The 72,089-nt window shown below is 37.8% G+C and overlaps 4 protein-coding genes and 1 long non-coding RNA gene across 5 annotated transcripts; 2 read left to right on the top strand and 3 right to left on the bottom strand.

Moving 5' to 3' along the window:
* Window positions 1-38,099: 38,099 nt before the first annotated feature.
* On the top strand, window positions 38,100-41,902 carry LOC104218045 (lanC-like protein GCL2). Its single transcript, XM_009768446.2, has 6 exons — window positions 38,100-38,422; window positions 39,772-39,950; window positions 40,404-40,515; window positions 40,621-40,737; window positions 40,831-41,148; window positions 41,445-41,902. The coding sequence occupies exons 1-6, from the start codon at window positions 38,243-38,245 to the stop codon at window positions 41,799-41,801; spliced, it is 1,263 nt and encodes a 420-aa protein (XP_009766748.1). The 5' UTR covers window positions 38,100-38,242; the 3' UTR covers window positions 41,802-41,902.
* Window positions 41,903-48,203: 6,301 nt separating this feature from the next.
* On the bottom strand, window positions 48,204-54,539 carry LOC104211986 (epoxide hydrolase 2-like). The gene is made up of 5 exons (XM_009761159.2): window positions 54,367-54,539; window positions 53,885-54,096; window positions 50,326-50,496; window positions 49,519-49,754; window positions 48,204-48,667 (listed from the first exon to the last, which is right to left on the bottom strand). Exons 1-5 carry the CDS (start codon window positions 54,434-54,436, stop codon window positions 48,421-48,423), a joined length of 936 nt encoding a protein of 311 aa, XP_009759461.1. The 5' UTR covers window positions 54,437-54,539; the 3' UTR covers window positions 48,204-48,420.
* LOC138876494 (uncharacterized) lies at window positions 51,096-51,783 on the top strand. Its single transcript, XR_011401796.1, has 2 exons — window positions 51,096-51,230; window positions 51,454-51,783. It is a non-coding gene; the product is annotated as an uncharacterized lncRNA (long non-coding RNA).
* Window positions 54,540-64,601: 10,062 nt separating the features above from the next.
* On the bottom strand, window positions 64,602-65,708 carry LOC138874684 (F-box/kelch-repeat protein At3g23880-like). Its single transcript, XM_070153461.1, has one exon. It carries the CDS (start codon window positions 65,706-65,708, stop codon window positions 64,602-64,604), a length of 1,107 nt encoding a protein of 368 aa, XP_070009562.1.
* Window positions 65,709-66,677: 969 nt separating this feature from the next.
* On the bottom strand, window positions 66,678-67,091 carry LOC138874683 (uncharacterized). The gene has a single exon (XM_070153460.1). It carries the CDS (start codon window positions 67,089-67,091, stop codon window positions 66,678-66,680), a length of 414 nt encoding a protein of 137 aa, XP_070009561.1.
* Window positions 67,092-72,089: the final 4,998 nt, after the last annotated feature.

The raw sequence follows: 72,089 nt of genomic DNA, 5'->3' as shown, positions 1-72,089 counted from the left end.
TGCCTATGTATCTTGTGGTAACAAAAATCAGGTCAAACGTAGATCACAAGACTACTTTTTGTTACTATTTTTTTTTTCTCTTTATTTTCCTTTTTCTTTTCTCTTTTTTTCCTTTTTTTTTCTTTTCCCTTCTTTTTCTTCTTTTTTCCTTTTTTCCTTTTTCCCTTTTTTTATCTCTATTTTTCTCTTCTTCTTTTTTTGAATTTTCCTTTTGGAATGAACTTTCTAAAATAAACCTATGGGGACATGAACTCTTTTTTTCGCATGACTCTAACTTGATTCCAAAAGAGGGGAGGTCAAAGAAATTAGACATAGGCTCAAAAGGGTATCAAATGGTATAAGTGTTGGGGTAGCTGAAAGAGGACCTCCCAATCCCTGAAAATGTCAAGTACAAGAAATGCAACTTGAAATGAAAATTGAAGATCACACACAACATTTCTTTTACAGCTTTGATATTGATATCATTGATATACTTTCCACTCTTTTCTTTAGCACCTTGTCAAGTACAGAACCCTCGTTGGGTGATTCCCTCTTCACAATGGATACCTCCGTCTGTTTGGAGTAAAATCCCTCGGGTTTAACTTGTTACTTGAGATGCACTTGAATTCAAAGTTGCTCTCTTCAAATTGTTGGGGATCCACTCTCCTTTAACGAATTCTTGTCATTCTATTAACTTCCCAAATTATCTTCCCTAGTTTCGCATGGTTCGGGCTTCAAATGATCTCAAAATGCCCAAATCTGTACTTATTTTCCTCAAGTGTCCCTATCATCCTTAAATTTGTTTCATTGCTTCATGATTAAACTAACTTTTAAGACCATGCCTAGAATTATGTGTGCATGTCATGTCACTGGAGCCAGCATGAAAAGAACTATAAAGGAGAAGAGGACTGAACAAAAAATGACTAGAAATAACAGAAAACAGAAATTTGCATTGGATAGGCACTGAAAGGGTTTGAACAACAAAACAAGTAAAATAAACTGGGGTTACAATCCTGGAACAAACCTAGACAACATTAAATGAGTCATTACGACTAAACGAACTAGGTAAAATAAAAGGATAGAAGGGTTTGAGTCACAAGACAATATCCGGATTACAACCCCGAAATAACCCGGACAACATAAATGACAACAAAATGAACCACCAAAACTCCTCCCCGGCTAACCAAGAAATGGAGCGTCTTTCCAATTACCAAGCACGGCGTCTTAGCCACTAGGTTCCACATCAATATTGCCAAGACCATTACCAACTTTAATATCATTAACTTCAGTCAGCAAGTTCCCAAGAGGATTCGCATGCTCCCTATCACTATCCTTGATCACAATTGGCCCTTCTTGAATCATTCTTTCTATTTCCCTTTTCAAAGCACGACGATCTTCAATGTTATGCCCTTGGACGTTAGAGTGGTACATGCATCGCACAGTAGGATCAAAACCTTTTGCATATGGTTCTGGAGTATAGCCAAGGAGCGGCTCAATCAGGACAGAATGCTTTAACCTTTCAAACAAGCTTGTGTAGGACTCCCCGATTGGCGTAAAACTATTTCTTTGCCTTTGTTCCCCTCCCTGCCCCTGTTTTCTAGGGTTGTTGGGTGCTCAAAAATGTTGTAAAGGCAAGAATTCATTATGCGATATTGGCGCTCGCCATAAGGAGTGACCTGGTGATTGGACAAATGATCAGACATTGTTCGGAGGATAATATTGGGGTGGATTATGTGGAGCTCGGGGATATTTATAGGGTCAGTATTGAGGCTGAAAGTGTTTAGCAGGATTGCCCACTAGATCCTGTTGTTGGCGGGCTCAGCAACATCTTTTCTATCAATGGGAGGACTGTCCCGAGCAACTTGTTCATTCCATCTGACCCAAACTCCCTAAAGCTTTCCTCTGGTTTCTTTTCCATCTTAGATAGGGAGGAGTTGCCTGGGTCAATGTCTATATTGTACTGAAAATGTCGCACAAAATCTTGAGCCATGTCATCCTAGGTATGCCACTTACCGACATCTTGATGAGTATGCCATTCCAAAGCTGTCCCAGTCAGGCTCTCATTGAAATACGCCATCAGCAGCTCATCTTTCCCGCCAACACTTCTCATTTCATTGTAATAACCCCTCAGGTGGGCTACTGGATCTCTCCGCCTATCATACAAATTGAACTTTGGCATCTTAAACCCTTTCAGCTTTCTGGATATCTCATCTTGCTCTACTATCTTAGCAAGCTTTGTAGTCTCACCGGGAGGCTCAAAATGAGGAGCGTGAGAGTATGGACCCGAGACCTTGAAAATTGGTTCGGGAGCATAGTGTTGGGAATCGGGGACTGATGGTGGAGGACGGCCACTAATCCAAGCTTGATATATTTCGGCCATTTGTCTTTTCAACCTTAAGACCTCTTCTTTCAACTTAAATTCTGATTCAACAATTCCCTTTAACGGATCAACAACCCATGTGTCCAAGTCTTTTCTAGCCATGACTACCTTGCTCTTTGACCTTGTATTGTATGGATGAGTTACTTAAAAACCACAAACCAACCACCCTTCTGCTCAACGGAGATAACAAAAAGGAACAAAATGAGGTCATCCTGTTAGCATTAGGGCATTTGACAACTAAAAATATCACATTGTGTGCAATGCACCTAGTAACAATTAACGGTTCTAGAATGACTTCTAGGATCACAAGGTCACTTAGCATCATCCCAATTTTGTTCATTTCAATCTTCTCTTTTCTTTCTTTTTCTAGCACTTGCTTGCTCATTTTCCTTCCTTTTTTTTCTAATTATCACTCTTTTCTTTCCTCTCATTTCTCATATCCCCTAATTTCACCCTCTTTTTTCCTTTTTTTCTCTTTTTTTCTTTTCCTTTTTCTTTCAATAATGAAAAAAAAATGATTCGATCGAACCTTATGTAGGTTGCCTACGTATCATGACGCCGCATGAATCAGACCAAGCATAGTTCTGGAAGATCGGGAACACAGTAAACAAACTAAAGTTCTTTTTTTTTTTTCTTTTTTTTTCTTTTACCTTGATGACTACTCTGATGAGAAAAGAAAAATAAAAGAAGCAAATCCTATTTTTGAATTTTCTAGACTTAATGTTCTATAACCTATTCTAAACTCGAGCATATATTTTTCTCTTTTTCCTTTCTTTTTGAAACAGATATTCTATGAGAAATTATTAAGGAAAACCCCTAGAACAGAAATATTTTTGATTGTTTTTTTTAGGAATGAAATCTAAAGAATAAACAAAAGAAAAATATTATGAATTTTCATTTTTTATCCCTAAAGAAAGATTGCGAAATGTGAAATGAACAAGATAAAAAATATATATATTTTTGGCTTTCAGTATGATTACCTAAAGGAGAAACTCTGAAGATAAACCAAAGATAAAGTATGTTGTTTTTTCTTCTATGTACAATGTTCTAAAGTTCTAGTAAAAATAAAAGATTTTTAGTTTCACAAAGAAGAACATCAAAAGAAAATCTTTTTGGATTTTTTTTTTTGAAATTAATACCTTAAAGAAAACTCTTTAAAGAGGTACTAAAAGAAAATTCTCTCTTTTTTTTTACATTTTTAGTCCTAATATACTAAAGAAATATAAAAACAATTTTTTTTATTTCTAGATATTAATTCAGTAAAGGAAAACCACCTCAAATAATTTTTTTTCCTATTCCTAGAATTAGTATTCTAAAGAAAACTTCTAACGAAAATATAAAATGCAACATCTCTTTTTTGGATTTTTGATTTATAACACTATCTTTTAAATGTAAAATAGAAAGTACAATAATAAATAAAAAAACTCGACATTACTATACAAAACTAGAAGGTAAAAGACGACATAAAAAGAAAAACAGACTCAAAACATAAAAAAAAAGAAAAGAAATCTTCTTTTAATTCACTCCTGAATGAGCGATCCTGACTAGATGGTCCTGGGGCTCCGTCATGCTCAAACTCCAGTAAGTAAATTCACACCTGTATGAGAAAATTAAGATCAAATAAAGTTAAAGACCTAGAACGCGATGTGAGATAATAACCTTTCCTGTTGGACAAATGCAAGACATGATTGTGATTATTTTTCTAAAATTAACCTATATGACTAAAAGTGTCCAAAAATGAAAGATTTGGCTAAGTCCCTGCGAAGCCAAGAACCTAAACTCACTAGGAAAATCGGACCCTATGTGGGTTGCCTACGTATCCCGCCCCAAGAGACAAGAATCAGGTTCGCGTAGTTCGGGTAGATTGGATACGGGCGAGAAATAAAAATAACAACTAATTCAGAGAAAAAAATATATTTTTTGTCTTTCGTTTTGAAAAAACTGATGAAACATGTAAACATCTTTTTGGATTTTCTTTTCTATTTTTTCTGATTTTTTCCTCTCTTTTTTTTTTTTAAAAAAAATGACGGGGAAAATGCAAACTCTTTTTTTTGGATTTTTTTTCATTTTCAATTTTTTTTTTGAAAAGGTGTGCAAGAAAATTATAACTGGGCGCCACTTACTTCATTTTTATACTTCAACCTCTTTTCTTTCTCATTTTTTTTCTTTTTCCATTTGCCTTCAACTATCATTGGTCCGCCAAATGACCCTTTTACCTTTGAATAAATGCAATATGTAGCACATAGGATGCATCAAGATGGTCTGTTATTTTGGGTACACCTGTCCTAGACAGACTCAACCCCTATGTTGAGTCCCCAAAGTCAGATGCATGTGATGCAAATAAGAGTTCCTACTAAGGATCCGGCATGAGGATATGTTATTCTAGGTTTAACAAGCTGGGTTTATTTGTTCTAGACCTGGCTTACCCGAGCAGACAGCTCGAGCCGAGGGGGGCAGCGTACCGGGAATACAGAAGCTTCACCGGTTTTGCAACTTGTCCGAACCTCGTTCTAAAATTGTAATATGACTCTAACAGAAGAGAAGTCACACGAAGTGCATACTTCCCAGATAATTTAGAAGCCTCAGAGAGAGGAGGGTTTCGTATCAATTTATATAAAGTTCAACAATATCAAAGCGGTAAAAAGCAACATTTAGCACATTAGGCACAAGCATGTAAATAAAACCAGATAATAAATAAAGCCAAATATAACAATTATTCTAAGCTCGAATTCTTAAACCCTAAACCAGAGATTCCGGGTGCTTATCCTCAGTAGAGTCGCCAGAACTGTCCCACCTCCTTTTTACTACCCCCGGAAAGGTATAAGGGAGTTTGTCCAATTAAAGTGACAATCGAAACGGGATTATTTTATTTAAAATTCAGAGTCGCCACTTGGGATAATTTATAGTGTCCCAAGTCATCGGTTTAAATCCTGAATCGAGGAAAGATTGCTCTATTTTATAGTCCGCGAGCACAAAAATTCGGGTAAGAAATTCTGTTAACCCGGGAGAAGGTGTTAGGCATTCCCAGATTTCGTGGTTCTAGCGCGGTCGCTCAACTATTACTATTGGCCTAATTATCTGATTTTAAAACACTTTTAAACCTATGTGCATTTTTAACTTTAAAACTGCTTTCATGGGTTCAAGGAATTATTTCAAGGTTATTAAAACACATCGCAAGCCACGCTACATGAAATGCACCCGTGATTCACGACACGTTCTATTTAACCTTGTTGGAAATTAAAATCGGGTCACATGAAATGCACCTCCGGATTTTAATAGTAACCGTGATAATTATATAATATACGCGCCTAAAGCAAACTATGAGGTTCATTTTTAATATCTAAATTATAACACTTGCGAGAGCCATAGAAGGTTTAATTTGCTTATGGCACGCTCAAATCTATTTCCTCAAATAAATTTTATTTAGTCTCATGAGGGCCATGGGTGATATAGTTAGAAATGGCACACCTCAATTAAAAGAAAATGTGTGCTAACTAGAAAACGAATTGATAAGGCTCTAGCTTAGTCCAATCGAAACCCAAGCTGAAAACTCCCGATTTAAAGCAACAGTGTTGAATAAACGACATTGTCACTAAATTGTTTACACATGCAGAAGGGTATTGGGTTGGCGGCAGGCCCAACACTATTTTAGAGCCTTTCTCTGAAAGGAGAGGCCAGCGAGAGCTAGGCTCAAAACCAAGCTTCATGTCGGGCCAAAGTGAATGACCCTCTTGGCATTCCAAAGGCTCAAATAACATACCCAAAATTGAACCTCATCATTAGGAAGGAGTTCCCATTATGCAAATCGACCACTTGACAAAATTAGATAGAGCTTCAACAGAAATTAGACTTTTTCGACTAAACTACTATTTTTAGCAAAACTAAAGGAATAAACTGCATGATGAGAAGCTAGACTTTAAAGGAAAATGTTAACCAAAGGACCAATAAATTGTGAACAACCAACATGATTTAAACAAAGTGGAATTCATCCTACAGCCTGTTCCAACAAAGATATAGAAAAGAGTCCCACATACATTCATACTTGAAACAACTAAACAAAGACAAACACCCTGGTCCATATGCTAATACTTAACAAATCAAGCAAAATTCCCAAATATCATGCTGATTTAAACAGTCTTAAACGGTTCCAAAAGAAAATGTTTAATCTAACCTAGCCTTATGCTGCAGCAGATCCGATAGTCCACACATCCAACAATTTCAATCAATTTACAAAACAACATGTTGAATTCAAATACCTATCCAAACTTACAAACCAGATATCTGTCTAATAACATAAATAAACAATGAGACACATGAAGAGAAACTAAACTATTGCATAATTGAGTGAGTTTAAGAATATAAGGATAGCATCTAATAAACATCAATGGTCATAGACTTTCAACAGGATTTCTTAACTTTAGATTTCTCATTCTTACACATTCAGAGGTCAAGGAAGTACCTTAATACAGCAAAAACAACAAGAGAACAACCTGGGGTTAGAAGGAAATAGCAACAGTAGATCAGTAGCAATGCAAACAATTCAATCCATGTTTGGGACCCAGAAACAGCAAAATAGTAGAAGTTCTTTGAAAAAAATAGAAAATTGAACCAATTGATCAATATAATAGTACCAAAGACCCTTTTTTTGTTTTCTGATCCTGAAACTCTCTCAATATGTGTGCATTTAGTGTTCTAGGTGAAGAAAGTAATGCTGAAAATATTTCAGCCGTTTCTAGCTTTAGGTGTTCTCCTCCCCCTTGAAAATCCAGGAAATGAGACCTTTATAGAGGGGTTTTAGGGAAGCGGTAGTTAGGTTTTAAACTTACCATTTACCACTTCCCCAAATTTCATCTATTCACTTCAGACCCCAATTTAAAACCTGTTTTGTTAAGTCAATCCCTTCCCAAATTTCCTGGAAACTTCCTAGTTAGTTAGGCCAGATTCTGTTAAGTTAAAATGACCAAAGCAGCCCTTAACACCCCTGTATTTACCCTTAGGGGATCACTCCTGAATCAAACTAAACCACGACCCAACCCAACCCATGGGCTTATATATTAACAACCCAAACTGTTAACTTATGCAATCAGACAAGAACCAAACTTATGCAATTAGACAAGAACCAAGACTCATGAAGAAATAAACCGAAGAAAGAGGAGAAGAATATTAGAAGGAAACAAACAGCACAAAGTAAAGGAGAATTACCCCCATACTTGCGTTAGGCAAAACTCGAACAACCCTTTTTCAAGAAGGAAGTGAACCTTCGACTATCATTAATCGATTGTTCTTAGCATGGGACAGTCGATTAATGATGGTTTGGGTTTCACTCAACCACGTACTATCCCAGAAAAAGAAGAAAGGGAAAACCAGAACTTTCAGACCCCTGCTTCGACATTGACGGGCTGATTTGAGAGGAAATAAGAACATATTTGGGGAGGGAAATGGGGTGAGGGGTTACATGGTATAAATTTGGGTAGATTTGGGGATTTTAGGGTTTTTGGGTGTTGAATTTAGATCTGAAATTCAAGACAATTGAGAGGGATTCGAGGAACATGGCTTGGATATTGTGAGAGAAGAGGTGAAAAGGATTCTAAGGTGTAATTTTGAGGTGGATTGGGGCTACGCAGCCAGTGGATATGGCGGAGGTTTTTTGAGGCGGCGGGCTCTCTAGGGTTTCTTGATGGAGACGGAGAAGTGAGGGGAAGGGGTTTGGACTGGGGGGGGGGGATTAGCTTCAGACAGCTAAATAGAGACAAAGACCCTAGTTTTCCAGCCATTCAATGAGTGAAAATCAACGGCTGGGATAAGAAGACTCAAAACGACATCGTTTGGTTATGCCAAGGGTATTGGATCGGGTTAGGGAATTGGACTGGGTCTGGAATGGGTTGGGGGTTTGGGCTCAATTAAATTTTGCCCAAATTGCTCTAATTTCTGATTCTCTTTTTTTTACCTTTTCAATTTCAATTGTTTTTTTTTCAAATTAATTAACAAACCAAATTAACTCTTAAAATAAAATAATGAGAAAATGCATAAAGACCCCATTCAACTTGTACTGGAAAGTCATTTACACACCTAAACTTTACGGGTGTCCTAACACCCCACTATTGTTTAAAGAACTGTATTTATTTACTCCCTCCTAAGACCTGACCCAACTGTAATAACTTCAGTGGAAAACACGCACTTTTATTATGAAGCCACGTAATTAAATCCTTCCATAAATAAACATAAACATAACATATTACACAGTCACTCATTAACCCATTAACCCCCTCAGTGAAAAATTCCCAAAGTGAAGAACCCTATTACCCTACCCTCAAAGATTTGATTAGCCTCTCCAAAATCAATTTGCCTGACCAAAATCGAAGGGACCTGTTGCAATATCCTTAGATTTCGTTGTTGCTGGTGCTTTCTGTTTGTTCTTAATTGTTTCATTTGACGATTTGGTTGAATAGCCGTTCGAAGTTGAAGATCCCTGAAGAATCAAGTGAAAAACGTTATCTTTGTTTTAATTTGGAGGTAAACACATCAACCCTAGCCTTTTCTATCATCAACCCTAAATGTTATCTCTGTTTTAGTTTCTTTAATATCATCCGTGTCTAGGGTTTTGAACTTGCTTCAAATTTCTTCACTGTAATGTTGTCAATGTAAAATCGAGGAACAGAAATACAATTTTTAAGGTGTAATAATAACCAATTTTCAGTTTTTTCTTGTTGCATGTATTCTTACTTCTTATATAGGGGTCTAATAGTAACTATTAATCCTTAATTAGTTTATTTTCTACTATATTCAGGTATTTCAATGTCTTTTGTACTTGTTACACTAAGGTTTTTCCATGGTGGAAAAATCTCCATGGATAAGTTACATTCGTTTTCAGTGGAGGATTATGTTGGTGGGATGATTACTAATTGTGTTGATGTCGATGTTGATATGTTCTCATATTTTGAGTTTTTAGGTTATGTAAAAGAGTTTGGTTACAATAGTTCTTCTGTTGTTATTTATGTTAGACCACCTAATTGTCCTGGTTTGGTAGTAATTAAGGTTGATAGGGACCTTATGGGTATTTGTGAAGAGTTAAAAAGTGGGGATATTTTGGAGGTTTATGTAGATCACTTGGTTGAAGAAGTTGTAGTGGTCCCCCCTCTATTAGAATATGTCAGCCAAGTTGTGGATGATAGTAATGTTACTTTTGAGAAGGAATCTGGTCAAGATTTGGGGGGCTGTGAGGGTTTGGGAACTTCTGAAAAGGCATCCAATACTGCTGAAAATAGTGCCAATAATAGTGTGCCCACAGCTATTACTACTGATGATAGTTCAAACTCCTCATTTGAATCAAACTCATCTGAATCTAGTAGCAGCACTGATAATAACTTAGATTCAGACCATGAGGAGTTGTTTGAAGAAGGAGAAGCTGATTATGGCAGTGATACACATGAGGAATACAGGGCATTTAGGGCAGAAAGAAGGACTGTAGAGAGGAGGAAGAGGAAAGAAAGTGCTCCTGAACAAGAACATGTTAAACTAGGTAAGAGAGGCCAGATGTGGGGTATGATGAATATGAATCTAGGAAGAAGAAGAGTTTAGACCATGCATTGGATTGGATGGATGTTTTTTAAAAGGGGTATGTAGAGGCCAACTACTTGTAGCAGTTTGCAAATATGGAAATAATCAGATGCTTCCACTTTCTTGGGTTGTTGTTGAGATTGAAAATATGCACACTTGGAGGTGGTTTGTAAACCTTTTAAAGAGTGATCTTCATCTTGGAGATGGTACAAATCTAACCATAATAACAGACATGCAAAAGATAATAACTTGTAGTTTGTTGTTATTTTTCTACTGCTGTTTCACAAACTAACAACCATTGTTAATTTTTCCAGGGGCTTGAGAATGCTATAGCAGACCTGCTTCCAAATTCTAAGCATAGGATGTTTGCAAGGCACATCCTAGCTAACTGGTCTAAGAAATGGAGGGGCATAGAGAGACAAAACTGCTTCTGGAGGTGTGCAAGGTCTACCTATGAGTGGGAGTTGAAGAAAAATCTAGATGACATGAAAAAATTGGGGACAAAGATAGTTGATGAACTGTTGTACTACAATATTGAAAGATGGAGTAAGGTGTATTTCAACACATTCTACAAGTCTGATAGTGTTGACAATAATAAGGCAGAATGTTTCAATGCTTGGATTTTGGCAGTAAGGCAGAAGACTATAGTGACAATGCTTAAAGAAATAAGGGTGAAGATGATGAACAGAATAGGTCAGCTCAGACAGTTTAGAAACACTTGGATTACTGATTTTTCACCAATGGCCATGAAAGTCTTGGAAGAGAACACAGAAAGGTCAATGAAATGTAACATTTTTTGGAATGGTGAGTATGGATTTGAAGTGAAGCAAGGATCAGGTGAAAGTGAAGTGAAGCATTTGGTGGACATCAACAGGCAAACATGCACCTGCAGAGCTTGGATGTTAAAAGGCATACTATGTGCTCATGCAGTTGCTGCCCTGCATTATAAAAATCTGGAGCCTATGAACTATATTTCTCACTGGTACAGTAATGCAACTTACATGAAAACATATAATTACTTTCTTTAGCCTGTCTTGGGTATGAATATGTGGCCAGATTCACAAAACTCAACTGTTATACCACCTCATGTCAAGAAGATGCCTGGAAGGCTAAAAAAAGGTTAGAAGAAAAGAGCTTGGTGAAAATAAGATAGGAAAATTGTCCAAAAATGGAGTGGAAATGACATGTAGCAATTGTCATAACAAGGGTCATAACAAGAGGGGTTGTGCAAAGGCTGCTGGAAGTAATGCTGCTGCAACTTCAGCAAGTTATGTGCCTACAAGTGTTGGTAGTTCAAAGCCACCAAAGCAAATTACTGGAAGAGGAAGGGGTGGGCCAAAAGGTTCTAAAGAAAAGGTGAAGTTCTTCCCTTTAATGTCTTCTTTCTCTTTTTTAAATAATTACTAGATTTTTAATTTTGATTGTTTGATGTAGGATGTTGGTACTAGCACTGATATAAGAACACAATATAAGAAACCAAGGATGGTTGGGATGAGAGTTTTACACACTCAAAGTGGCTTCAAAATTCAAAATGTAAGTCTAACATAAACTCTAATATTTAGGTGATTTCATTTGTTTGATTTTCTGTTGGGTTTTGGCAGCCTAGAATGTCATCTACAAACTTTAAGGATGTGAGGTCCTCGGTAGACGTAACTGGAGATCTAGGCCATCAACCAATACGAGGTGTTAAATGGAAAGGTAAAGAAGCTATGACATCAAGGAAGCTTCAAAAATTGAGAGGCAAGAAGCTCATTCAAACAAGGTCTAGGGCTGCTAAGTTGAGCCAGGAAAGCACCACTGCAAATCAACCCAGCTGATGAAGCTATGATTTTGTTTGATGACTGTATTGCAATAGACTGCATTATGCAGAAAATGTTAAGCAGCTATAGACTGCAATTCTGTATTTTGATAAGGATTTGTCGGTAGCTATAAACTGCATTTTTGTTACATTTGGTGTCTGGTTTGCTGCTGCTACAATGACAACAAATAGTTGTTTTGTTAACTCATTTTGTGACTTTTATGCAACAAATGCATATATGATGTTTTAGTGATCTATGAGTTGTACAAGTTGATAGTATGTGTGTTTGCCATGAAATGAAATACTTCAGTATGCAGTATGCAGTTTATCTATGCAGTATGCAGTTTACTTTCTTCAGTATGCAATTTACAGTTACTTTCTTCAGTATGTAGTTTACTTCCCAATAGTTGATCTATGCAGTATGCAGTTTACTTCCCAATGTAAAAACAACGCTTCTTTAGAAACAACAATTGATAAGCAAGAACAACAAATACATATTGAGATGAGAATACTACAAAATATTGAGATGACAAAACTACAAAAGGCTTACATTCAAATGAAAGTTCTATTGTAAACATAAAAAATAAATCCTACAAGCAACAACAACATTAATATTGAGATGACAAACTAGATTCACAATGGCAACCTCATTGCATCTTCTTTCAATGAGATTCCTGGATATCCACAACCAACAAGAATAATACACATCCCTAATATAATGAACCAAAGTACATTTTCCCTAGCCGTTGACTTAGCTAATTTTCTCTTCCACTTCTTTTCCTTCTCTTTCATCTTCTCCATATCATCTTGCAATTTCACCAATTGAGCCTCAATCTTCTTCATCTTGTCCTCTTCTATGGTGTTTTCAACCTTTAAAATTGTCCTCGGCTTGGCAAGATTTTCAAAGCTTTCTAATGCATTCTCAATTTCACCCATTTTGTCAAGCAATATTGGAATAACAAATTTGGACCTAGGATCAATTTCGGAATTCTTCCAAACCCAAAAATCACAAAATCATGGACCCTAAGATAAATAACAAAAGAAAATTAATGGATGATAATTTTTCACAACTAAATTAGTGAAAGATTTTTACTATCATTTACCCCATAGTATGGACAAACCCAATATCTTCTTCCTGGGTTCCGAGGGGTCCAAGCTGTTAACAAAGGCAGCACATAGCCATGGTTGCATCTAATTTCTCCACTTGACTCATTTTCTTCCTCTTCCGTGCAAAGCCTTGTCAAATTCAAGCCTTTTGAAGGCATTGCAACAACTATAACACAACAAGACAATATCAAAGTCAGATAATTTGCATTTGCTTTCAAAGATCGTATAACTAAATTTTAGGACAAAGGCATAACAATACTAAAAGAAAGAAAATAGGGTTTTTAAGAAGGAGAAAGGTTAACCTTTGCCTTCAAAGAAACTTTAAAAGGGCAATTTGAGGGATTTTCGGCAGAAATTAGAAGAAGAAGAAGAAGAAGAAGAAGAAGAAGAAATTAGGGTTCTTCAACTGGGTTTGGTAAAATATTGGGGAAGAGGGGATTTTACCGTTGGTTGGGGTTATATTAACGTTAAACATTTATTTATTTCTACTTTTTTGGGTGTTTTCAACGATTAAAATAGTAAGGACGCGCTCAATTCAGTTGTCAAACACGCGTGGCTGCCCAGGCCTTAGGAGGGGGTAAATAAATACAGTTCTTTAAACAATAGTGGGGTGTTAGGACACCCGTAAAGTTTAGGTGTGTAAATGACTTTCCAGTACAAGTTGAATGGGGTCTTTATGCATTCTCTCTAAAATAATTTACCAAATTAAGCTAATTACTCATCATAATATTTACAAAAATTAATTAACTCCTAAATTAAAAGAAGAACTACAAAATTTAAAATTAAAAGGTTAAAAATGCAAAGTGATCCATTTTTATGATTTTTTTCATTTTTATAAAACAACTGATTTACTAATTATCCTAAAATGTAAAAATAAATCTCAAATATAATGCAGGGTACTTTTTTGTATTTTTCATGATTTAAATAAAACAAACATGCATAAAAAAATGCAAACATTTAACAAAAATCCTACAAAAAATCTACGAGATTGCAAATAATGGAAAAAAAAATTATTTTCTTGAATTTATGGGAGTAATTCATATAGGGCAAAAATAACGTGCTCACAGTGCGTCCTTGATTCAGCTTGAAAAGTAACTTTTTGAATTCCTTCCACGCGTTCGTATGCGCGCATGAGCGCTCAGTATCCAATGTGCATCGATGGCTTGTGATTTCCTGATGGAGGGGCGAGATGTGATCTCTGTGCGTTGATGTTGGGCCAGTCTGGAGGGCTCGAGGCCGGATTTTTGCCTATAGCTTGAGCTCTGACCTAATGATTGCGTGTACGCGTGCTTCTAGACCTATATGTTCTATTGTGTCCCTATTAAGGTGAGTAATGACTGGATAGCTACGTGATGAGTATGTTATGACTGCGAGATGTGTTCATATGAACCGAATAAGGCGAGAAGGGTTTTCTTTGGGGCAGCAAGGACTATTTGGTATTTGATTTCCATCTTAATTCGAAGTATAGCCCCGAGTTATAGGTGTGTGAAGAATCTTTTCATGAGGTCGCGTATTTAACCGAAGCTATATGGAAGTATGATCCTGCGGGTTAGATTCGCGTGTTCTGTTTCTACGATGTGTGACGGATTCTCAGCCTTGTGTTGTGGTGGTACTAGTGAGCTTGCGGTATAGCTATTTCGTTTGAGTCATTTTCATGAATTGAGTAAGTTCGGATTGTGGCTTATTGGTGCACGGATTGCACAAGTCGTGGCTTTAGTCTGTATTGATGTGTCAATGTCACCAAAGTAGTTGTGTTGGATTAGATGAGATCGCTAGGATCTATAATGAGTACAAACGGATTCGATTTCCGCATGTTGGAAGGATAATACCGAGGTTTGGCTCAGAAATTTGCTATGGTCTTTGCCAAAGGAGAAGTGGCTTCATAAATAGTTGATTAGAGAAAAATGGTTATGGCTTACTACGTGTTTCATTTATCATTGGCAGTATATGAATGTGTTGGAATGAGACTTTATTTGATAAGATGTTTCTTATCGATATTCAGTTGTTGTGTGCAGCTGCTGTGATTAGAAGTTATCGCTGCAAGCGTTTGAGTTATGTGGTACATCATGTATTTGCACCGAGGTTGCGGGTATGGTTTATTACAGCTTGTTCGGGCATAGTCAGAGTATAGATGTAAGATTTTGATCTTGTGAATGATTTCAGAAGTGGAAATGTGGTTCTAAGGTTCATGGGCTAGGTTGGACTGTGCAATCTCAGTTACATTGTGTTATCGGACCTATGCGAGATAGGGTGATGTGGGATCACCCCCAAGGTATAAGTTCATGGTAAGGTTATTCAGCGATTGGTTGGCTTTTGGAACAACTCTGGGCACGTTCGAGGACGAACGTATGTTTAAGTGGGGGAGGATATAACGACCCGACCGGTCGTTTTGAGCTTTTGCACCTTGCTCGTCAGTTCTCAGGCATGACTTACCCCGTGTGATGGATTATGACTTATGTAAATCGTTGGTTTTGGTTTTCAGGGTAATCAGAATGAATTTGGAAGAATAGTTCTCAATTTGAAGCCTGAAATTTGAAAATTTTGACCAAGATTTGACTTGTTGGTATATGATCTCGGATCAGAATTTTTATGATTTGGTTAGCTCTATTAGGTGATTTGGGACTTATGAGAGTGATCGGAATGCGTTTTCGAAGTCCGTGGAAGGTTTAGGCTTGAATTGGCAAAATTGAGATTTTGGCATTTTCCGATTGATAGGTGAGATTTTGATATAGGTGTCGGAATGGAATTTCAGAAGTTGCAGTAGCTCTGTTGTGTCATTTGTGACGTGTGTGCAAAATTTCAGGTCGTTCAGACGTGGTTTGGTTGGGTTTTTGATCAAAAGCGTAATTTGGAAGTTCTTGGAATTCTTAGGCTTGAATCCAATGTGATTTTGGTGTTTTGATGTTGTTTTGAGTGTTTCAAAGGTTGGAACAAGTTCGAATGAGGTTATGGGATATGTTGGCATGTTTGGTTGTGGTCCCGAGGGGCTCGGGCATGTTTTCGGATTGATTCCGGGTTATTTTTCTTCATGTTTCACTATTGTGTTCTGCTGATATCTGGTGCCTCAGTTCTTCATCGCGTCCGCAAACGCGTAGTGCATTCACATGGAAGCAACAAATTGCTCTTCACGATCGCGAAGTGTGTCACGCGTTTTCATAGTATTAGGGGAGGACTCCTTCGCGTATGGTATATCGCGTTCACATAGAGTCGGGCTAGGAGCTGGGCTGGAGGACCGACCGGGTCGTCACAATCCTATCTCTCTCCATAGGAACCAACCAAACAGCATGACGATCTAACTCCGAGAACATCATCTCATACTACGTCATAGTCATATCTCCCTGACGCAACTACTCGAGATGCCTACGCAGCTCCTCTCTGCGAGACTATGGCACATACTTCTCCTAAAAGAGAACGGAGAACTGCTGTCAGGTAAGGGGTGCTGCACGAACAGGCTTATGCCTCTCATAAGCCTCCCACCAAGTGAAGGCAGATCCAGAAAATTGAAAAGTGGTAAATGCGACCCGGTTGGTCTCCAGAATACCCGTTGTACGAAGAATCCTTTGACACTTGTCTAAGAAACCCTAGACATCCTCGCCCTCTGTACCACTGAAAGTCGGAGGCTGAAGTCTACCAAACCTCTCCAACCTGCGCTGCTCGTCCTCTAGCATAGCAGGAGCTACATAATCCTGAACAGCTGCAATCGGTTGGGCTGAAGGTTCCCCTAGTGTCTAAAGTCTCTGCACGACCTGCTCAGGTGTACGAGTGGCGGGAGTCTGAGTGCCTCCCCATGCCTGAGAAGTAGCTGTGGTTGTTGTAGAGACCGCCTGAGCTAGGCCAGTGCATACTGATAGAATCTGGGCCAGGGCCTCTTGAAGACCTCACAATAAGCATAACTGGTGCCTGAGCTGGTACTGTTGGAGCGTCCACAACTGGGACCTGATCATGAACTGGGGCAGCTGGTGGATCAGCAGGTCCTGCCCTAGCTACTGTGCGGGCTACACCCCTGCCCCTACCACGGCTTCGACCGCATCATCAGCCTCTAGTGTCCCCAACTAGTGGTCGTCCATCCTGACCGGTAGCACGTGTCCTCACCATCTGTGAGAGAATAGAATAACAGAAGTTTAGTACTCAGATCAACAAATTCGCACGACAAGAATTTCAAGAATATGAATTTTTCCTAAAGGTTCTGCAGCCTTTCGAGGATAAGTACAAACGTCTCCATACCGATCCGCGAGACTCTTCTAAACCTGCTCATGGCTCGTGAGACCTATGTAACCTAGGCTCTGATACCAACTTGTCATGACCCTAAAATGAATCCGTTCGTGATGGCGCCTATCGTGAAACTAGGCCAGCCGACACAAACCCCTCCCCCCAAACCAACTAAACAGATATAATAATTCATTTAAAGTCATTAATAAGCTATAAATCCTAAAATATAGAGTAGAATAGAATAATGCGAAAACAATACAGCCCGACATCGGGGTGTCACCAGTCATGAGCATCTAAAAATTCATCTAAGAGTATGAAAAGAATACATAGTCTAATACAAGGCTAGTACAAAGGGAAAATAAAGATAGGAAGGAGAAGCACTAGGCTACAAACACCGAGCAGCTACCTAGTCAACTCCGAACAAGCCTGTTGTGGAAGCACCCAACCCTCGCTAGCATGACCCGAGACTCCTGAATCAGCACACAAGGTGCATGGAGTAATGTGAGTACGCCAACTCAGTAAGTAATAAAAGTAAAGGCAGCTGAGCGATAAGAAAATACGTAAAACACAGCATAATGCTACAACAAAATAGTATAAAACCAGTACAATGCAGTAAAACAGTAAAAGCTCGTAAAAACACCTTACTTCAGTGAAAATCTCTTTAAAACATCTTTTAGTAATTCAAACGAGTAATGAAAACAAGGAGATAAGGAATGAAAAATAAATAAATACCAACAGAACCAGCCCCTCGGGCTATTTCACAATCACTCGTATCAGCCCGTCGAGCAATAACATGAAACAACAACAACCCTTCCGGCAATATCACATCTCACACTGGGTACCCGCGCTCACTGGGGTGTACAGACTCCTGGAGGGTCTCCTTATAGCCCAAGCGCAATAACAAGCCATCTCGTGGCATAATCAAATAGGCACTCAGCCTCATAACAAGCCACGTCGTGGCGTAACAAATCAGGCCCTCGGCCTCATAATCATGAATCAATACAACACTGTTGCGGTGCGCAGCCCGATCCCATAGTAACCTCACAACACAGGATCTCGGCCTTACTCAGTCAGAAATCTCTAAAAGCCACTTGGGCATAGTAAAACATAATACACAGCCCACAATATTATTTAAAATGTCAAAACGGAGTAAACATAGTTGAGTTATAAAAATAGTAGAATAAGCATGACTGAGTACAAATATGAAGTCAAAATAGTGAGGAATAATAGTAAAAATCCCCTAAGGGTCCAAAACAGTTGGCACGAGGCCCAAATATGGCATTCAGCCCAAAACATGGTAATAATTTACAAAACACAATGATATCAATAAGTTTTCAATCAAATACGCGGTTTAACAGTCATACGGGACAGACTAAGTCACAATCCCCAACGGTGCACAACCCCACGCTCGTCATCTAGCGTGTGTGTCACCTCAAAGTAGCACAACGATGTGAAATCCGGGATTTCATACCCAGAAGACAGCATTTACAATCATTACTTACCTCTATCCGGTCCAAACTCTAGCCCTCGATGACTTTGCCTCTCGAATCGGCCTTCGGATGCTCCAAATCTATCCAAAAACAGATTTATACCATCAAAATATACTAAGGGAACAAAGCACACTCGAAAATAACCAATTTATATCAAGAATCCCGAAATTGGCCACACCCGACCCCTGGGCCTACGTCTCAGATTCCGAAAAAAATCACAAAACTAGAATCCTTACACTCTCACGAGTTCTTACATATCAAGAATAGCAAAATTCGACCAAAAATGACTCCTCAAATCCCTAGATTTAGGTCTCCAATTTCCAAGCCCTAACTTCCAATTTTTAGGCTTTAGATTCCACAAATTCCATGTTTAATTAGGTAGAAATCATAATAGGATCGAGTATTGAGTCCATAAATCTTACCTCCAAGTGTTTCTCCTTGATTCCCTCTTCAATCCTCCTCAAAAAGCTCCAAAATCGCCCAACAATGGTGAAACTTAGACCCAAAATCACGGAAATGGTCTTCTAAAACATTTTGCCCAGCACTTAAAATCTCTTCTTCGCGAACGCAGTCAACGCCTCGCGTTCGCGAAGTACAAACTTACATTGACCACTTTTCCTTCACCACAAACGCGACACCATGCACGCGAAAACGAAGCCTTAGCTTCTCAACCCATCACGAATGCGACTACCAGCTCGCGAACGCGAAGAACAATCCTCCAGGACCCCAGCTGCTAACCTTTCCTCTACACGAACACGACACGACCCTCGCAAACGCGTTGACCACTGACCTCAGCCATTCATGAACACGGACCACCTTCGCGAACACAAAGGTAAATTCCACTACCTCACATCCTAACCCTTCTCGAACGCGGGACATCCATCACGAACGTGAAGGTCAAAAACCTGCAACACCAAAAGCAGTTTTTCTGCAATTTCCTCCAACATGAAATGATCTATTCAACCACCCGAAACTCACCCGAGGCCCTCGGGACCTCAACTAAACATGCCAACATATCTCATAACATCATGCAAACTTGTTCCAACCTTCGGAACGCTCAAAACAACATCAAAACACCAAATTTACATCGGATTCAAGCCTAAGAATTTCAAAAACTTCCAAATTCCGTTTTCGATCAAAAAGTCTATCAACTCTCATTTGAATGACTTAAAATATTACACACACGTCACAAATGACACAACGAACCTACTCCAACTTCCGGAATTCCATTCCGACCCCTATATCAATATCTCACCTATCAAACGGAAAACGCCAAAAGTCCAATTTTGCTAATTCAAGCCTAAATCTACTCTGGACCTCCAAAACACGTTCCGATCACGCTCCTAAGTCCCAAATCACCTCCCGAAGCTATCTGAACCATCAAAATACACATCCGAGCCCTTTTTCACATAAGTCAACATTCAATTGACTTTTCCAACTTAAGCTTACTCAAAAGAGACTAAGTGTCTCAAATCTTACCAAAACCTCTCCGAACCCGAGCCAACCAACCCGATAACACATAATACAACTAAACAAGACAATAAGAAGCACAAATTGGGAAAACAGAGTGGTAACTCATGAAACGACCGATCGGGTCGTTACATCCTTGAATGCACTAAATGTCAATGGCCGACCTCAAGCCATAGTCGTCTGCCACGGCCAACTTCGTGCCATTGACATAGGCATGCCATGGTCGATCTCGTGCCAAGTGGTCTGACATGGTCGACCTCGGACCATAGACATAGGCATGCCATGGCCGACCTCGGGCCATAGTGGCCTGCCACGGTCAACTTTGTGCCATTGACATTGGCATGCCACGGCCGAGCTCAGACTGTTAACATAGGCATGCCACGGCCGACCTCGGGCCATAGTAGCCTTCCACGACCGACGTCGTGCCATTGACGTACATAGGCATGCCATGGCCGATCTTGGGCCATAGTGGCCTGCCACGGTCGACTTCGTGCCATTGACATAGGCATGCCACGGTCAATCTTGTGCCATAATGGCCTGCCACGATCGACCTCGGGCCATAGTAGCCTGCCACGATCGAGTTCGTGCCATTGACGTACATAGACATGCCACGGCCGACATCGGACAATTGAAGCATGCCATGGCCGACCTTAGGCCATAGTGGCCTGCCACGACCGACTGTGCCATTAACGTTGGCATGTTACGAATTTCTTGAATTGTTGTTGCAGCTTATGTGAGAAATCATACAAGTGTGAAGAATCACTATATTTAAGAACACAATTTTTCTATCTCCTCCTGATTCTAAAGCACTGCTAGCTTACACAAAGCACGTTAACATGTCAGTAACACGCATTTTCGTATGTTCTCTCATCTCCTGTTACATATATTTAAAAAAGGATTGGGTGTTACAAAAATGGAGTACATTCTACACTTTACAAAAGGAAAAAAAAGGTTAAATTTACCTTTGTACCATCTGAAATTGAGCAATTCATCCTCCATGAAACTTTTGATCTAATATTACTCTTGTTGTTAGGAAAAGGTTTCGTTTTTTCTATTAACCCCAAGCAAAGCTCCAATATGAGGGTAAATTTTAAGGGAAAATTACGCGACACATTAAATTAAATATTTATACTGCATTTCCTATTCGTAGTTATACTTTCAGCAAATTTACCATTCATAGCTATATTTGAATTTTATAGCAAATTTATGAAATAAGAGATTAATTATTTTGAACCAAAACAAGAGAGCAACATGTTCTTGTAGTTCAGTTTGTTAGAGCGCTCACTTAGTTAAGGTCTTGAGTTTGACTCTCAATAAGAACATAACAAATACAGCCGATACATGTTGTGTCCTTTGTATACACCCCTATATACAATCAATACAAGTTGTATATTTGTATAGACTCTTGTATTTCGTCTTGGTTACAATTGATACATATTGTATTCGTTGCACGAATGAATATAATTGCGCGAATGAATACAGTTGATACATGTTGTATTCGTTGCGCGAACGAATACAGTTGATACACGTTGTATTCGTTGCGCGAACGAATACAATTGACACATGTTGTATTCGTTGCGCGTTTGAATACAAGTGATACAAGTTTGTAACAATTGAATAATAGCTACAAATAGTAATTAGCAAATTATAGCTACCACGCTCTAAACTATAGTGGTTTATGAAAAATCCTCAAATCTTAAACCAAAGTTGAAAGTTGAGGGTTGGATTTGGACCTTTTTTCCTCAAAAAATTTTAAAACGTGGAGTCCATCCATTTCATTCTGGAGCTCCATTAATAACAAAGACAAATATGAGATAATTTGCTAACAGCAACGTTAGAAATTGTCACGACCCAAAATTCCTCCTAGGAATATCGTGATGGCGCCTAGGCTTAGGGACTAGGTAAGCCTAACACTTACTGAATTAGTGGCAACTCAACCAACAGTTATTAAATATGAAATATAAATTTCCTATAATCCCAAACCGGTAGTACAAGTCACTAGTCTTTCTAAGAGTAGCTAATATAAGGAGTACATCATTTTTCCGGAATAGTAGGAAACAATGGAAATAAATACAACAGAAGGTTACTTCGGGGCCTACGAACGTTGAACATGTACGCATTGAAGTCTCCAGCCGCGCAGACGTAAGTCTCCAACCAACTCAATCATAAGTACCTGAATCTGCACAAAAAATATGCAAAAGTGTAGTATGAATACACCACAGTCGGTACTCAGTAAGTATTAAGACTAACCTCAGTAGAGTAGTGACGAGGTATAGTCAAGACACTCAAGAGTCAAATAACCTATGCAAAATAACAGTATAACGATAATAATGGAAAACATGAAGCAGTAAATGGCAACAGAAATCAACCATGGAGATAACAACAACAAAGCAGTAATAACACCGTATAGTATCGTTCAAAAACAAATTAGGAACACGACTATAGCCAATTAATCAAGTCTTTCTAATACAAGTTTTTCACAACAAGGTCACTCTATGGTACCTTATCTCTTAATCAAAAATCACGGGTCTCAATCCACTATCATATTCTCACGGCACCTCGTGCCCATATCTCTATCACAACTGCACGGATAACTCACGTGCCAATAATAAAATCACCATTTACTCACGGCACCTCATGACCACATCTCATATCACTTTTACACAGCAAAATCCACGTGCTACCATGTACTTTGTATCCATGTCCAAAGCTAATAAAAATATTTGAAGAGTCATTTTATTTCCAATAAAGTAAAATCATAATTTTTGAATCACATAGAAAATTACCAAGGAAATGAGTTTATTTTAGAAATCATTTGGGTGAAGAAAATAACATTTCAAATAAAATAAAAGGCCGGATAAGCTACTGATTTGAATGTAGGATTTAATAAGTTAATCATAATAGCAAATCTTTTTAGATAAAGTAGAAACATAGACAGGGTAAGGAGATTAAGTTGAGAACTCAATTAAAGTGAAATATGACGACTATTAAAAGTAGTAAAGTATCGAATGAAACGATGAATTTTAATTTAAGAGTCACCGAAGGTAAGCATGTTACTAATTCTTTTATTTAAAACCGTTATATTACTAACAACTCAGCAGGATATGAGGTAATTACTCAGCGTAGTAAACTCATCTTCAAAATCAATTCACCAAAATGATAGTATTAGGAAAAGAAATAAGGAAATGACAGCAACGCAATAAATCAATGAAAACAACTCAATCCTTACAGTCTCGTATGAAATAACCTAAGCCAATACAATACAACAAGGAATACAAAACACATAAGCTATTGCATCGCACAATCCGAATCCACCGCACAATATTATCCACCCTTATTCCACCATGTAAATATCAATAATAATAAGTAAATATATGTTGCGGCGTGCAACCTGATCCCACCATATAATAAGAGTCAATATCACAATTCACCCTTATTTCACCATATTAATTTCTCCCTATTTTACCTGTTGCGGCGTGTAACCCAATCCTACCGTACAATATTAATATCATAATTCACCCTTATTTCACCATAATAATTCACTCTTATTTTACATGTTGCGGCGTGTAACCCAATCCCACCGTACAATAATTTAAATCAATAACAACAATTCAATAATACAATTTATAGGAATTTCTACAATTAAGGGTATGAGTACATGGCAATAAAGGAACCACGTAAAAATCAAGGGAATATAACAAACTTTACAAAAATGACAGGACAAGTAAGGCACGTGATAACCAAGGTGTGCAATCACAACAGTTAGGTCAGGTAGCAGATAAGCATAGAATCATAGAAGGAACGCAACAATTAAAAGTCACAAGACAATAAGGAAGGCAACAACCTCGACTAAAATATATAAGTGCAAAATATCGAGTAAGAAGTACCATGAATGATATCAACGTCAATAAAGAATGTATGAGTAAACATGTGCCAACAATTTCCAATTAAATACATAAAAGATGCCTAAGAATTTAAACCAATAGAAATTTTACATATAAGCCCGAGTACGTACTCGTCACCTCGCGTACATGGCTTTTACATTACACAAATTGGACAAACGACTCAATGCCTAAGGGATAATTCTCCCACACAAGGCTAGGCAAGATACTTGCATTTACGAAGTTAAGCTGATACTCTAAAATAACCTTCTCGCTTGAAACGACCTCCGAACGGTTCAAATCTAGCCAAAATAATTTCATAAAATAATTCATAAGAAAAAAATTTCGAATAATAAAACATCCACTTTAAATTTTACTTTAAAAAGTCAACCCGAAAGTTAACTCTGGGACCCACATCTCGAAATCGTACAAATATTCACGAAATCTGAATACCCATTCCGATACGAGTTCAACTATACCAATTTTATCCAATTCTGACATTAACGCGACGTCCAAATCCTCAATTCAATGTCTAGAAAATTTCTACTATTTTCAACCAAATTCATAGATTTAAGGATAAAAATAATAATAGATTCAGGTAATTTAACAAAAATCAAGTAGAGAACACTTATCCCAATTTATTTGGTGAAAATCGCCTCAAAAATCGCAAAATGGCTGAAACCTCTAAATATAGCTTCTACCCAGGTATTTACTCTTCGCAATCACGGAAAATGCTTCACGAAGTACAAGCCGCCCAACTCTTACCGACAACCTCTAGTATAATGGTCATAACCTTTTGTATAAAACTTCAAATGACAAATGGTTTGACTTTCTGAAAACAAGACACCAAGGGCTATAACTTTTATATTTGATCATCTCCGAATTCCTTATATATTGCAATATATAAGCTTCCAAATTTAGGATGAATAAATTCTTCAACAGCGATTTCCAAACTCTTTCCAGACAGCCTGTAGTATATCCACCATAACTTTTTGTACACAACTCCAAATACCTGTGACGACCCGGCCAGTCTCATGAGTTATTGGTCTGTTTCCCCCATTTCTGCTTCTTTATGATTCGTTATCCGTGTTTTACGTGATCAAAATGAGTAGTTTGCGCTCGAAGTGGATTTGGTAAGAAATGAGACACTTAGTCTCTTTTAAGAAGGTTTAAGTTGGAAAAGTCAATCGGATGTTGACTTATGTGTTAGAGGGCTCAGATGTGAGTTCCGATGGTTCGGTTAGATTTGGGAAGTGATTTATGACTTAGGAGTGTGATTGGAATTGGTTTTGGAGATCCAGAGTAGAATTAGGCTTGAATTGGCGAAGTTAGTATTTTGGCGATTTCCAGTTGGTAGGTGAGATTTTGATCCGAGGGTCGGAATGTAATTCCGAGAGTTGCAGTAGCTTCGTAGTGTCATTTGGGATGTGTGTGCAAAATTTCAGGTAATTCAGACGTGGTTTGGTTGAGTTTTTGATCGAAAATGTATTTCGGAAGTTTTTAGAAAACTTAGGCTTGAATTCGATGTGAATTGATGGATTTGGCGTTGTTTGAAATGTTTTGTGACGTGGACCCGGGGCTCGGATTTTGCTAATTTCGGGATTTTTGATATTTTTCGATAGTTTTCGCTTGGGCTTTGTTCCCTTAGCATATTGTGACGTATTCGTTCTGGTTTTGGTAAGATTCAACGCGCGAGAAGGCTTATTTGAGAGGTAAAGGCGCCGCGAGCTAGAGATTTAGCTGGTTCGAGGTGAGTAATGAATGGAAATGATGTCCTGAAGGTTTGAAACCTCGGACTTGCATATCGTAGTGCTATATTGAGGTGAGACACGCGCTTGATGATGAGCGTGGGGTCGTTTACTATTGGGAATTGTGACTTGATCCGTTTCGATTGATGATTTTACCGCATATTTGATTGAAACTTATTTGTTATCATCATTATTTGGACTAATTGTCATATTTGCGCTTCGTGCCAACTATTTGAACCCTCCGGGGTTTTTTATCACTATTTCCTCACTGTTTTGACTTACTACTTGAACTTAGCCGTACTGTTTTCCACTGTTTTACAACTCAACCACTTTTTACTCGGTTTTGGAACTAAAATGATATTTTAAATGATCTTTTGGGCTGAGGACTACTATTTTACTAATGCCCGAGGGGCTTATGTGATTTCTGGACTGAGTATGGCCGAGGGCCAGATGTGAGGATACATTGATACTGATATGAGGCTGAGGACCTAAGATACATATATACGCCACGAGGTGGCTGATACTGATATGAGGCTGAGGGCCTAGATTTGATGCCACAAGATGGCTTGATATTGCGCTTGGGCCGTAAGGGGCCCCTCTCGGAGTCTGCATACATCCAGTGAGCACGAGTACCTAGTTGTGATATGAGAGAGAGAGCCCGAGGGGCTAGTACTGTTCTACGTGTTTATTTTTCTTTAACTGTCTGCCACTTAACTACTTATCTATTATAGAATTATCTCATTCCACTTTTCATTGGTTTATTGCTTTTATACCACTTGTTTAACTGCCACATTATAGATTACCCTGTGTTACGTGATTTCTTACTCTCAGTCATTATTTATGCTTATTACTCACTGGGTCGAAGTATTCACATTACTCCCTGCACCTTGGGTGTATATCCAGGTGTTACAGAGGCTGAGTGAGAGCTTTCCAATCGATCAGCATTATCCGGGAGTATCGAGGTAGCTGCATGGCATCCGCAGCCCTGATTTCTCCCTTCCTTTCTATTGTATTCCGCATTCCTAGACTGTTTGTGTAGAAGGCGGTTGAACCTGTATTAGAGGCTCGAGACTTGTGACACCAGATCGGTGTGGGCTATGTAGTAGTATTATATTTTGACTTTCGCATATTTAACTTGCTGATTTAGAACCTTATTATGTTAATTTGATAATTAAACTGTGTTAGCTAATATTGGATTTTATAAGAAAAACTGTTGTAGTTGATAGTTGGTCAGGCTTGCCTAGCAATGTGTTAGGCGCCATCACGACCGTGGTTGGGATTGTGACAAGTTGGTATCAGAGCCTAGGTTACATAGGTCTCGCAAGTCAAGAGACAGTTTAGTAGAGTCTCGCGGATCGGTACAGAGACGTCTGTATTTATCCTCGAGAGGCTATAGAACCTTTAGGAGAAACTTCACATTCTTGAAATCCTTGTCGTGCGAACTTGTTGGTCCGAGTACTAAACTTCTGTTATTCCATTCTCTCATAGATGGTGAGGACGCGAGCTACCGGACGAGGTGGATGACCACCAGTGCCACCAGTTGAGACCACCAGAGGTCGTGGACGCGGTCGTGGTCATGGCAGAGGCAGAGCAGCGAGGGCAGCACCTGTAGATCCACTAGCTGCCCTAGCTCTGGATCAGGCTCCAGCTATAGATGCTCCTGCAGCACCAGTTCAGGCACCAGCTGTGCTCATTGTGATTCTGGATCTTCAGGAGGCCTCGGCATAGATCTTATGAGTTTGCACTGGCCTGGCTCAGGCAGTTTCAGCCACAGCAACAACAGCTACTTCACAAGCTGGGGGGAGGCAATCAGACCCACGCTGCTCGCACACCTGAGCAGGTAGTGCAGGGACTTCAGATGTCGGGGGCACCTCCAGCCCAGCCGGTTGCACCAGCTCAGGAGTTTGTGTGCCAGTTATGCCAGATGATGAGCAGCGTCGTTTTGAGAGGTTTGGTAGAATCCAGCCTAAGTCATTCAATGGTGCTGAGGGCGAGGATGCCCAGGGTTTTCTAGATAAGTGTCAGAAGATGCTCCGTACAGCAGGGATTATTGAATCTAGTAGTGTGGCATTAACTACCTTTCAATTCTCGGGGCTGCCTTTACTTGGTGGGAGGATTTTGAGAGGCGTAGGCTTGTCGGTGCAGCACCCCTTTCTTGGCAGCAGTTCTCCACTCTCTTCTTGGAGAAGTATGTACCGTAGTCCCGTAGAGAGAAGCTGTGTAGGCAGTTTGAGTGGTTGACGCAGGTGGATATGACTGTCCCAGTATGAGATGAGGTTTTCTGAGTTGGCTCGTCATGCCATTTGGATGATTCCATCGGATCGTGAGAGGGTTAGGAGATTTTTGGATGGCCTTAACTACCATCTCCATATTCTTATGACTAGAGAGAGAGAGAGAGTATTGGGTGCTACGTTCAAGGAGATGGTTGATATCGCGCATAAGATTGAGATGGTTCGCTGTCGGGAGCGAGAGGAGAGGGAGGCCAAGAGGCCTCAAGGATCGGGCAGTTATAGTGGTGCTCCTTCGAGGGGTCAGTTCTAGCATGGTAGAGGTTGGTCTTTCGGGCCTGCTCAATCAGTCCGTCCAGAGTATCGCGGGGCATCTTCAGGTCGTGGTCATCATGGGTCTCAGCAAGGCCAGCCTTCACTCAACGTCCTCTCAGCTCAGAGTTCATCTCGTGCCCCTTCAGCTCAGGTTCTTCTATGCCGAGTGCATCTGCTAGTCACTTCGGTGTGAGGGCTACCCTTCAGTACCCTTCTCCAGCACCTGGAAGTTGTTTTGAGTGTGGAGAGTTTGGGCATGTATGGAGGCAGTGTCCTCGTCGTATTGCTGGTTCGTCCCGGCAGAGGGGTCAGCCTTCGACTTCTGCTCCAGTTACTTCACCACCTGCCCAGCCAGCTAGGGGTGGAGGTCAGGCAGCCAGGGGTCACCCCAGAGGGGGAGGTCGATCAGGTGGTGGCCAGGCTCATTTTTATGCACTTCCAGCTAGACCAGATGTTATTGCCTCAGATGCTGTCATTACAGGTATTGTTTTAGTCTGCCACAGAGATGCATCTGTATTATTTGATCCCGGTTCCACCTTTTCTTATGTGTCATCATACCTTGCTTGTTATTTGGGTACGCCCCGTGAGTTTATTGTTTTACCTGCTCATGTATCTACCCTGATGGGCGATACTGTTGTTGTAGACCATGTGTACCGATCATGTGTGGTGACTATTGGGGTTTGGAGACCCGAGTGGATCTATTGCTATTGAGCATGGTGGATTTTGATGTCATTTTAGGCATGGATTGGTTATCTCTGTGTCGTGCTATTCTAGACTGTCATGCTAATACAGTCACTTTGTCTATGCTGGGTGTACCGTGGATCGAGTGGCGTGGTATGACTGATTATGTTCCTAGTAGAGTGATATCTTTCTTGAAGGCCCAGCGTATGGTTAGGAAGGGTTGCCTTTCATATCTAGCATTTGTGAGGGATGTTGGAGCTGAGACTCCTAGTATTGATTCTATACCAGTTGTGAGGGATTTTCCCGATGTATTTCCTGCAGACCTGCTGGCTATGCCACCGGACAGGGATATTGACTTTGGTATTGACCTGGTGTCGGGCACTCAGCCTATTTCTATTCCGCCGCATCGTATGCCACTAGTGGAGTTGAAGGAATTGAAAGAACAGCTTCAGGAACTCCTAGATAAGGGGTTCATTCGGCCTAGGATGTCACCTTGGGGTGCACGTTGTGAAGAAGAAGGATGGTACAATGAGAATATGCATCGATTATAGGCAATTGAACAAGGTAACAATTAAGAACAAGTATCTTTTGCCTCGTATTGATGATTTATTTGACCAGCTTCAGGGAGCGAGAGTGTTCTCCAAGATTAATCTCCGTTCGGGTTATCACCAGTTGAAGATCAGGAATTCAGATATTCTTAAGACAACTTTCAGGACTAGATATGGTCATTATGAGTTCCTTGTGATGTCTTTCGGGCTAACCAATGCCCCCGCAGCGTTCATGCATTTGATGAACAGCGTGTTCCGGCCTTATCTTGATTCGTTCGTTATAGTATTCATTGATGATATTCTGGTGTACTCGCGTAGTCAGGAGGAGCACGCGCAACATTTGAGAGTTGTATTGTAGAGATTGAGGGAGGAGAAGCTTTATGCAAAATTCTCCAAGTGTGAGTTTTGGCTCATTTCAGTGGCTTTCTTGGGGCACGTGGTGTCTAGCGAGGGTATTTAGGTTGATCCAAAGAAGATAGAGGTGGTTCAAAGTTGTCCTAGACCGTCCTCAGCCATAGATATTCGTAGCTTTCTTGGATTCTCATCTATCACATCGCCCTTGACCAAGTTGACTCAAAAGGGTGTCCCATTTGCGTGGTTGGACGAGTGTGAGGAGAGCTTTCAGAAGCTCAAAAGACAGCCTTGACTACGGCTCCAGTATTGGTTTTGCCATCAGCTTCAGGTTCATATACCGTGTATTGTGATGCTTCAAGAGTTAGGATTGGTTGTATTGATGCAGGAGGGTAGAGTTATTGCTTATGCTTCTCGTCAGTTGAAGCCCCATGAGAAGAACTACCCTGCTCATAATTTGGAGTTGGCTGCCATAGTCCATGCATTGAAGATTTGGAGGCATTATTTGTATGGCATATCTTGTGAGGTATTTACTGATCATCGCAGTCTTCAGCATTTGTTCAAGCAAAAGGATCTAAATTTGAGGTAGCGAAGGTGGTTGGAGTTGCTTAAGGATTATGATATCATTATATTGTACCATTCGGGAAAGACCAATGTGGTGGCCGATGCTTTGAGTAGAAAGGTATTGAGTATGGGGAGTTTGGCATATATTCCAATTAGGGAGAGACCCCTAGCAGTTGATGTTCAGGCCTTGGCCATTCGGTTCATGAGGTTGGATATTTCGGAGCCCAGTCGGGTGTTGGCGTGTGTGATTTCTCGGTCTTTCTTATATGATCGCATCAGAGAGCGCCAGTATGATGATCTGCATTTGCTTGTCCTTAAGGACAGAGTTCAGCATGATGATGCTAATAATGTGACCATTAGTGATGATGGAGTGTTGAGGATGCAGGGCCGGATTTGTGTGCCCAATGTGGATGGGCTTAGAGATTGATTCTGGAGGAAGCCCATAGCTCGCGGTATTCCATTCATCCGGGTGCCGCGAAGATGTATCGGGATTTAAGGCAGCACTATTAGTGGAGAAGAATGAAGAAAGATATTGTGGGATTTGTAGCTCGGTGCCTCAATTGTCAGCAGGTGAAATATGAGCATTAGAGACCGGGTGGCTTGCTTCAGCAGATGGTTATTCTTGAGTGGAAGTGGGAAAGGATCACTATGGACTTTTTTGTTGGACTTCCACGGACTTTAAAGAAGTTCGATGCTATTTGGGTGATTGTGGATCGGCTGACCAAGTCCGCACACTTCATTCTTGTGTGTACTACCTATTCTTCAGAACGGTTGGCAAGGATTTATATCCGGGAGATTGTTCGTTTGCATGGTTTACCGGCTTCCATCATTTCAGACAGAGGTACTCAATTTACTTCCCAGTTTTGGAAGTCTGTTCAGCGAGAGTTAGGTACTCAGGTGGATTTGAGCACAACTTTTCGTCCTAGACGGACGGGCAGTCCGAGCGTACTATTCAGATATTGGAGGACATGTTGCGTGCTTGTGTTATTGATTTCGGAGGTTCATGGGATAAGTTTCTACCGCTTGCAGAGTTTTCCTACAATAACAACTACCAGTCGCGTATTTGGATGGCTCCGTATGAGGCTTTGTATTAGAGGCGGTGTAGATCTCCAGTTGGTTGGTTCGAGCCCGGCGAGGCTAGGCTATTGGGGACAGATTTGGTTCAGGGTGCCTTAGAGAAGGTGAAGATGATTCAAGAGAGGCTTCGTACAGCGTAGTCACGTCAAAAGAGTTATGTGGACCGAAAGGTTCAGGATGTGTCCTATATGGTGGGTGAGAAGGTCTTGTTGAATGTTTCGCCCATGAAGGGTGTTATGAGATTTGGGAAGAAAGTAAAGTTTAGTCCGCGGTTTATTGGGCCTTTTGAGGTGCTTCGGAGGATTGGGGAGGTGGCTTATGAGCTTGCGTTGCCACCCATCTTGTCGAGTGTGCATCCAGTATTTCATGTTTCTATGCTCCGGAAGTATATTGGAGATCCGTCTCATGTTTTCGATTTCAGCACGGTTCAGTTGGATGATGATTTAACCTTTGTTATGGAACTAGTAGCTATCTTGGGTCGTCGGGTTCGGAAGTTGAGGTCAAAGGATATAGCTTCAGTGAAAGTGCAGTGGAGAGGTCGGCCCATGGAGGAGGCTACCTGGGAAACCGAACAGGAGATGCGAAGTAGATATCCTCACCTATTCGAGACTTCAGGTATGTTTCTTGACTCGTTCGAGGATGAACGTTTGTTTAAGTTGGGGAGGATGTGACGACCCAGCCAGTCGTCTCATGAGTTACCGCTCTATTTTCCCCATTTCTGCTTCTTTATGCTTCGTTATCCGTGTTTTATGTGATCAAATCGAGTAGTTTGCGTTCGGAGTGGATTTGGTAAGTAATGAGACAGTTAGTCTCTTTTAAGAAGGTTTAAGTTGGAAAAGTCAATGGATGTTGACTTATATGTTAGAGGGATCGGATGTGAGTTCTGATAGTTCGGTTAGCTTCGGGAGGTGATTTATAACTTAGGAGTGTGATCGAAATTGGTTTTGGAGGTACGGAGTAGAATTAGGTTTGAATTGGCGAAATTAGTATTTTGGCAATTTCTGGTTGGTAGGTGAGATTTTGATCCGAGGGTCGGAATGGAATTCCGAGAGTTGCAGTAGCTTCGTGGTGTCATTTGGAATGTGTGTGCAAAATTTCAGGTCATTCGGACATGGTTTGGTTGGGTTTTTGATCGAAAATGTATTTTCGGAAGTTTTTAGAAAACTTAGGCTTGAATTCTATGTGAATTGATGGATTTGGCATTGTTTGGGGTGTTTTGATTATTGGAACAAGTTTGAATAAGTTATTGGATTGTGTTGGTGCTTTTGGTTGAGGTCCCGGGGGCCTCGGGGTGATTTCGGATGGCTAACGGGAAGTTTTGGAACTTGAGTGATAGCAGATTTTCTGCTGCTGCTGGTGTTTTTGCACCTATGGTTTGGGGACCGCAGGTGTGGTATCGCAGATGCGTGGTTTGGGTCGCAGAAGCGGAAAGGCTGAGGAAGGCCTGGAACCACAGATGCGGAAGGGGGACCGCACCTGCGCAGTCGCAGAAGCGGCGAGTGGACCGTAGTTGTGGTGTTGGTCGGTTTAATGAAATTTCGCAGATGCAGAGAAACGACCGCAGAAGCAGTACCGCAAAAGCGGCTATTGGACCGTAAATGCGGTTATGTATGGACAGAAGGTATATATGTTTCTTTTTCGCGATTTTTGAAGGGTTTAACCATTTTTAACTTCGGACTTAGAGGTTTTGGGCGATTTTGAAGAGAAATTTCAAGGGGGTAAGGATTTTGGACTTAAAACACACATCATGAATTAGGACTGAAATTTAAGGAATTAATGGACAAAAAATGGAGGTTTAGGGCTTGAGTTTAAGAGGGCTTAAATTAAGGATTTGAGGGGTCAATTGAACTCCGATTCGGGTATTTTTGATATGTATGAATTCGTGAGGAGATAAGGAATCTAATGATGTAAAAAATTCTGAGTTTCAAGAAGCGGGCCCGGGGCTCGGGTTTTTCTAATTTCGGGATTTTTGATATTTTTCGATTGTTTTCGCTTGGGCTTTGTTCCCTTAGCATATTGTGACATATTCGTTCTGGTTTTGGTCAGATTCGACGCGCGAGGAGGCCGATTTGAGAGACAAAGGCGTCGCGAGCTAGAGATTTAGCCGGTTTGAGGTGAGTAATGAATGTAAATGATGTTCTGAGGGTTTGAAACCCCGGACTTGCATATCGTAGTGCTATATTGAGGTGAGACACGCGCTTGATGATGAGTGTGAGGTCGTTTACTATTGGAGATTGTGACTTGGTCCGTCCCGATTGATGATTTTACTGCGTATTTGATTGAAACTTATTTGTTATCATCATTATTTGGACTAATTGTCATATTTGGGCTTCGTGCCAACTATTTGAACCCTCCGGAGATTTTTATCACTATTTTCTCACTGTTTTGGCTTACTACTTGAACTCAGTCATACTGTTTTCCACTGTTTTACAACTCAGCCACATTTTACTCGGTTTTAGAACTAAAATGATATTTTAAATGATCTTTTAGGCTGAGGACTACTGTTTTACTAATGCCCGAGGGGCTTATGTGATATTTCTAGACTGAGTATGGCCGAGGGCCAGATGTGAGGATACATTGATACTGATATGAGGCCGAGGGCCTAAGAAACATATATACGCCACGAGGTGGCTGATACTGATATGAGGCCAAGGGCCTAAATTTGATGCTACGAGATGGCTTGATATTGCGCTTGGGCCGTAAGGGGCCCCTCCCGGAGTCTACACACCTCCAGTGAGCGCGGGTACCCAGTTGTGATATGAAAGAGAGAGCCCGAGGGGCTAGTATTGTTCTACGTGTTTATTTTTCTTTAACTATCTGTCACTTAACTGCTTATCTATTGTAGAATTATCTCATTCTGCTTTTCATTGGTTTATTGCTTTTATACCACTTGTTTAACTGCCACATTATAGATTACCCTGTGTTACGTGATTTCTTACTCTCAGTCATTATTTATTCTTATTACTCACTGGGTCGGAGTATTCACATTACTCCTTGCACCTTGCGTGTAGATCCAGGTGTTCCAGAGGCTGAGTGAGAGCTTTCCACTCCATCAGCATTATCCGGGAGTATCGAGGTAGCTGCATGGCGTCCGCAGCCCTGATTTCTTCCTTCCTTTCTATTATATTCCGCATTCCTACACTATTTGTGTAGAAGGCGGTTGAACTTGTATTAGAGGCTCGAGACTTGTGACACCGGATCAGTGTGGGCTATGTAGTATTATTATCTTTTGACTTCCGCATATTTAGCTTGCTGATTCAGAACCTTATTATGTTAATTTGATAATTAAACTATGTTAGCTGATAATGGATTTTATAAGAAAAAGGGTTGTGTTTGATAGTTGTTCAGGCTTGCCTAGCAATGTGTTGGGCGCCATCACGACCGAGGTTGGGGTCGTGACAATACCAAACAGTTTAATTTTCTGAAAACTAGACACAAAGTTCTATAACTTTTATTTTAGATTATCTCCAAATTCCTTATAGATTGTGAGATATAAGCTTCCAAAGTCGGGTAAGTATAGCAAAATTTTTCCTCTATCCGATTGCGAAAAGCCTTCCCTGATCGCGATTAATAGGCCAATATTTCCCATTTTACTCTTCGCAATCACGTCCAATTCCCCGCAATTACAATGCACACTGCTATAGCAAAAATCTAGCAACTAAAAATGGTCTAGAAATAGTCTAAAACCACCCTGAAACTCACCCGAGTCACTCGGGACCCCGTCCGAATACACCACCAAGTTCCTTAACATAAAACGGACTTATTTGAGGCCTCAAATCACACATAACAACATCAAAACTACCTTGATCCTACGAATCACAACCCAAATTCAAGCCTATGAACTATGAACTTCTCAAATTCCGAAACCGATGCCGATTTATATCAAAACAACTCCAATTAACTTCAAATTTTGCACGCAAGTCATAAATGACATTATGGACTTATTCAAACTTCCGGAATCGGATTTCGACCTTAATATAGATAAAGTCAACTTCCGGTCAAACTTTCAAATTCCATTTTCTAACTTTCGTTAATTTACGTCGAAACGACCTACGAAACTCCAAATCAACATGCAGTCGCGCTCCTAAGTCTAAAATCATCATACAAATCTATTGGAATCATCAAAACACCATTCCGGAGTCATTTACACAAAAGTCTGGTACTCTTTTCATTTAAGCTTCCAAAATAAGAATTGTTCTTCCAAATTGATCCCAAATCATCCAAAAACCAAACTCGACCATGTGAGCACCTAATTTTTGAGCATGATTGAATTTCTTTTTTAAATCACTTTTTACTATGTAAATATATTTTAAGTTTATTCTGCAAATTTTAACTCTTATTTCACCTTTTATAGGTTTTACTTAAAAAAATTAAAGTCACAAAAAAAAGAGTCACATTTTAGTATAAGTTTTATCTTTATTTGACAAAGAAAGAAAAGATTCCAAAAAAAATATAATTTTAATTAGTTTAGTTTAATTTTAAGTGAGAGATTTTAAGAATTAAATATTGAGTGTAGTAATTTTACCACTTTTTATTTACTTATTTAGTATGAGTAAACTTTATTTTATTTATTATCAAAAAGCAAATCATCGAAAAAAATTAAGAACCAATCACAATTGGCCAACTAGCAAAGATTCCTCCCCGTCCAACTTTGTAACATATTTTGCAAATACACAGCACACACTCTCTTTTTTTCTATTCTTGCTCTCCACTATTCACCCAGGGCCCACTCATAAAATATTCTTTTACCTAGACTCACCATCCTTACCCTAAAAAAACACACACACACACACCAAAATAGAGATTTAGGAAAAGGGACGAAACAGAGGAGAAAAAAGGAGAACACGAAAAGGACTGAAGAAAAACGAGCATAACAGGGCATAGATACATAGGAAATTGAGAGGCAAAAAAAGGGAGAAAAGGGAAGGATCCTCTTAAATCTCTTACAGTTCCTTCCTCTCTTAATCTTCTCATACTTACAATCACAAAGGAGGGTGAAAAAAACACAGCAATTGCTGCTCAAAATCACCCTAAATACCATCATTCTTTCCTCTATATCCAGCCATATAAACCACCCATTTTCCTCCAGATCTCAACCACCTAACATGCATTAAACCACCTTAAATCCAATGTAAAAACCAGCACACAATTTGTAGTAAAATTAGGTTGAAAAATAGTCCAAACAGGCCACAAAATAGCTTTTTTTTTTACTCATAATAGTGGCATTTTTTGGGTTCGAGAATCCAGTCGAACAACAAAGTTTCGAGCTCCGATTAGTGGTCAAGTTCTTGTTTTGTTCGACTTTGAAGTACCGATGTAATATTCAAAACAAAGTTTGTCAATACAAATATTGTAGTCTTCAGAGCACTTCACAGACCGAGGTAGGGGTTTTCTGCTCGAAGGACTTCCACCCATTTTAGTATGTTCCACATCTCTTTTCTTACTTCTTTAGTGTTCTGTTCATTAGTTTGATTTATTTAGTTGCAATTTTGTTACTGTTGAGTATTTATACAATTATTTAGGAGTGATTATTGGCTGGTAGTTAATTTTGGGCATTTACTTGAAACGTTCTTTTATTAAGCCTAATAGTTATATTGAATGTCCAGTTTAAGGTATAAGGAGTGGACTTAGTGGTTATGAGAGTGGAAGATGTAATTTGCTCTTAAATAAGGACCAAATTTCAGATGTTTGACAATTGAAAAGAGAAATCGAGTCATTATTTGGCCTGAACAAGCTAGTCGGCTCGTTTATCCTTTACTAATTGATTTTCGCCAAATATAATTCCAAATAGAAGGAAGATTTCTAAACGCTAGTTGCTTTAGGCGCGATTAATGAAATGATTGTCATGATTATGGGTACGGCGCCCATGGCATAGTCATAATATGTAAACCCCAACTCGAGTGCGCATTTCACTCGACTTGACCATAACTTCAAATAATATTAATAAATATGTTGTAAATCACGGATGTGTTTCACGTGATGCGATTCGCAATGTGTACAAAAATAATAAGTGAACGGCATCGCAATTTATTTAAATAAATTTTATAAATCCTAAAAGCAATTAAAATGTTGTTAAAAATGCACAATAGGTCTCAAATATGTAATAAATCAGATAATTAGGCCAATTATTAATAGTTGAGCGACCGTGCTAAAACCACAAAACTTGGGAGTGCCTCACACCTTCTCCCGGATTAACAGAATTCCTTACCCGGTCTTCTGTATTCGCAGATCGTAAATATAGAGTCAAATTTTCTCGATTTGGGATTTAAAATAAACCGGTGACTTGGGACACCATAAATTATTCCAAGTGGCGACTCTAAGAATAAGTAAATAATCTCATTTCGATTAATATACTTTAATTGGAAAAACTACATATCCTCTCGGAAAAAGGAGGTGTGAAAGACCACACACAAAAGTCATGATTCATTTTTCAAAGCTACCCGAGGTCTTAAACCGCTGAACGAGACGCTAGTTCTCAAAATAACAAGTCGGATCATTACAAAGGTGGACCAAAAATGTAATGGTATACAAAATTTAGCATTTTCGGTTAGACCAATTATTTTGGGTAGATCTCATTCTCAATATAAATAGTCCTAATAATGTCAAAAGACTCATATTACGCAAAAAAGATATATTTATTTTAGAAAATGAAGGTGGCAAAAAAGAAAATTATTTCCACCGACGACATCGTTTTCCCATAATGAATCCCACGATGAGTACAACGTGTAAGGCTGGTGAGTCCACAGTCTACTCAAATCTAGTTAACGTGGCGATTCCATCGACCCGCTCGGCCTAGTAAAGCTTCTCTCTCTGTGTGCGTGTGTGTGAAATTCTTTGGATTTTCAACCGAATTGCAGAAATGGCGGATCGATTTTATCCAAATGTAATGCCGGATTATGTAGCAGAAAACCCGGCAGTTGAAGAAGAAAAGCATCCAATTCCACAAGGCACAAATGAATCACTCTTGAAGCTTCTGTCCACACCGTACAATACTCTATCCGAGAAGTTCAAACGCACCGCTCTCGATCTCAAAGAAACTGTAACAACTCTCTTCTTCCTTATACACATTTTATACGGTTTCATAATTCTCGTAAAGAGAACTTCTATAGTGTTAGATATTTTTTTTTTTAATAATTTTGTTGTAAAGGACAATTATTGAGTGGTATAAATGTAGTCTGTATAAATATTGAGGATTTATGTAGTAACCGTTAACTAATTTGAGGTTAAAGCATTCCCAATTTATGTGAGTGTGTTTAACTATGTAAGGAGCTTTAAGAAAAATGAAAAACTTCTAAAATTTATGGTCTAAAACAAGCTTTTGTGTGGCTATAAATCATCAAATTAGAAGTAAAATGAGAAGTTTAAAGTTTAATTATTTTAAAATATAAAAATGTGGCATTCTTTGTGTGACATGCTAAAAAAAAGGTGTTACATAAATTGGGATGGGGGAGTAAATTATAGAGAATTGGTGTGAAAGGGGTTTAAATGAAGTTGAATAAATATTGAGGATATATATGGTAAGCGTTAACTAAGCTTGAGGTTGAAGCATACTATTCCTCACGTCCCAATTTGTGTGATAGCATTTGACTATATAAGGAGTTTTAAGAAAGAATGAAAGATTTCTAAAATTTATGGTCTAAAATAAGTTATAGATATTTGTGTAACAATAAATATTTCACTAAAGGTAAAACGAGAAGTTTAAAGTTTAATTATTTCTAATATAAAAATGTGCAATTCCTCATGGGGCATACTAAAAGAAAGTGTTATTTCCTGTTTTTCAATTTATGTCACACTCTTTCCTTTGTAATCTCTTCAAAAAAGAATGACATATTTCTATATTTAATTACAATTTTACTCTAATGCCTATTTAACCCTTAGTGAGATGATTTATAGCTATACAAATAGCCATGACTCATTTTACACCACAAGGTTCAAAAGTTTTCCTTCTCCATACCTAGTCAAACACCGTTACATAAATTGTGATGGAGGGAGTACATAAATGGGGACGGAGGGAGTAAATTATTGAGAATTGGTATGAAAGGGGTTTAAATGAATTTGAATAAATATTAAGGATTTAAATAGTGGACGTTAGCTAGCTTGAGGTTGAAGCATTAACTAGTTTGAGGATGAAGCGTTAACAAGTTTGTGGTTAAGCATTAACTAGTTTGAGGTTGAAGCGTAGTTGTTGTTAACTAATTCTTGTAGAGAACTTCTGATGGTATTGGTAGAGGATTTTTTTCTTTTTCGGATAAACTATTGTGTATAAGGATGAAGAGTTAGATGGAGTAGAAGGATATTAAGGATCGATATAGTTGATTTTAACTGGTTTGATATGAGGTATATTTGTTGATTTTTAAACTAATTGATGGCTGGTGTGGTTGCTGACAGATAGTGGTAGAGTCATGGGGACTAACAAGGCAACAAGTTCCAGACTTTACGCTCTATTGTGGAACTCTTGGGACTGCCTTTTTGCTCTTCAAGTCCTATCAGGTGACAAATAACACGAACGACCTTGCTGTTTGCTCTCAGATTGTTAAGGATTGTGACTCTGCTTCTCGAAACTCCAGGTCAAAAGTCAATCCCTTTTTTACTATATGCATCATTGTTTTCAATTTAAGGTTTACAATGCAGAAAGATAACCAAAATGGGCTTTTTTGGTTAATTCTTTTGTGTTACTTTGATCAATAACTCACACTCCGTTCTTGGTTTTCAATTTAAAGCTTCAAATGTCGTCAAGATAAAAGATTGGGCCTTTATAAGTTGATTTTATGTGTCAATTGGATCCATGAGTTTTAATTATTTGACATTCCTTTGTGGATTTTTCAATTTAAAGCTTCAAACGGCAGCAAGAATACGGGAATGGGGTTTTTTGGTCGATTTTTTGTGTTACTCTTGCTCAAACGAGCTTTAGGGAAGTGATGACTTTCTGTCTTTTTAATTTAAAGCTTCAAATGGAAGCAAGATAAACAAAATGGCCTTTTTAGGTTGATTATTGTGTTAAATTGAGCTACGAATTATAGGGATGTGACGTTCCTATGTGGGAGAGCTGGGGTTTGTGCACTAGGTGCAGTTGTTGCCAAGTACATGGGGGATGATCAACTGGTTCTTTACTATGTTACTCAGTTTAAAGAGGTTTGTTCTTGATAGTTGATAACTAGACTTTCATATTGTAGTTTATTGTAGTTTACTATGCCTATCGTGATTACTTACGAAACACTCATTTGTTTGTGTGAGCAGATAAAATTAACTAAAGATCTACCTGATGAATTGCTTTATGGTAGAGCTGGATTCCTCTGGGCTTGTCTATTCATGAATAAACATATTGGCAAAGGAACAGTTCCTTCCTCCTACACCGTAAGTGCAACAGTAATTTATGTAATCTAAGCGGGCATTAATCAGATGGTTGTGGTCTCCATTCCGATCTTTTTATTCTTTATTGTTTCTTAGGCTGCTGTTGTCAATGAAATCATCGAGAATGGAAGGAGATTAGGAGGGAGGGGCAGAAGCCCATTGATGTATGAGTGGTATGGTGAGATGTACTGGGGTGCAGCTCATGGATTGGCTGGCATTATGTATGTTCTAATGGATTTTGAACTGAAACCAGATGAGCTTGAAGATGTCAAAGAAACTTTAAGGTACATGGTTAAGAATCGGTTCCCCAGTGGAAATTACCCTGCAAGTGAAGAAGATAAGCGGAGAGATGTTCTCGTCCATTGGTGCCATGGAGCTCCTGGGATTGCTCTAACACTTGTCAAGGCAGCCGAGGTAATAACTTTCTTCAATGCGATTTACTTCAAATACTATAATGTATGCATCTCATTGATTGGTCCCCTTACTTTATGTCAAATGTGTACTACTATAAAGATGGATATTGCTGTTATAGGTAAAAAGTTGTTACAGAGGGGTAAAATATAACAAAAATATTGATTCCAAGAAAACCTTGGGTTTTATAGTGAATGACTGTTATATAAGGATGTTGTTATAGAAAGGTCTGACGGGATATATTATGGATATTTGTTGATACTGTAACTTGGAAATCCATGGATTTTTCTAATGCCCAGGTCTTCGGAGACAGAGAATTTCTTAATGCAGCAGTAGATGCAGCAGAGGTAGTATGGAACCGCGGCCTTCTTAAACGTGTCGGGATGTGCCATGGAATCAGTGGGAATGCTTATGTCTTCCTATCGTTGTATCAGCTCACAGGAAACGAGGAGTATTTGTATAGAGCAAAAGCTTTTGCCTGCTTCCTTCTTGATAGAGCTCACAAGCTAATAGCAAAAGGAGAGATGCATGGAGGAGATAGCCCATACTCTCTATTTGAAGGTATTGGGGGTATGGCTTATCTTTTCCTAGACCTGACAGAACCTAAAGAAGCTAGATTTCCAGCCTATGGCTGTGAAAAAGTTCATGCCACTTAGAGAATGTAGTAGCACTTCTCTTAATGTATAGAAAACTTATTCTGTGACATGCACCTTAATATCTTCTGCAGTATTTCATATGCTTTTACGGTTTTTTCCCACTTCCCCTGTGAATGAGTTTGACACCTTCTTGTCCAGGTAGAACTTCAGTCCTTTCAGCACTTTCGTTTCTGAAAGGAGAACCTTAAGAGACTAAAAGTTCTTTATTCTTGATATTGAGCAACCCTTTCCTCAGTTAAATTTTTGGTCTATCATCACCCTTGCCGTTAGGAAAAAGTCTCGTTTTTACTCTTGACTCATAATGGAGCTCCAGTCGTCGGAGGGTAATTCTAACAATGGTTGAGGGGTAAATTTGGTTTTTTCTTCTCAAAGGATTTGGATGAGCGAATATTCCTTTTCATTCTGAGCTCAGTTAAGGGCGAGGGCAAATACGAGTACAGGGGAGTGAGAGGACACAAAGCGTAATGGAGAGGAAAATTCAATTATTTTTGATAGTACATAGACAAATTTGGGCCTTTCTCTTTTGAAAATAACGGGATAATGGTTTGAAGAATTAACCTAAATAGAAAATAGCGGGATAATGGTTTGAAGAATTAACCTAAATAGCCATTCACGCAGCTGCTTAAACTTAAAATAGCCGATGAATATATAATGTATGTATAATTTATATATAATATGTGTATAATCGTGTATATTCAGTGTATTATTTATGTATACCAGCTAGGAAAAGTAAATAGTTATTATAGTCGGCTATTTGTGCAAATAATGGTTGGCATTGCTTCACTTCAATGTGTTAGTTTTTCCAACAATTATGGTGATGTATGGGAGAGGTAAGCAATGATGCAACTCTCCTTAGTGAGATAAGCAATGATGCAATTAGTGGTAGGTGAGATGAGAATATTGCAAATTGATCCTTCTTGGTAGGTGAGATGGTAGTATTGCAAATTGATCCTTCTTGGTAGGTGAGATTTGCACTTTTGGTCCCTATCTCATAACTATAAATACCCCCTTCCATTTCATTGTGTAACACACCAAAAAAAAAATATCAAAACTCAAGAAGAAAGAGTTTGGGAGGGAGAGAGATGTAGTTCCTTTAGGAATGTTTCCTAACAGGGGAGTGACAAAATAGTGAGTAGAAATACTAGTCGGGTATTTTTCGGGAAACACTTTTGTGTGCGCCACTATTTTGGGTAGAGCTCAGGAATTGTTGTACCTCCAAATTATTGGGGAAGTCTCTCTTTGTATGCCTGCTAAATGTTTTAGTGGAAGTTGGTGTCGGATTTGTGGACGTAGCCTAAACGTTTTAGGTGAACCACGTTAAATATTGTGTCATTTATTTTTGGTTTAGTTGATCATTTATTTTATTCCGTTGTGCAGTAGTGTTTAGTGCCACCGGGTCCTAACAAGTGGCATCAGAGCTTTGGTTAGAGTACTATTCATATGTACGGTACTATTCATACGTACGAGTACTATTCATCCATACGGGCACTATTCATATCCACGGTTACTATTCACCATCGGAATTTTTTTTAGATTGCAGAAGTCTGTCAAATTCTGATCTAAATGGAGGCGAGGACAAGCAAGATGGTCAACCTGAATGGCACAAATTATCACTTATGGAGAAACAAGATGAAGGATCTCCTGTTCGTGACAAAGATGCACCTGCCGGTGTTCAGTTCTCAGAAACCTGAAGATAAGTCAGACGAGGACTGGGAATTTGAGCACAACCAAGTGTGCGGCTACATACGGCAATTTGTTGAAGACAATGTGTACAACCACATTTCTGGTGTGACACATGCAAGGTCGTTATGGGACAAGCTCGAAGAGTTGTATGCCTCTAAAACAGGTAACAACAAATTATTTTACTTGACAAAATTAATGCAAGTAAAATATGTAGAAGGGACAACTGTGGCAGATCACCTTAATGAAATACAAGGGATTGTCGACCAGTTGTCGGGAATGGGCATAAAGTTCGATGACGAGGTACTTGCTCTTATGGTGCTGGCAACACTCCCAGAGTCATGGGAAACCTTGAAGGTTTCAATCACCAATTCTGCACCCAACGGTGTGGTAAACATGGAGACAGTCAAGAGTGGCATTCTGAATGAAGAAATGAGACGCCGATCACAAGGAACATCTTCTTCACAGTCAGAGGTGTTGGCTGTTACGACCAGGGGGAGAAGTCAAAATAAGAGCCAGAGTAACAGAGATAAGAGCAGAGGTAAATCCAACAAATTTGCAAATGTTGAGTGCCATTACTGCAAAAAGAAGGGGCATATCAAAAGATTTTGCCGACAGTTCCAGAATGACCAGAAGAAGAACAAAGGCAAAAAGGTGAAGCCCGAAGAAAGCAGTGATGATGAAACGAACTCCTTTGGTGAGTTCAACGTTGTCTACGATGACGACATTATCAATCTGACAACCCAAGAGATGACCTGGGTGATTGATAGTGGGGCTACCATTCATGCGACGCCACGGAGAGAACTCTTCTCATCTTACACACCTGGAGACTTTGGTCGTGTAAAGATGGGAAATGCCAATTTCTCAACAGTTGTAGGCAAAGGTGATGTTTGCCTAGAGACCATGAATGGGATGAAGCTACTTTTAAGAGATGTCAGGCATGTTCCAGATATGCGCCTGAATCTGATCTCCGTAGACAAGCTCGATGAGGAAGGTTACTGCAATACCTTCCATAATGGCCAATGGAAGCTCACGAAGGGCTCATTGGTGGTGGCGCGGGGCACGAAGCAGTCAAAGTTGTACGTGACCCAGGCGAGCATCTCCCAACAAGTTATAAATGTTGCGGAGAATGATAGCAATATCAAGTTGTGGCATAGACGTCTTGGCCACATGAGTGAGAAGTCAATGGCGCGTTTGGTAAAGAAGAACGCCTTACCAGGTCTAAACCAGATCCAGTTGAAGAAGTGTGCTGACTGTTTAGCTGGGAAACAAAACAGAGTTTCGTTCAAAAGATTCCCTCCTTCCAGAAGGCAAAATGTGTTGGATCTGGTACACTCAGATGTATGTGGGCCTTTCAAGAAGTCCCTCGGTGGTGCCCGATATTTCGTGACCTTTATTGATGATCATTCACGAAAGACATGGGTATACACGCTGAAGACCAAGGATCAAGTGTTTCAAGTTTTCAAACAGTTTCTGACCTTGGTGGAAAGAGAGACTGGTAAGAAGTTGAAGTGCATCCGGACAGACAATGGCGGTGAATACCAGGGTCAATTTGATGCTTACTGTAAAGAGCATGGTATTCGACATCAGTTCACACCTCCTAAAACTCCCCAGTTGAATGGCTTGGCTGAGAGGATGAACAGAACTTTGATCGAGAGAACCAGATGTTTACTCTCTCATTCAAAGTTACCAAAGGCTTTCTGGGGTGAAGCTCTAGTTACAGCAGCCTATGTGCTGAACCATTCACCCTGTGTCCCTCTTCAGTACGAGGCTCCAGAAAAGATTTGGTCAGGAAGAGATATCTCTTATGATCAATTACGGGTATTTGGCTGCAAAGCCTATGTCCATGTTCCGAAAGATGAAAGGAGCAAACTTGATGTCAAGACAAGGGAGTGTGTATTCATCGGCTATGGTCAAGACATGCTTGGCTATAAGTTCTATGATCCGGTGCAGAAGAAGCTCGTCAGGAGTCGAGATGTCGTGTTCGTTGAGGACCAAACAATTGAAGACATTGACAAAGTAGAGAAGTCCACTGATGATTCTGCTGAGTTTGAGTTGCCTCCAACAGTGGTGCCGAGACAAGTTGGAGATGATGTTCAGGATAATCAACCTGAAGCCCCTGATCTTCCTAATGAAGATGAACCAGCAGATACTGAAGGTAACGAGGACAATGGTGATGATGATGCAGACGAGGAGGATCAACCTCAACCACCAATCCTCAATAACCCTCCTTATCACACAAGATCTGGAAGAGTTGTGCAACAGTCTACCAGATATTCTCCACATGAGTATGTGTTACTCACTGACGGGGGAGAACCCGACAGCTTTGAAGAAGCTATTGATGATGAACATAAGGAGAAGTGGATAGAAGCCATGCAAGACGAGATGAAATCCTTGCATGAGAACAAGACGTTTGAGCTGGTGAAGTTGCCGAAAGGCAAGAGAGCTTTGAAGAATAAGTGGGTGTTCAAGATGAAGCATGATGAACACAATTCCCTTCCGAGATTCAAAGCAAGATTGGTCGTCAAAGGTTTCAATCAAAGGAAAGGCATTGACTTTGATGAAATATTCTCACCAGTTGTGAAAATGACCTCAATACGCACGGTGCTGGGATTAGCAGCAAGCCTCAACCTGGAGGTTGAGCAGATGGATGTAAAAACCGCCTTCCTACATGGTGATTTGGAAGAGGAGATATACATGGAGCAACCAGACGGTTTCCAGCAAAAGGGGAAAGAGGACTGCGTTTGTAGATTGAGGAAAAGCCTCTATGGCTTAAAACAGGCACCAAGGCAGTGGTACAAGAAGTTCGAGTCGGTGATGGGGCAACACGGCTACAAGAAGACAACTTCAGACCATTGTGTGTTCGCTCAGAAGTTTTCTGACGATGATTTCATCATCCTATTGCTCTATGTGGATGATATGTTGATTGTTGGCCGGAATGTTTCCAGAATTAATAGCTTAAAAGAACAGCTAAGCAAGTTCTTCGCCATGAAAGACTTGGGGCCAGCAAAACAGATCCTTGGGATGAGGATTATGCGAGACCGAGAAGCCAAGAAGTTATGGTTGTCTCAGGAGAAGTACATCGAGAAGGTACTTCAACGGTTCAACATGGAGAAAACTAAAGCAGTTAGCTTGTCCTCTTGCTAACCACTTTAGATTGAGCACCAAGCAAAGCCCGTCAACAGATGATGAGAGAAGAAAGATGGAGCGGATTCCATATGCTTCAGCAGTAGGAAGTTTGATGTATGCCATGGTTTGTACACGGCCAGATATCGCTCACGCTGTAGGAGTGGTAAGTAGATTTCTTTCTAATCCAGGAAAGGAACATTGGGATGCTGTTAAGTGGATTCTCAGGTATCTTCGAGGAACCTCCAAACTATGCTTATGTTTTGGAGAAGACAACCCTGTGTTGGTTGGCTATACTGATGCAGATATGGCCGGAGATGTTGATTCTAGAAAATCAACTTCAGGATACTTGATTAACTTTTCAGGGGGAGCTGTGTCATGGCAATCAAAGTTGCAAAAATGTGTTGCATTATCAACTACTGAAGCTGAATTCATCGCAGCAACGGAGGCTTGCAAAGAATTGATATGGATGAAGAAGTTCTTAACTGAACTTGGATTTTCGCAAGACGGTTATCAGTTATTTTGTGATAGTCAAAGTGCTATCCACCTTGCGAAGAATGCCTCATTCCATTCCAGATCCAAACATATTGATGTGAGATATAATTGGATCAGGGATGTGTTGGAGAAGAGGATGTTGCGGCTTGAAAAGATCCATACAGACGAAAATGGATCGGACATGTTGACCAAGACTTTACCGAAAGGGAAGTTTGAGTTCTGTAGAGAAGCTGCAGGGATAGTGGATCCACCATATAGTTGGAAGGGGGAGAATTGTTAGTTTTTCCAACAATTATGGTGATGTATGGGAGAGGTAAGCAATGATGCAACTCTCCTTAGTGAGATAAGCAATGATGCAATGAGTGGTAGGTGAGATGGGAATATTGCAAATTGATCCTTCTTGGTAGGTGAGATGGTAGTATTGCAAATTGATCCTTCTTGGTAGGTGAGATTTGCACTTTTGGTCCCTATCTCATAACTATAAATACTCCCTTCCATTTCATTGTATAACACACCAAAAAAATATATATCAAAACTCAAGAAGAAAGAGTTTGAGAGGGAGAGAGATGTAGTTCCTTTAGGAATGTTTCCTAACAGGGGAGTGACAAAATAGTGAGTAGAAATACTAGTCGGGTATTTTTCGGGAAACACTTTTGTGTGCGCCACTATTTTGGGTAGAGCTCAGGAATTGTTGTACCTCCAAATTATTGGGGAAGTCTCTCTTTGTATGCCTGCTAAATGTTTTAGTGGAAGTTGGTGTTGGATTTGTGGACGTAGCCTAAACGTTTTAGGTGAACCACGTTAAATATTGTGTCATTTATTTTTGATTTCGTTGATCATTTATTTTATTCCGCTGTGCAGTAGTGTTTAGTGCCAACCGGTCCTAACACAATGCCTACAGCAGACATTTAGGTAAGCACCATGATCTTTCTTGCCCATTAGATTACTGTGATGCCAGATTAAAATTTGGTTATATGAACAAAGAAATTGAAAGAATTATCTGACTCGGAAAATATGTGTCCACTAAAAACTGTTCTTTTTATCCTGTAAGATTCAATGAAGATTAACAGAATATTTTGCTGTAAAAACTCTGGAAACGTGTTGTAGAACTGAGGCGCGTAAACCATCGTCCCTTTTATTGATCAACATACAAGTAGAAATATGCCGAAAATGTGATATGGTATTGTTTGATAAAACTGAGATCGACATTCAACTCTGAAAAATAAGACCCAAATGCCGGCTCCTCCCAAACCTTGTGCATAACGGGAGTTTCGTGCACTGGGTTGCCCTTTATTCAACGTCGCTGGCAAGCAGTTTATTATATGAGCTTTTTGAGGAAGGTGATAATCAACTGATTGACCTGTTCAGGAAACTGCTCTTGTACAAAATGACTGCCTTCTGGTAAGAATATGGTTTCCAGATTAGGCACATATTCTTTCACCATTCCACTTTTAACGTATTGCTCTAATCCACCAAATTTAAGGGCGTAATCCTTCTCTCCCATTACAAGCAAACAGGGAACCTTGACTTTGATATCTTTAACTCCATATTCTTCTAGCCAAGCCCTGTCAAAATACCCTCCCTTTGTCACAAGATCATAAGTGCTAAATGAAATGAAGAAATTTTTACAAGAATTAACCCAAATAACTGTCCATTCAACCACTTAAACTAAAAATAACCGGTAAATGTATAATGTATGTCTAATCCATATATAATATATTTATGATTATGTATAATCAGTGTATAATCTGAGTTTATAGGCTAGAAAAAGTAAATAAGGAATTTAGCAAGCTATCTGTGTAAAAATTCCAAATTTCTATTGGATAAATTACATGTGCAGTATCATTTAGAGAGTTTCAGCAACAGAAGCGAATCCAGTTCAAGATTTAGAGTCAGTCGGAGTAAAATAAGTGACGATTCACATACTAGTGTGGGAAATGTAATGTGTGACTTGTTTATGCTGTGATTGATAATGAAGGTATCGTTAGGCGATGCTTAATAATGAAGGGGTTGTTATATATATGATTTACTTACTTCAAAAGGGTATTTTGCCTTAAATAGTTCAACGCCCGCATCTACGGCGTAGGCCTTTGTCAGGCCATTATGGCACGATATCGGTTGTGGCATGCCTATGTTAATGGCACAATGTCGGCTGTGGCAGGCAACTATGGCATACGGCCACTATCGACCGACATTATTTTTTCATGTTCTATTCCACGTAAGACAATATACAGTCCTCGCATAATTTAAAGCGGTATTAAATAATATGACATCCAAACATTTCATTAGTTATGTGACAATATTTATTTCTATTAATATGGCCAACTAAATACGGTATTATCTAATTTTGAATACTGTGCTAGGATTAATTAATGTAATTATATCTAATATTAGAATTTAAGTAGAAGTGACTGACCTGTAAGGCACCTGCAATGCTGTTCGGAAACTTGACTTTTCGTAAAGAGATGCGTAGTTTGCAAGATCCTCTTCTGTGAACCAGTCAGGCACTGGAGCAGAAGGATCAACCAAATCCATTATTTCCTCATCATCTTTTGCAATTGGCAGTTCACTTCCAGAGAACATAGTATATATGTTCTTAACTACTGTTTTTGTATCAAAACGCCCAAAGTCCTTTTCAGCTCGCCCTGGTTCCTGCAAAAGCGGAAAGAATTAATGTGTACGCAGACATTACCCCTACCTCGAGGATAGAGAGGTTGTTTCCGATATACCATCATTTCAAGAAGACGAGAATTATTAGTCTAGCTGGTGACCGGAAAATGTTTTCCCGAAAAACATATACTATTAAGGATTGTTCATATTATTAGCAAATTTGGGAGTATTTTGATGAAAATGTTGAATTCCATAGATTAATTATAGTGCCAAAATGTTAGTTGAAGCAAGTAATATGAAACTTAGCGTCTGATAGTTGTAAGGAAAATACTAGCTTTGGTCGGTGAGTGAAAAATGTTTTCACGGAAAACATATAGTATTATATATATATTACTCATATTATTAGCCGATCAGAAGTATTTCGATGAAAATTTTGAATTCCAAAAGTTGAATAATGTTTAAAGCCAAGATAGTTGTAAGGAAAATAACATTTGTTTATAAATAAAGTAAGTTATTTTCCCCACATTGGATGAAAACGACTCCCCACAAAAATTATTTTCTTGATTTTTTTTTTGTAATACCAAATATATGAGGTTTAAAGACATGAAATTACCTGCCATCTCAACATATAGAACCCATTGGGAATGAGATCTCGAGGAAATGTTTCTGGACCAGTGAGAAGAAAGGGCACACCTAATGTTACAACAGTTGAAACTCTATCAGGGTGTACGAGTGCAAAATGGTAAGCTACTCGAGCTCCAAAATCCTTCCCCACAAGAAAAACCTACATAAATAATGGAAGAATATTTTAGTAAATTTGTTACTAAAGACGCATAGACAACAAAATTTAAGTGATTTTTTTTTAATCTATCCAAGTACTCAGAGTTATCAATATCGTGAGGGAAATGGTATGTGAATTTGATGGGTTTAATTGAACCTATCATTTTTAACGTTGTATATATTATATACATTCGGAAAATCACTAATTTCCATAGGTGGATGGACTATAGATTCGATGGGTTTGAGAACCTATCAATTTCGACATGGTACATAAATAAGCATGCAAAAAGAATCAATAAACGACAACATTTATATATATATATATATATATATATATATATATGGGACAATAGGAGATGACTTGACACCTCTCTTTGGCCAAGGACCCTATTTATTTATTTTCTCCTTTTTTTTGGCTTTTATCCCTTTTTCCCCTATTTATGTGCTATTTAAAAAAGAAATATTCTTCTTTAACTAATTTCAACAATCACCAAATTAAAAAATCAAAACATCATATCATTTCACTTTTCTTTCTCCCATGTGTTCGGCCGTTACTAACATAATGAACTCATTTATATCTTTGCTCATTACTACTATTATTTATTTCTTCTCCTAAAATTCCTCCTCTTCCTTCCTAATTTCTTACACCTTTTCCTTCTTCTTTCCTACTTTCTCCATTGCAGATGGATTATGAGTTGTTCTTTTTTCTTCTTTTTTTGTGTATGTATCTTTGAAAAGGTTGAAATTTATAACGTTAGTTGTTACTATTCATCTTTGCTTTTTTATTTCTTTTACTTTTCTTAATTCTTAGTCGAAAACAATTGTCATTTTGAAATATGTTTGAAACTTTTTCCTGCTTTAATTGCAGAAAATTAGAATATTATTGTGCTTAATGTATTATAAGATTCTGATGTTTTCTTTCTCCTTTTTTTTATTGATTTTGTTTTTATGTTTTTTGCAGGTTGATTAATGCTGTGTGTAGTTGCTGCATTTGGATTAATTTGTTTCAAGGATAATGTTAAACCGTTTTCTAGATGGTATTTTCTGGAGCAATTGCACTTGTAATTCAGAAGACGTTTAAGTCTATCACAAGGAGTGGTAATTGATGTTGTATTACCTTTTGCCAATAATGTTTTCTTTATCCTTTTTAATTTCATTGATTTTAGTTTTGTGTTTTTTGCAAGTTGATAATTAGTAGTGTGTTTAGTTACTGCATTTAGTTTATTTCATAATTTCTAAGGATATTGTTAAATCGTTCTAATGTGCATTTTCTGGAACAATTTGTGATTTAGAGGATTTTAAGTCTATTATGAGAATGGTAATTGATGTATCATTATCTTTTGCCTGAAGTGTTGGTTGATAAAAAAAAAAATCTTTGCCTACAAATTTAGTTTTATGTGAAAAAGGAATAAAGATCAATTAATTTTATGGTTTTATGTTTTGTTTTTATTAATTCTCGTATTTACACCTAAACTATATATAAGGTTTTAAGTACAAAAAAATTTGTTCAACTATCTCCGACTTTTCCCCTATTTTTCCTTCTCTTTCTCCTTTGATTTTCAAATAGTGGATGAAGTATCTGCCTCTATAAAATAAATTTTTAAGCAAGACGGTGTTTAGGACAACTTTTATTTGAACATTTCCATTGTTATGAATTCTGATCAATTTGGTTGTGCCTTTGTGGAAAAACATTTCTCTTTCTTTTTAGTACATGATGAATATGAAGTACATCTTATCGTGCATATTCTGACCTCTTATACCTATTCATAGTCATAATTGATAGTGCAATTTATAAAAAGAAATTTACTATTTGTATAATACTTATCCAGCAAAATTTTGTTTTGTTTGTATTCAGACATAATGTTAGATTTTTTAACTTACGAATTCTGATTCACAATATTTTTTACTTACTGGGTTCTACAATTAAAAAAAAAAGAGGTACTTACTGGCGAAAATTGATGGGAGCAAAGATGACTATATATGAAATAATGAAGAGAGTATAAAATGGAAAGCAAAAACTATTTGAGGAAAAAAATGTATTTTTCAGATTTTTTTTCGAAAATTAGCAGAAGGAAAAAGAAGAATAAATTTGATTATTTTAAAAGGAATAACAAATATTAAATATTTGGGGTACAATAACAAAGGGGTCCAATATGAACGAGTGAATCAAATAGAAGGAAGAAATGAGTAAGAAAAGAAGAGGGAAAGGAAAAGAAGAACCGTGGGGGGGGGGGGGGGGAATAAAGAAGGAAAAATTGGAAATAAAACTATCATTCTATAATAGATGAATAAAATATAAATCACGTCTTATATACATATATTTTTAAGAAATTGATCTTCAACAAATACAATCAAATAAACACTAAATGCACACCAAAGTATCTTTTACTCAATAACTTATGAAAATATAAAAAACGAAAGTACTTTTTAAGAAATATAACCAAATATACCTACTATAATTGGAAAATATTAAAAAACGAATCTAAAGTCTCTAAAAGCCTTTGATAGAGTTTTAAAATTAGTAGAAAATATTTTTCTTTTTAATTTATCTTCTCCTAAAATGAGAAGACTTTCAAATCTTTTCCAAAGTACATTTGGTAAAATTTTAGGAGTATGAATAGTGGAGTACTGATGATGTATGACGAGCAATTGAGTTTTATCGAATTATTATAACAAAAAAGATGTAATTTTACTTGCCTATATTATTGTTACTATAATATCAATAGACTTAACATGATATTTATAGGCGAGACCAATAAATTCTCATGGTTTTTCTTCCTTTTACCTCAATTCACTTAAAAAAAATTATCTCATAAATCCATTAATATTTTTTAACAAAATAACCGCGCAAAGCGCGTCAAATTCACTAGTATACCATAATCTCAAAAGAAAAATAGGTTCAACCTAGGAATCTTAAAGGTTGAACCGATCAAGTTTATATTCTAAGACTTACCTCTGCCCATACTTGTATAGCTAGGAGGTAACGGATACCTAATGAAATAGTTAAGGCGTGCAAGTTGGCTCAGTCACCATGATTATTGAATATAGCGTACTTGGGTCGTCATATAAACTAATACATTCTTTGACACAGGGGATGGGGGGATGCAAGGTTGAGGTACCCGGTTCATATGAACCCAAATTGTTTTACACAAAACATGAATTTATATATAAAATCTATTACAATTGCAATAAATAGTAGATATAAACTCATAGCTTTTAAAATATAATTGGTTTAATGCTATGAAACTTAATATTGAACACATAAAGCTTAAATTCTGAAGTTGCCAATGCTTTGTCACGATTTGATGGTAACTACTGAAAAATTTGACTTCTAAAAAAGAAACAACAATCTGATGTAAGTAGTAATATGTAATCTGCACAGGATTCTTCACCTGGTGGATGCCTAATGAATCAAGCATGTCCAGAAGATCATCGACAAGGTCCCTGAATGTCGTCTTCTCCGGTTCTGCAGGCAATTCAGACAAACCATAGCCTCTGAAGTCAGGGGCTATGCCTCGAAATCCTGCATCCGCTACTGCTATCATCTGATGCCTCCACGAGTACCATATCTCAGGGAATCCATGAAGAAAGAATACTGCAGGGCCTGCATATATATAGCTACTTTAATTTCAGTATCAATTATTCACGTCACAGACAGTGGTGGAACCAGGATTTTTACTAAGAGGATTCAAAATATAAAGAATCAAGCCCACAAAGAAGGCATAGGGATTCAACATCTACTATATATGCATGAAAAATAACTTTGAACGCGTATATACAGTGTAATTTTCTGACGAAAAGATTCTGACGATGAACCCCTAGCGTCCCTAACTCCGCGCTAACAGAGAAAAGAAGATGAGATATGGAGTAGGACCTGTTCCAATCTCTGCAATGTGAAGCTTGAGTCCTCTTACATCCACATAATTGTGCTGAATCTTCTCCATTTTCGTAAGGTAGGAAGGTTTGATGGGAGTGCAACAAAAATTAAAGAGAATTAATGACAAGTCAATGTGTTATTTTAACTCATAAATGGATGCTTTTTATAATGTTAAGTCATGTGGTTCATTCAAATATTTAAATAACTTACTAAGATTTTATTTTAATTTGTTATCTGCGCCTGCAACTTTGTTAATTTTTAGGAAATTTCCGCATGTTTTCTTAGACTTTTCCTAGTGTCTACCTTGATTGACTTTTCCACCATTGAAGTAATAGCCTGGACAAACTTCTAAAATTAATTTATTTTTAGAATTTTTTTTTTCAGAAGTACGTTTTGTGAGAAGTTTTGTGTTTGGATACTTTGTTTGAAAAGTACTTTTGAGTATAATTAGTGTTTGATCAAGCTTTTAAAAAATGTTCTATGTGTATTTTTCTCAACAATACTTTTCAAAAAAGTACTTTTTGAGAGAAACTACTTTGTTTGCTTCCCAAAAACTGTTTCTATTTTTCCTCAAAAATACTATCTTTTCCATCTAAAAGCTTTGGCCAAACATATCATAAGTTTTAATTGTTGTTTTCTTTCTATACAAAGGTAAGCCTAGAAATCCCTTAATGGGTACTCTGTTTCTTTTTTCTTTGAGTTGGTCTACGCCTTTAAATAGTGAAATGCGAAACTATGAAATTAAGGATAGTAAGAGGGTTGTTTGTGTGGAGTGGCAGTTCATTAACTCCGTGATGGTCCCGTCCAAATTTCATTTATGATGCTAACAGTGTGAAGAATTTTTATATTATAAATACAAATTTAACATGATCTTTGCAACCAAACAGAGTATATTTGCTTAGAGTAGAAGAGGAGTGGGGTATTCTAAGAAACAACATTAGTTTATAATAGTTATTTATTATAAAAGTTAAGTTTTTTTTGGAATCGATTTTTATATTATTATAATATATATATTCTCTATAACATCACTTCACTGTAACAAACAAAAAATATCGAAATAAATAAAATTATAATAAAAAGATTTGATCTTACTGCCAGCTTAGGCTCATGAAGGTATAGAATATTCAAGCACTAAGCATGAGGGTTGAACAAAATGGAAATTGCCCTCCTCTCTCATTTCTCCGGTCCAGTTGTCCTTGTCACCAAAATGGTGGGTGAGATGGATTTCAAGATTTGAGCTTCAATTTTTGAGGTTTTTAGCTTTGAATTTATTATATTTTTAAAATTATGGTTCATATTGACTTTTTATTACAATTTTAGCATATTTTTACGTATAACTTTATGCTCTACGTTACAAATATTGAGTTCTACTGAACATAACGATAGATCCTGTGTGAGTAGGGGTGCTTATCGGGAGGATCGGGCGGATAATTATGCTTAACAGTTCGGCTTAACGGTTATCAGATTATAACTGTAGTAATCTGCTAGTCATCCAATAAGACAACGGGCGGATTGGTATTGCATTAACAATTATCTGACGGCTTATTGGCTAAACCTAATAGAATTTTTTTGAACAATCATTCAATCAATACCAAACAGTTTCAAATCAATACCAAAATTTTAATACCATCTAAGATCTAACCAAATGGTATTTTTTAATTGAAGAATCTTCAAGATTACTCATACTGTCATACATGTATTAACCAAATTATTAGTACCATTAAGACTACTCACACAGACATACACGTATTATATACATAGGGGTAAAAGTGTAATTATAAAAATTCTTAACGGGTTAACGGTTTACCAATAAAAAAATTGAGTAATCCGCCCCCAAACCGTTAAGCCATATTATAAAATCTCAATCTGTTCATCATCCAATACCCCCGATAATCCGATATCAATAAGCCAATAAACCATCGATTCTGTTCGGTTAACGGTTTCGATTCGATTTTGAACAGCCTTATGTGTGAGAGTAGAGTGTGGAGATTGATATGTAGAACAACTTTTCTAATATGTGGAAAGGTCATGTATTTTGGCTCACTCAACTAGCATTTCATTTGTATATTTCCTCTTGATATTGTAGTGGACAAAGATTGGCTTCATTATGCTAATTATATCCCATCTTTGAATAGTGAAATGCGGAACTATGAAATTAAGTACCGTATCAACTCCGTTCCTGTGGGAGGGGTGCGAAAATTATTAGAACTTTATGAAAGTGTCTATAGAGTCAGAATCAGGGCGAAGTTAGTAGCCCAACTTTTGTTCGAGCGAAGCAGTAACTTTTATTTAAATAATATATTTGTATTAAAAAATTATTAAATATGTAAAGATAATAAATTTAGAATCCAACTATTAACAATTAAAATCACAATTCTAAAATTCAGAACCTATAAGATTAAAATTCTGACCCCATTTATAGCTTAAGTTCGAATGACTATACTTGTCGAGTAGTTATTATTTTTGTGGGGATGTTATTGATTGTCATGACAAGTAACTGATCAAACAATATGCTAAAAAGAAGAAAAAAAACATGTCAAGACAGTTTATGTCACATCGTTCTCTACAGTACGAGCGTTGAATTCAGATTTTAGATATTGGTCCAAATTAATACAACTCCTAATGGTCCATGAAAAAGAAATACTACTAGCTTTTTACTCATGAAGGTGTAGAATATTCAAGGGCTAAGCATGAGGGTTGAACAAAATGGAAATTGCCCTCCTCTAATTTCTCTAGTCCAGTTGTCCTTATCACCATAATTGTGAGACCAGAGAACGAATTTCACGATTTAACTCTATGAGCTCGTTTAATACGAGGGATAATTAATCTCAGGATTAAATTTGAGATGAGTTTATCTCACGTTTGGTTGGAATAAAATCGTGGTATAACTAATCTTGGGACTAGTTATCATGAGATTATAGTATTTTTTATCCCCGTGAGAGGGTGAGATAACTAATTCCGGGATAATTAATCATAGGATAGCTTGTTTCCCAACCAAACGACCCTTATAGGTTCAACCTTTGAGATTCTCAATCTTAAACTTATTATATTTTTAAAGTTATGGATTTATATCTATTGTATGTTATGCATAATTTTAGTATATTTTTATATATAAACCTCAAAAATATTGAGTTCAGCTGAACCCGATCCACTCCCGCGTGAGAGTAGAGTGAATGGTTTTGGCAGGGGTAGCAGACAAGATGACGGAGTCTGTGGAGAGTGATATGTAGCACATCTTTTCAAATATGTGGAAAGGTCATGTATTTTGGCTTACTTAACTAGCATTTCATTTGTATATTTCGTCTTGATACTTTAGTGGACAAAGATTAGCTTCATTATAGTAATTATATATATTCCATGAGAGTGCACATTTTTTCCTTGTGGTACTGAGAAATCCATGGGTTAACCAGAAAGTCATGATAAAAACTGAGTTTGTTTGAATTGCTTTGCACTCAGTTTTTCAAATATTCCAAAAAGTCTAAAAAATTATTATTATTATTATTATTATTATTATTATTATTAGTGAAAACTAGAGTTTTGTCACGATTTATGACAACGCAAGTTCAAGCCATCAACTTTGAATCTTTAGATTTGTGGCCAAATTTCGACTGTCACATCTCCTTTAATGAGATTATTTATTTGATTTAGAGTCGCCACTTGGGATACTTATATGGTGTCCCAAGTCACCGGTTTATTTTAAATCCCAAATCGAGGAAATTTAACTATGTTTTAAAGTCTGCGAAACCAGAAGACCGGGTAAGGAACTCTGCTGAACCCGGAAGAAGGTGTTAGGCACTTCTGAGTTCCGTAGTTTTAGCACGGGCACTTTTAATCATACGTGGCATAATTAAATTGTTGAATTACTCATTTTAGAACCTATGTGTATTTCACTTTTACCGCTTTTTAATTATAGAGTTTATGGATTTATTCTTTGAAACAGATTACATGTGTGTAAATCTATTTTATTTAGGTCGCTAAAATAATATCACGCGAACGTATACACAATTAGTCATGCTTTATTAATTGTGAAGATTGTTTTTGGCCAAAATCGCACGAACTCGTACCTTGATTTATTTATGGAAATCATAATTATGTCACGCGAATGTGTATACAATTATGATAGTAGATTGAATGCGCGCCTAAAAGCATTTCTACAAATATTCATTTTTAAACATAACCATATCACGCGAACGTGTATATAATCACAATAATTGATTAAATGCGTGCCTAAAAAGCATTTCTATAGATGTTTATGAATCATTTAATCGTTCAAAGTCATATGTGTGAAGTTCGAATATTGTGGTACCTTTTTTGTGATTAAAACTTGACAAGGATTCGCCCAGCATTTATTCACGTGAGTATGAAGTCGTGAAGGTTCGTTGAATTTTGGGAAAATGAGATTACTTGTACGTGAAAGAAACAACCAATTAACACTACTTAAATTAATTAAAAGTTGAGTACACATGAGCTTCACAAATACGGGCCTGTGCTCGTTACATTGAGCTTGAAGCCCTAACAGTAGAATTGCAATTTATGCAATGTCCAGCTCCTTTAAGTTGTAACAATTATGTCATACATTTAATCATACGACATTACTTAATAATCAGGCAAAGCTCTAAAATACATTTACATAATAAAATCAAATCATAATAATACAAGGATTAAACTAAACTAATGTTTTTCTTCTAAGAATGCCAGAATTAATAGATTTTCTTGAAAGGAAAAGTGCAAGGATTTTGTATGTCTGGCAGAGAATGTGTGTGTATGAGTGAAGGAATGTTATGTCTTATATAGGAAAAGAGTGAAGGAGAAAATGCATCTTTTGTACTAGAAAATTGATAGCTGTATCTAATTTCAGTATCTTTTCTAACATATTTGTAGACATGTAATTTTTGACCCGCGCATTAGAATCACCTCTAATAGTCCCAGTATTTTTTAGGACATTTATTTGAATTTATTTCTATAGGATTTTACTTTAGTACTAATTTTAATTCATTATACTTTTGTTTTTACCATGATTTTCACTTTTATTTTAAATATAATAATTTATATAAAAAATGATATATAAAAGTATAGTTTCATAGTATGATATATTTTACTTTAATTAATCATAATTAATTTTAAATCATTTTTGTAAAGAAAAGATTTAAGTTTTCTTAATTGGTAGATTTAAAAGGGTTAAAGTCCAAAATTATAGGCCCAATTCGGATGCTAAAGAGGCCCAAATCTGGGCAGCCCAATCCCATAACCCTTTCAACCCAGCCAACCCAATCTCTTAACCCACGAAACCCACTGACCCGCCCCATCTTTTAATTTTTAATCTCAACCGTCTAAAACCCCTGGATCCAACGATCACGATTAATCCCCACACCCCCAAATATAAACCTAATATTCACTAACCCTAACCCTAAAGACTACCTAAATCGGCGCCCCGCCTTTCCCAGCCTCTGCCCGCGTCCCTTACCCCAAACTCGCCGGAAAAACTCGCCAACCCGGCAAGTTAACTCATGGTCCCTCTTTCCCTTCTCTCTTTCTTCCACGTGGCCTGACAAATAACCGATTTTGGTTCGAATCCGCGCTGTATTTTGCTCTCTCATACACGAATCTCTTTCAACGGTAGATGATGGACGAAGGGTAGGATATGATTAATGAAAATTAATCATACCCCTCCATTTGCCTAGATTTTTACCAAAAAGAAGGAGATTTTCGTAATTTTGATGAGATTTTCGGATTTTTGAAGGGTTTTTGCGATTTCTTGCAAAGGAAGGAGAGAAGCTTCAAGAGAGGGTTTTTTTTTTGGTCTGGACAGAGATTTTAAGGGGGGATTTCTTGACAGAAAAAAATAAAAAGATTTTAAGGACAGAGCTTTTCCATTTTTGAGTTTCAATTTGAGTTTTGGTATTGAATCGAGGTCGCTCGAGTCGTCGATTGCTTGCCAGTTGAGGTCCGTTCGAGATCGCGAGTTCCTCTTTCTTGGATGCTGTTTGTCGTGGATCTTCACTGCCATATTTAAGTGTATTTGATTGCGATCAGAATTAATTAAGAGCGCTTTTAGGTCATTTTTTCCTCCTACTCTTGTGTGTATTATGAATCAAAGCCATAGAGGGAGCCATTTAAGATAGACTAATCAGTAGGATTTTTAGATTTAACTGATTTTTCTTGCTGATTTTGGCTGCTGGTTATTGTTACTCTATGAGTTTCCTTTTGGCAAGTCTCTTCATAAGAGTTTGAATGAATTAGAAATGTGTTTGATTCCATGGTATCGCTTTACCGACCTTCTGTTTTCTTTGGTGAATAACGTTGAATGAGTTGCCTATTTTGAAATATGGTAAATGCTAACAATTTTGAAAGATTAACTCAAGTTCATTGTGACAGATTTTTTTTCTTTAATGAGGTTCTGTTACTTGATTTTTCTTCATGTCCCAACCTTTAATGCTATGATTTTGCTTCATGTGGATTGAAAGGTGGTTATAGTTATATATTAACTCGTTGTCCCAATTGGATTTGATGGTGAATCGACTTTAAGGTTGAAACAGTGTTTTGTAGTCCCTTATGATTCGAGAAATGAGGTTGTTGGCATGTTGTTTTGCTTTCCTTCGGTTGGTTTAAACCTATAATGAGTCGTGAAGGATCTTCAATTCTCTTAAACTGTTAGGTACATGTAAAAGTAAAGAAAGGAAGAAAAAGAATCATGTGTTATTCAAGAACTTATGCCATTGTCTTTGCTACTTTCCATATAATCATCAAGTATTTTTGAGGTGTGTTTCAATAATATGGATAGATGTTGTCACCATGAAGGCCTCCAGTATATCACTGTTATTCCCAAATTTCATGAGCTGTTCTAAAAAGCTATCTCTCTTTCATTTGAGCAAAAACTACTATTCTAAAAAATGAATATGGCTTCCAATGATGTCCAGATTGCAATGAAAATGGGTCAATTCGATGTTCGATTCGTTGTGATTATTAAGGCTGTTTAAAAACTTTGTTGGTCCTCTTGGATTAATTGTTTTTTTTGAGATGATATCTGTTATGCAGTGAGAAGTATGATTGAGCTACTGATATAGTCATAGTGTTGGCTCCTCCTAATGGCCTTGATTTATTTTCCTTAACTTGTAGTAGTTATTACTATTTTAGCTTTCCTTGTTCTTATCTTCTATGAATGCCTAAGGTGTTCTGTTAAATGCATTACCTTGCTGATTTAGCATTGCTGGGTATGGAATTATTTGAATAGTTATGGGGCCATGGGAGTTGGGAGAGAGACTTGGCCTATTAGTGTTAATTTGCTTACTTACTTAGGAATTGGGCTTGGTCGAAATACATGAAAATAATGATAAGTTAACAGAACATGACCCCGAATTGAATTTCCTTTAGTTTTTCACTTATTTACTTATTCTCGTTTTATTATTATTCGCTAGGAGCATGTTAGGCCGACAACATTTGGGTAGGCAATATTAGGATTTTTCTATTTGCTTGCTTTTAATTTCGGGGCAAGAGGTCGTTCCCCTAGTTGAATTTATCCGGGGAATGACCTAAGGGGTTTGTATATATTATTATCCCGGGTATGTCCCAAAGAACTATGTAAATATTTTGGAGGCCTTGTCGAGCATGGTGGAGAAGTCGTAGTATAGGTTAGCTTAGGATTTTTCTTTTCCTTTCCTTTTCATTTTCTTTTATTAGGAGGGGATAACCTCAAGCCTCATGTGTGTTTATTCTGCTTTTCTTTGATTTTACTTTAACTTGAATATTCTAAAAGCCAACTAGATCGGGTACGCAACTGTACTAGTTATGGGACTTGGGGAGTGACTAACACCTTCTTCCCGAGTCAAATGAACCCCCTTACCCAAACCTCTGGTGCGGACTTAGTTTTGAGTCCGAGTGTTTTAAAAGGAAAAATATTTTCTAAAAAAACCGGTGGCTTGGCACACCGAAATTACATGCCAGGTGGCGACTCTGAGTTTTCCTTTTGAATACAATCTTTGTCACTTTTTAATTAAAAACCCTTTTCAAGCTTTTACTAAATTACTTTTATTAATTTAAGAGGGTTGAGTGAAGTTTGGTTAAAAAAACGGTATGACATCTTTGGCGACTCTGCTGGGGAGTTGCATATTCGAGCTAGTACTACGATCTTGTTGGCTTTTAGAATATTTGGTTGAGGTCTCTGAGCCTTTTCATTAGCTTTACTTGATTTTTATTATGTTTTTATATTTTTATTATTATTTGCTAGTTGTTTATGTGTTGACAGTTTTTGCTTTATGTGTTTACTGCTTATAACTGTCATCATTTGCATAACCCCGAGTCTTCATTCTGCAACAAGTCTTCCGGAGTACGTTTGAGCGTACACGGCCTTTTTGTGAGGTTACTATGGGATCGGGTTGCGTGACACAGCAGTGTTGTATTAATTCATGATTATGAAGCCGAGGGCCTGATTTGTTACGCTAAGATGTGGCTTGTTATGAGGCCGAGTTCCTGTTTGATTATGCCATGAGATGACTTGTTATTGTGCTTGAGCTGTAAGGAGCCCCTCCAGGAGTCTGTACACCCCTAGTGAGCGCGGGTACCAAGTGTAAGATGTGATATTTCCCGAGGGGCTATTGTTGTTTCATGTTATTGCCCGAGGGGCTGATACAAGTGATTGTGAAATAGCCCGATGGGCTGGTTCTGTTGGTATTTATTTATGTTTCATTCCTTATCTCCCTGATTTCATTATTCGTTTGAATTACTAAAACACAGGCTCTCGGTCTTACTCAGTCAGAAATTTCTAAAAATCACTCGGGCATAGTAAAACATGATACTCAGCCCACAATATCATTTAAAAATGTCAAAACGGAGTAAACATGGTTGAGTTATGAAACAGTAGAATACAATATGACTGAGTATAAATATGAAGTCAAAACAGTGAGGAATAGTAATAAAAATCCCCTAAGGGTCCAAAACAGTTGGCACGAGGTCCAAATACGACATTCAGCCCAAAACATGGTAATAATTTCCAAAACACAATGATATCAACAAGTTTTCTTTCAAATATGCGATTTAACAGTCATATGGGACAGACTAAGTCACAATCTCCAACGGTGCACTACCCCACGCTTGTCATTTAGCATGTGTGTCACCTCAAAGTAGCACAACGATGTGAAATTCGGGGTTTCATACCCTTAGGACAGCATTTACAATCATTATTTACCTCTATCCAGTCCAAACTCTAGCGCACGATGCCTTTGCCTCTCGAATCGGCCTCCGAATGCACCAAATCTATCCAAAAATAGATTTATACCATCAAAATATGCTAAGGGAACAAAGCCCACTCGAAAATAACCAATTTACATCAAGAATTCGAAATTGGCCAAACCCGACCCCCGGGCCCACGTCTTGGATTTCGACAAAAATCACAAAACTAGAAGTTTTAAAGATGTTTTCGCTGAACTAAGGTGTTTTATGAGCTTTTACTGTTTTACTGCATTGTACTGGTTTTATACTTTTTTGCTGTAGCGTTATGTTGTGTTTACGTGTTTTCTTATCGCTCAACTACCTTTACTTTTATTACTTACTGAATTGGCATACTCACATTACTCCCTGCACCCTGTGTGCAGATTCAGGAGTCTCAGGTCATGCTAGCAAAGGCTGAGTGCTTCCACAACAGGCTTGTTCGGAGTTGACTAGGTAGTTGCTCGGCGTTCGCAGTCTAATACTTCTCCTTCCTATCTTTATTTTCCCTTTGTACTAGCCTTGTATTAGACTATGTATTCTTTTCATATTTTTAGACGGATTTTTAGATGCTCATGACTGGTGACACCCCGATGTCGGGCTCTGTTGTTTCCGCATTGTTCTATTCTACTCTATATTTTGGGATTTATAGCTTATTAATAACTTTAAATAATTATTATATCTGTTTAGTTGGTTTGGGGGATTGTGTCGGCTGATCTAGTTTCACGATAGGCGCCATCACAATCGGATCTGTTTTAGGGTCGTGACAAAGGATTTTGTATCCACATGGTGCATGATATGAATTGAGCGAGAAGATTGAACTTCAATTGAGCATGATAACAGTAGCATTGCTTAGTCAATGTTGCTGAACGGCCAAACACCTTAAATGATAAGAAGAATACAACTAATACAACGAAAAGACACAATGTTATTAATAACAATGAGAACAGGAGCAGGCACCAGGCAATCGAAAAGATCTTTTACCATCTCTTAAACTCATTTGCCTTCACCTTTAACCTATCATCACCTCACTAAATATGTGGTGAAGCAAGACTCTCAAAGTAGGAAGCCATTTGAACTTGACGAAAATCACCTGACATGAAATCGAGTCGTTTGAATGATGCATTCCTTGAACTGTACTGCATTAGCTCTGCGCCAAGCTGCAACAAAACTTCATCGCCATTCTCTGTCACAAACAATGGTAAGATATAATCCCTACGATCAACCGGCAATGACATGGTAACCAATTTAGTCCAAGATTTCTCGACACCATACTCCTTCATTACCCACATATCTGCCTTTTTTGGTTCATAGTTGCAACAAGCAAGTAAATACCCTCTTGAAACACCTAATGTCCAATAAATACCTTCATCTTCGTATCTCGGCAGAGCTATTTTACCATATTGCCCTGCAGCCAAATCCAAAGTAACAATCTCCCAAGAATCACTCGAACAATAATTATAACATGCTTCCCAATGAAGAGCCCCATTTACAAACACACCCAACTTTCCATTAATATTACCACTATTAAAACCCTCAACAGTTGACCAAGATTTAGCCTTTAAGCTATAAACCTTAACCATGTTCTCATATCTACCCTCAGCCCGAGGAAAACTGAAGATTTTCACAACCTTATAATCTTCATTACATGAATCATAACCAAATCCATATCTAACATAACAACCACCACTATTATCTTTCAGCATTGAATCAGGAAATACATTAAAATTTCCAGTACATGGGTTGAATAACATTAGTGTAAATCTATCACTAGTTAAACAAATTAACCCATTGCAAGAACCCAAAATCTTAGCAGAGAGAGATAAAGATTTAGCAGGATTACTATGTTTAACCACAGTAAAAAATGAATCTTTTTCAAACCCCATGTTGTAAATATTGCAGATTCTGCCCAATTTAGAAACTGAGGCTATTACAGCAAGTCTAAAATCAGTCATTTTGGGGTTGTTTAAGGTAAAACTGACATGGGTTTTGTTGAATAAAGGAGATGAGATTAAAGAAAGCCATGATTTTGAAACAGACCTGAATTTCAAGAAAGATTTGATAGGTAACCTCAAGAGAATTTCAAAGATGATTTCTTGTGGCAATTGTTTGGCCAAAACTGTTGATATTTCCTCCATTTTCTTGATGTAACTATGGAGTGTGGAGCTAAGTTATATAGTGGGACTTGTCACTCAAGCTTTCAAATTTGGCGTGCCGTCAAAATATTTGTACTTTTTTTTTGGTCTCCTTTTTTCTAACCGGTCGGCCTGGTGAATTATTACCAATATTATAAGAAATAAAACATGTTCCTTCCATTCCAAAAAAGTTGTCTTAACTAAACCATATTTGTATTGCTACAAATTTTCTAAAAGTTGTTATTTTAAATCTATCGTAGTATTTGTATAACTATAAATATTTTCTATTAAAAAAATATTGAAATAGACTAATAAAAAATATTATCAGTCCTTTTGAAATAGAGGGAGTATAAGTTAAGGTGTTTGCTAGATTTGATTTTTATTTAAAAAGAAATCAAACTAATTATTAGATGTGATTTTCTTGGTTCCAAATCTTTTGTGGTATTTTTATTTTAATTTTTTCAGTTACTTTTTTGTTACATGAAGTACAAATTCAATCAATTCAATTAACTAGTTATACAAAAACAACTAGACTTATTGATAAAATTCTCCACAAATCAATATATAATATATGAACCTGTTATAGTAATTATGTTTTCCCTTTATCCTAATTTATGTGATGTTGTTCGTATTTCGAAAGTGAAATAAATTTTGTTTTATTTCGATTTATTTATATGTCTTCTAAATATTTTAAATTATTAATTTTTTTTAGTAAATAAAATTTTATTTCACCAAAGAAATTATGTGCGGTATCTAAGCAACAAAAAGATCTAGAGTTAGGCATGAAGCCTCAAAACTCTGAGCAACTACAGAACTTCTAAGTAGTTACAAATCATCCGCCTACTATAATCTACTGTAACAACCGATCGAGTAAAAATTTAAGCTTTCAAGCCTCCTGGTCATCGTATGTTTCATGCTCCCTCTAGAGAATATGTCTTGAATCACTTATCTTGTAATTATCCCAACACTTCTTTAGTTATTCTGAAATACCCTTAGATTCCTCTCTTGCCAAATGTAGTAATCACAACCTGCAAAGGCCATTCTATAGATCTTAGCATTGATATTCTTGCCTTTCATCTTGGTAACAACCCAGTGTAGTTCTTGCCGCCATGTCATCACCGGTCTTCTTATCCCTTGCCATAGAAATATCTTTCCCCATAATTCAGTAGAAATTTTGCACTCGAAAAAGAGACGTGTAATGGTTTCATTCTTCTCTTTACACAAGATACACTTCCATTCAATTACAATACCCCATTTGGCCAGATTGTCCTTTGTATTCAATCTACCCCAAGCAGCCAGGTTTAGAATGAATATCCACTTTGGAGAAGTATAGTTGTTGCTTGTCAATTTCCTCCGTGGAACCTTTACAAAGGTACCACATACCATCTAGTATATTTTTTTATAGAGAAGTTTTGCATTCGCCTTAGTTCAACAATATCAATACCAACATCTATGAGGTAATGTTTAGCTTTCCGTATCTTCAACAACATTCAAGAGACTTGTTTAGGTTCTATCTCCGTAATTTCTCTCTTCTTAGCATAATAAATGTGGAACCATTGAACCCACAACTTATCTGTTTTTCGGCATAAGTTCCACAATAACTTGCATATAGTTGCTCTATTCCACATCCTAACATTCAGAATATGGTAGCCTCCTGTTGATTTTAGCTAGTAAACTTTATCCAATGCTAGCAATACTTTTTTTGATAATGCAACAGCCCCGGTCCATAAGAATGTTCTGCAAGTTGATTTAATAATATAAATAATTTTTTTGGGCAGAAAAAAGATTTGGGACCAGCTGGTTTGTAGAGAAAACAAGACATTCTTTATTAGTTGAACTCTCTCAGCATAGTATAAGTGTATGGCATTCCGTGAGGCTATTTTACCCAGCATATCGTCAACCAATGGGTAACACTACATCACAGATAACCGTTTAGTGTTCAGCGGGACACCAACGTATCTAATAGTGTCACAACCCTAAACCCAGACCCGATCGTGATGGCGCATCTCATGAAAACAAGGCCAGCCGACACACACCCAATTCATTTAAAGCAATTAAAATAACACAGATTAAGTCTTTAACATAATAAAAATCCCAAAATAAAGGTGAATATTACAATTTGCGGAATAGACATAGCCCGACATCGGGGTGTCACCAGTCATGAGCATCTACTATCCAAATGAAGACAAGAAAAGTCTACATTGTCTATTACAGAACTAAAATAGAGAAAATAAAATAGGGGGAGAAGCACTGGGCTGCAAACGTCGAGCAACTACCTAGTGAATCTCCGAAACCGCCTGAGCTGGAAGAAATCAACACTCGCTAGCGGGACCTGAAGCGCCTGAATCTGCACACAGGGTGCAAGAAATAAAGTGAGTACTCCAACTCAGTGAGTAATAATAATAAGTGAAGACTGAGCGATAAGAAATCACGTAAAAGCACATCAATTTACTATAAAGAAGTAGTATAAAACTAGTAAAAGCAATGAAACAGTGAAAAAAAGACACCTTAGTTCAGAAGAAGCTTCTTTGAAACACCTTTTTAATAGTTAAACAATTAAATAAAAAGCAGCTAGAACAGATAAACACATAAAATCCACCCCTCGGGCTCAATGTCAATAGAATTCACCCCTCAGGCAATATCATGGAACAACACCAGCCCCTCGGGCTATATCTTATATCACAATGGGTACCCGCGCTCACTGGGGGTGTACAGACTCTGGGAGGGCCCCTTACGGCTCAAGCGCAATATCAAGCCATCTCGTGGCATAATCAATAGGCTCTCGGCCTCATATCAACAAGCCACCTCGTGGCGTACAATCTCAGGCCCTCTACCTCATAATCATAAATCAATATATCCTCACAATACAGGCCCTTGGCCTAACTTAGTAAGAATCTCATAAGCCACTCGGGAAATAATAACACATGATGCACAACCCAAATTATCATTTGGAATATCATTTAATATGTTAAAACAGAGTAAACATGGTTGAGTTATGAAAACAGTAGAATATAGCAAGACTGAGTACAAGTATAAAGTCAAAACAGTGAGGAAATATCAGTAAAAATCACCTAAGAGTCCAAATAGTTGGCACGAGGCCCAAATATGGCATTCAACCCAAAACATGATGATAACAACTAGTTTTCAATCAAATACGCGGTTAAACAATCATTTGGGATGGACTAAGTCACAATCTCCAACGGTGCACGACCCCACGCTCGTCATCTAGCGTGTGCGTCACCTTAATATAGCACAACGATGTGTAATCCAGGGTTTCACACCCTAAGGACAACATTTACAATCATTACTCGCCTATATCCGGCCAAAATCTCTAGCCCGCGATGCCCTTGCCTCTCGAATCGGCCTTCGGATGCTCCAAATATAACCAAAATCAGTGCAAAACCATCAAAATATGCTAAGGGAACAAAGCTCACTCGAAAAAATCAAATTACAACACAAATCCCGAAATTGGCCAAACCCGACCCCGGGGCCCACGTCTGAGATTCCGATAAAAATTACATCAATAGACTCCTTATCACTCTCCGAGTTCATTCATATCAAAATCACCAAAATCCAACCTCAAATGATCCCTCAAATCCCAAATTTTAGGTCTCCAATTATAAGCCCTAGTTCGTCAGTATTAGGCTTAAATTCCATGATTAATTAGGTACAATTCATATTAGAATCGAGTATTAAGTCCATAAATCTTACCTCCAAGAGTTCCTCCTTGAATCCCTCTTCAATCCTCTTCAAAAAGCTTTAAAATCGCCCCAAAATGGTGAAAGTTAGCCCTAAAATAGTGGACAATGGCTATTTAAACATTCTGCCTAGGCATTCAAAACCTTCTTCGCGTACGCAGTTAAAGCCTCGCGTTCGCGAAGCACAAACTAATGTTGACCAAATTTTCCTCCTTCGCGAACGCGTCTGACCTCTCGCGAACGCGATGCTTCCTGACTCCAACCTTCGCGAACGCGGCTCCCCTTCTAGCGAACGCGTACCTCAATGGCCCCAGCCCTTCGCGAACGGGGAACCTCCCTCGCTAACATGAAGGCCAAATCTTCAGCCTCACCTGCTAACCCTTTGCGATCGCGAGGGTCCACTCGCGAACGCGAAGCACTGTTGTCTACAACACTTCAGCAGATTTTCTGCAACTTTCAACAACTTGAAATGGTCCATTTAACCACCCAAAACTCACCCGAGGCCCTCGGAACCTCAACCAAACATGCCAACATATCCCATAACATTATTCAAACTTGTTCCAATCTTCGAAACGCTCAAAACAATATCAAAACACAAAATTTGCATCGGATTCAAGCCTAAGAATTCCAAAATCTTCCAAATTTCGCTTTCGATCAAAAAGTCTACCAAACCACGTCTGAATGAACTAAAATTTCGCAAACACATCCCAAATGACACCACAGACCTACTACAACTTCTGGAATTCCATTCCGACCCCTATATCAAAATCTCATATATCAACCGGAAAATGCCAAAATTCCAATTTCGCTAACAAATAAGTCAACATCCGGTTGAATTTTCCAACTTAAGCTTCAACAAAAGAGACTAAGTGTCTCAAACCTTACCAATTTTCACTCTTTTCTTTTTCCTTTCATTTTCTTTTAATTCCTAAAAACAAAAATTCCTAAATTAAATTGTAAAACCAAGATTATTTTAAGAAGATATTAATTAACCCTTAACAATAATTAACACACAAGATAAAATATTAAAATAAAATCACACAATTAAACAATAAAAATGACAAAACTACCAAAATTCATATTTTTGTGATTTTCATTCTTTAAAATAGGACATGGTTTAATTAATTCCAAAAACGCATAATCAAATCCTAAATATGCATGCAACAGGTATTTTGGTATTTTTCAATTTATTAAAACAAGGTAAACATTCACAGACAAAAATAATTATCCAAAATGTCACGCAAAATTCTCAAAATTGTACCCAAAGACATTTTGTTTTATTTTTTGATTTCTTTTGGAGTAGTTTTCGTGAAGCAAAAATCACGTGCTTACAATATGTAGCACATCTTTTCAAATATGTGGAAAGGTCATGTATTTTGGCTTACTTAACTAGCATTTCATTTGTATATTTCGTCTTGATATTTTAGTGGACAAAGATTAGCTTCATTATAGTAATTATATATATTCCATGAGAGTGCACATTTTTTCCTTGTGGTACTGAGAAATCCATGGCTTAACCAGAAAGTCATGATAAAACTGAGTTTGTTTGAATTGCTTTGCACTCAGTTTTTCAAATCTTCCAAAAAGTCTAAAAAACTATTATTATTATTAGTATTGAAAACTAGAGTTTTGTCACGATTTATGACAACGCAAGTTCTAGCCATCAACTTTAAATCTTTAGATTTGTGGCCAAATTTCGACTGTCACATCTCCTTTAATGAGATTATTATTTGATTTAGAGTCGTCACTTGGGATAATTATATGGTGTCCCAAGTCACCGGTTTATTTTAAATCCCAAATCGAGGAAATTTAACTATGTTTTAAAGTCTGTGAAACCAGAAGACCGGGTAAGGAACTTTGCTGAACCCGGGAGAAGGTGTTAGGCACTCCTGGGTTCCGTAGTTTTAGCACGGGCGCTTTTAATCATACGTGGCTTAATTAAATTGTTGAATTACTCATTTTAGAACCTATGTGTATTTCACTTTTACCGCTTTTTAATTATAGAGTTTATGGATTTAATCTTTGAAACAGATTACTTGTGTGTAAATCCATTTTATTTAGGTAGTTAAAATAATATCACGCGAACGTATACACAATTAGTCACGCTTTATTAATTGTGAAGATTGTTTTTGGCCTAAATCGCACGAACTCGTACCTTGATTTATTTGTGGAAATCATAATTATGTCACGCGAATGTGTATACAATTATGATAGTAGATTGAATGCGCGCCTAAAAGCATTTTTACGAATATTCATTTTTAAAGATAACCATATCACGCGAACGTGTATATAATCACAATAATTGATTAAATGCGTGCCTAAAAAGCATTTCTATAGATGTTTATGAATCATTTAATCGTTCAAAGTCATATGTGTGAAGTTCGAATATTGTGGTACCTTTTTTGTGATTAAAACTTGACAAGGATTCGCCCAGCATTTATTCACGTGAGTATGAAGTCGTGAAGGTTCGTTGAATTTTGGGAAAATGAGATTACTTGTACGTGAAAGAAACAACCAATTAACACTACTTAAATTAATTAAAAGTTGAGTACACATGAGCTTCACAAATACGGGCCTGTGCTCGTTACATTGAGCTTGAAGCCCTAACAGTAGAATTGCAATTTATGCAATGTCCAGCTCCTTTAAGTTGTACCAATTATGTCATACATTTAATCATACGACACTA

Source organism: Nicotiana sylvestris, chromosome 8 (assembly GCF_000393655.2).
Source record: "Nicotiana sylvestris chromosome 8, ASM39365v2, whole genome shotgun sequence".
NCBI classification, from domain to species: domain Eukaryota; kingdom Viridiplantae; phylum Streptophyta; class Magnoliopsida; order Solanales; family Solanaceae; genus Nicotiana; species Nicotiana sylvestris.
Note: the sequence above shows the minus strand (reverse complement) of the source record. Positions and strands in the feature narration are given on the sequence as shown.

Bases quoted from the DNA above. Each gene is read 5' to 3' on its own strand.
- LOC104218045 (XM_009768446.2), top strand. From the start codon at position 38,243: ATGGCGGATCGATTTTATCCAAATGTAATGCCGGATTATGTAGCAGAA. The intron at 38,423-39,771 runs GTAACAACTCTC...GGTTGCTGACAG, and splicing joins CTCTCGATCTCAAAGAAACT to ATAGTGGTAGAGTCATGGGG. The intron at 41,149-41,444 runs GTAATAACTTTC...TCTAATGCCCAG, and splicing joins CACTTGTCAAGGCAGCCGAG to GTCTTCGGAGACAGAGAATT.
- LOC104211986 (XM_009761159.2), bottom strand. From the start codon at position 54,436: ATGGAGAAGATTCAGCACAATTATGTGGATGTAAGAGGACTCAAGCTT. The intron at 50,497-53,884 runs GTGAAGAATCCT...TTATTTATGTAG, and splicing joins ATTCATTAGGCATCCACCAG to GTTTTTCTTGTGGGGAAGGA. The intron at 48,668-49,518 runs GTCAGTCACTTC...GTATTTTGACAG, and splicing joins GCATTGCAGGTGCCTTACAG to GGCTTGGCTAGAAGAATATG.
- LOC138874683 (XM_070153460.1), bottom strand. From the start codon at position 67,091: ATGGTATGTGGTACCTTTGTAAAGGTTCCACGGAGGAAATTGACAAGC.
- LOC138874684 (XM_070153461.1), bottom strand. From the start codon at position 65,708: ATGGAGGAAATATCAACAGTTTTGGCCAAACAATTGCCACAAGAAATC.